This window comes from Hemicordylus capensis, chromosome 2 (assembly GCF_027244095.1).
Source record: "Hemicordylus capensis ecotype Gifberg chromosome 2, rHemCap1.1.pri, whole genome shotgun sequence".
Lineage (NCBI taxonomy): Eukaryota > Metazoa > Chordata > Lepidosauria > Squamata > Cordylidae > Hemicordylus > Hemicordylus capensis.
In genome coordinates this window covers 231,453,447-231,524,220 of record NC_069658.1, presented here as the reverse complement: position 1 = coordinate 231,524,220, position 70,774 = coordinate 231,453,447, and the positions used below count along the sequence as shown (strand labels likewise).

Genomic DNA, 70,774 nt, shown 5'->3' with positions numbered 1-70,774 from the left:
TTATCTCCCTCACTCTAAGGGGCCACCGGGGAGAGGGGCAAACAGGGGCCCTCTCTCCCCTAGCTACGCCCCTGCCCAGCACCTGTCATTTTTGGTCGGGATGGGGTGTGTTTGTGGGGAAAGCAGTGCAGAAACTAAAATACTAGCCATTTGGGATGAGGAGTGGGACAGACCCGACATGCAGCACCCTTTGATGATCTTGCATTGTGTGTCTCCTTCAGGGCTCCATACCTGGCAGTGCCTGTTTGGCTGTGCACTGAGCAAAGACAGGAAGCAGAAAGGAAGGTTTATGCAGTGCGGTTATGATGGGCAGGACTTCATCAGCCTGGACAAGGAGACCTTCACCTGGACAGCAGCCGATGATGCAGCCCAAGTCACCAAGAGGAAGTGGGAGGCTGATCCAGACATTGCTAAGATATTGAAAGGCTACCTGGAGGGGAAATGCAATGAGAGGCTGCAAAAATACCTGGACCATGGGATGGTGGCTGTGCGGAGGAGAGGTAAGGAGGGGAAGGGGAGCAGTTTGTGGAGAAAGGAGGAGCAGTTCTTCCGCTGACACCCCCAATACCATTTATGTGGGTGGCAGAAGTTGGGACTATCGCTTAAGTGTGGGAAAAGTACACTTTTGCATGCTCCCAAAAGAGTTACCAGTTCAGTAGACCATGGTAATGTTGTGGATGTAGTATATCTAACAAATCTTTGACTGAGGGAGCAGAGGGGATGCTTATCGGATCTACAGATAATACAAGGTGAGGAGGCGGAGCCAAGATGGCGACTGGTTAACAGCTCAACTCACACAAGCTCTTGCCCCAACCTGGGCTCCTCCCCGCCACTTCCTGGGCATGGCTTCCAGGGGCTTGCCACCCCCAGAGGGAGGAAAAGATCTTGCAAGAGCCCTGCCAGCAAGAGTCCTGCCAGCGACAATGGAGTGTGCATTGGAAAGAAGAAACAAATGAAGACCAGTGCCTTCCTCTCCCCCTCAGAGGTGGCAGCAGGAGATGTGAGCACTGTGATTTACAACTCTGGGCACGGAATCTCCTTCCCCTTCAGCCAAGGAGGCCTCTTCATGCAAGCCAGCATCTCGGAAGGCAGCAATAAATCAAACTCCTCTGATACTGTCTCATCAGGGGGCCGAGTGGGTAAGTACCTCGAAACAGAGAGACAGGGGTCCCATAGCTCCTGGCTGCACACTTACCCCTCAATTGACCTCATCACTCAGCAACTCAGAGATACCTGTTTAATTTCAGCACAAGCCTTAATCATTATCCTTGGTAGGTTGAACATCATTTAGGAAAAAACGGGCTGTTAAAGACAGGTTTTTGATGAATTCATAGTAAAGAACCAACAGGGGGTTTAAAATACAGTTGTTGTCAGCAACTCCCGACCTGCCCCTCCCCTTGCATCTGACTCACTCCCCAAACGCCTTCAGGACTTTCGGGAATCAACAGTTACCCAAATTTCCATAGAGTTCTACAAACATTTCAAATTGTCCTTCGATTTCCCAGATATGATTATTGCAACTGGGCTAGCCGCCAGGCAATTATTAACTCATTGTCTTGTCTCTCAAACTCACAGACAGAAACTATTGGATTAGTTTCATACTACTTTCTCAATTCCAGACTGAATGTGAAAAGACTCTTTCTAACCTTTAAAAATGCAGCAATGGAATCAAAGCTGGGCTTTTCAGAGGCATATGGTAGGCCAATGTGGGAAACAGGATGCTGGACTAGATAGGCCTTGGGCCGGATCCAGCTGGGATGTTCTTATGTTCTGAACCAGTTCAGCCATGGAACCTTCATAATATTCACCACAAAGCCCTGAAGGAGCTCACTGGGTGAATCAACAAATGCTAATATTGCCTTTGAAAGCTGTTCAGTGTCAGGACAACCAGGGTTGGGAAATGGCCGTCTTTGGAGGCTTTGGGATGCCACAGGACTTCAATACGCTCCACAGGGTCACCACAATGGCCCCGTGGAGTCTCTTCCTCCTCCTTCATGTACAACATGTACAAACCCATTTCATGTACAAACCCATTTTTTTACCCAAGCCTTCTCAGGTTTTTAATTAAAAAGTACTGTTAATTTTATGGTTTTTAAATTACTGTATTGTTTTAACTTTTATATGTGTTATATGTTTAACTGTTTTAATTTTTATATGTGTTTTAATTGTTGTTAGCCACCCAGAGACGTAAGTTTGGGTGGGGTATAAATTTAATAAAATAACAACAACAACAACATCCAGCCTCCCTGCCAGCCAACTGAGAGTCTTGGGATTAACACCAATGGTGCTTTTTTTGCAGAGCCCCCAGCAATGAAAGTGACACACCAGGTGGGCCCTGATGGCCTTGAGATCCTCACCTGCCGGGCCCACGGCTTCTACCCCAAGGAGATTGATGCCACCTGGAGGAAGGACGGGGAGTTCTGGGAGCAGGAGACCTTCCGTGGGGCTGTTACTCCTAACTCAGATGGGACCTACCACATGTGGCTCAGCATTGAGATTGACCCCAAGGAGAGGGAGCACTACCGGTGCCATGTGGACCATGAAAGCCTTTTGGGACCACTGGACTTAGCTTGGGAGAAGCCTGGTAAGAAACTGCAGAGGATAGGAGAAGGGCTCCTTTGGGGGAGGGTGTGGCAGGTCCTGGAATATTTTCCCAGGGAGGGACCCTTGAGCAGCATCACAGGACAGAACATAACATAAGAACATAAGAAGATCCTTGCTGGATCAGGCCCAAGACCAATCTAGTACAGCATCCTGTTACTCATAGTGGCCCACCAAATGCCTCTATGAAGCCAAAACCAGGAGCTGAAGGCAGGCCCCCCTTCTGCTGTTGCTCCCCTGCAACTGGTATTTAGAGGCATGCATCCTGCACCTGAACCTGGAGGTAGTCTATAGCAACCCAGACTGGTAAGCATTGATAGATGTGTCCTCCATGCATTTGTCTAAGCCCCTTTTAAAGCAATCCAGGTTGTTGGCCATTACCACATCCCATGGCAGAGAATTCCTTAGATTAATTATGTGTTCTGTGAAAAATTCTTCCTTTTGTTGGTCCTAAATTTCCTGTCAATTGGGTTACAATAACCCATGTGGAGTCCAGAACATACTTCGGGTGTAAAGAAGGCTTGTGACTAGCAAGCGCCAGAACCTCTACCAATTTTGGGGGTTGTCTGATAAAAGCCATAGCAAAATCTGAGGGGGCAACAGGGAGCTAACTGAGAATGACGACAGACTTCTTATTCTTGAAGCATTAAAAGTTCCTTTTAAAGGCAGGGAGAGTTGCTCTGGCCGTGCTGCAAATGCAGCGCAGGCCTATTTTGCTTGCAAATGGGGCTGCGTGGCCCCCGTTTGGGAGTGAAATCACACCCTTATGTCTGACATCAGATGTGGGGGGCCTGTCTGAGGCAGCAAAGCACGGCTCCTGATTAGCGACAGCCTGGGTTCTTTGAACCTGTTCGCCCAATGGTGGCTCTGCCCTGGTCCTCCTGCCCGAAAAAAGAGAAACAGCTCGCTGGCCGTGATTGTGAGTCAAACAACTGGAGAGGGGGGAGAGAAATGTTTGGGGGGCAATGTCATACCCTGGCCACAGGTCTGTGAGCCTTGTGGGGCCCCTTGACCCTCTGTGCCTGGGGGCAGTTGCACCCCCTTGTCCAATGGACCGTACACCCCTAGTGGAGACAGCATTTGGCTCAACCCACAGCAGCCCTTGTTCAAGGATCTCTGCTGAGTCCTTGGAGACCAGCTATCAATTTAAATGTGTCTGTTCCATTCCAGGCTCAGTGCCCATGGGGATCATTGTGAGTGCCATACTCTGGGCTGTGGCTGCTGGTCTGCTGGTGGCTGGGATTGTCTTTTACGTCAGTAAGTAAACTGAATGCATTGGCTGGGCTGGGTGTGTGTGTGTGTAATATTCTGGGGAGGATCCCCACTGATTGAGGCCACTCACACAACCTCGGTAGGTGGCATGGGAGGCCTGGGGGGCGGGGGAAGGCAGGAGGTTGCTTGCCTTCCTCCTCAGATGAGTGGCAGCCACCTCAGGCTCTGCTGTGCCATGTGCCCGCATGAGAGGAGCCATGGTGGAGTCCAGAGCTGGGATGGGGAGGAGGAAGTCTTGCCACATCCCAGTGTGCCCTGTGCTGGCTGTAGAGTGGTTGCATTTCTGCTTGGCGAGGCCTCTCCTTCCCTCTGGCTCGCTGCCCAAAATGGTGGCGGGCCAGGGAGAAGCCCAGCTACCTGACAGCAATTGCAAAGTCAATAGTCTGCCAAGGTTTGTTCAACCTCAGAAAAATGATGAGTTAAAAGTTCGGGCGCCACAGGTCTGGAGCAGCTGGTTCCCGGCGCTTCTGAAGACACAAGAACCCAGGCAGCTCCTGTCGTGAGAATGCCTTCAGGGAGTTCTGGCATCGGTAGCTGATACCCCCGAATTTGGTGGTACCCACAATTCCACCCTCCCTAAATGATATTCTTAATATAAACTTCTTATTCAAAGTATAAAGATCAGCATAATATTTTCTAGGGCTGTGAATGGCTGATCTCGATCAAGACCACTATTGCATTGTGCTAATGATGCAGGAGTTAAATCGGTATCGGTTTGATACATCAGAGGTGGGGGCTAATCTTTAGCGTAGATCCAGCTTCTGTGGCAGCCAATTTCACTGGTGGTGTTTGAAATCCCCACCTTTACTGGCCTGCTCTAACCCTATAATGCTGCAGGACATCATGATATGGCATCCTTTTCTGGTTCATTACTTGTGTGCGTGCGGTGGGTGGGGGGAGCGGAAATGGCAGCACTCTGCACTGCAGCCCTACAGGAGGTAGAGGCTGGTGACATTTGGTTTCTGTCTGTTACATATCTGAGTTTATGGCCTGAGTTATCCTGAAAATTCAGAACGGCCCAGAAATGGATACCAGCTTACAAGGTACCCTGTGTGGGGCCCACGCTCTCTGGAAGGAGTGGTACTAGGAAAGATCTGGGCTTTTCTGGTTCCCATGGAATTCCATCTGTGGTCGGAAGGTTACTATGATGCTTCATAAAACCTGAAGGCCTCTGTAACTCTGCAACGTATGGGGGGATTTGGTAATGCACAGATCTACCCCCTTGCTGTGTTGGAAGTAAAGGATTCTGCGCTGTCTCATGTCTAAATGACAGAGGGGGACAGATTACAGAGTAAGAGGGCTAGAGGGGTCAAGACATTGGTCATCCCATCTCTACTGCTCTGACACTATCCCTTTGATATGTAGATTGCTAATCTCAGGGACTTCCTTCCTTCCTACCACTTCCTCTTCCCTTTCTTCTCCCTTGCAACACCCATGCTCCTCTCTCCCTGCACCATGTGTGCAGAGATACAGAAACCATCCCTCTGCATCCAGCTAGCTAGCTAGGTTAGAGATCCTATCTCTCCACTTTACTATATAGAATGGAGTTCTCCAATAAAGACTCCTTATATTGATTTGAAACTATAAACTGGCTCCAAGTTTATTTTACTCTCAGCACACACACATGCCTATGCAGACTCCACTGTGTTTTGCCTCTGTGCACTCTGCTGTAATAGAAGAGTATCTCTTACCAGAGAGAATTCCCAACATGCTGCAGGATCCCATCCCATAGGTATCCTCTCATGAGGTATGAAAGAAGACATTGTTTGCATTTCTGAAATAACAGAACCATATGGCACTTTACAAAGTGTGGTTTTGGTTTCCCTGGTTCTTCCAACTAGTTACTGCATTGTCGGAGCCAAACTGTGGAAAGGCCTTGTCTGGTTTTAAAAACTGGAGGATGAATTGCTGTCATAATCATAATCATAATAGACAAAAAAGAAGAAAAGGAAATACATCTTAAAAACTCATTTTAAAATTAGTTAAAAATCAAATCAAATCTGAAAACCAAAATTTAAAAGGCCTGGGTGAACAAAAAGGTCTTTATCTGGCATCTAAAAGAACAAAGTGAGAAAGCCAGGTGTGCCTCACTGGGGAGACTATTTCATAAACAGGGTGCAACCACTGAAAAGGCCCTCTCCCTGGTAGCCACCTGCCTCACTTCGTTTGGCAAGGGCATACAGAGGAGGGTCTCCAAAGAAGATCTTAAGGTTCAGGTAGGACACATGGAGCAAGGCATCATATTTATAGCCAGACACGAGAGTATCTTAGTTATACATGCTCATTGACAAATATAGATATGTGGGTTGGGGAACCCCCAGGGACATCTTTTCAGGAGGCTTCACAGGGAAAGAGAATTTGTCAGAAACCAACCCTCCCCTCATATTAATGGAAATCATTGGTTTACTGGTGGTGGAGGGTTAGACTGCTTGTTGGCCATTCTTCTCTTTCCTTGATGTCTAGCTTGGAGTAGGGACTGTTCTCTACAATTGTGCTGGGGTTCAGATGTGCTTGTTGCAGGCTGATTCTATTTGAATTCGAATAGAATAGGTCAGTTTCAATTCAAATTGAACCTGAAAATTTGATTCATGCACATCCTTAGCCTATTCAGGCTGGCCTATCTCATGGGTGGGGGTGCTGCAGGAAGTGATCCCCTCCTTGATAATTTTGGTGCTCCCTTACCCTGTTGGCTTCTCCTCCTTGTGCATTGCCAAATCAGCTGGAAGCAAAGGATTCTGGGGCTTGTGGTTCTCAAGAGAGATGATTACATCGATTGGCAAAAATCTCTCTCTCCATCCTAGAAAATGGCCAGGCCAGCCGCTCACTGAGTTAGTTTGCTTCTACCTTTGCTTCTGTCTGGCTCCAGCAAATTTCTCATCAGCCTACAGAATCCAGAGATGTGCACAACAACCACCACCACATATAGTAAAGGGAACTAAGTTTGCATAACTGTAATGCTCAATTCAGCCTCTCCCCATCCCATGGTAATGGACATAGTCCAATCCTGGATCCCTGGGCTCTGGCAAAGTATACCCAGCATCTGTCCAGAGTGTTGTACAGTGAAGGAAATAAGTATTTGATCCCCTGCTGATTTTGTCCGTTTGCCCTCTGACACAGAAATGACCAGGCTATAATTGGAATGGTAGGTTTATTGTAGCTGTGAGAGACAGAATAACAACAAACAAACCCTCAAAAGTCCAGTGCCCAAAAGTCAGCGATGGATTTGCATTGTAGTGAGGGAAATAAGTATTCGATCCCTTCACAAAAGATGTCTTAGTACTTGGTGGCAAAACCCTTGTTGGCAATCACAGAGGTCAGACGTTTCTTGTAGTTGGCCACCAGGTTTGCACACAACCCAGGAGGGATGTTGTCCCACTCCTCTTTGCAGATCCTCTCCAAGTCAGAAAGGTTTCGAGGCTGATGTTTGGCAACCTGAACCTTCAGCTCCCTCCACAGATTTTCTATGGGATTAAGGTCTGGAGACTGGCTGGGCCACTCCAGGACCTTCATGTGCTTCTTCTTGAGCCACTCCTTTGTTGCCTTGGCTGTGTGTTTTGGGTCATTGTCATGCTGGAATACCCATCCACGACCCATTCTCAATGCCCTGGCTGAGGGAAGGAGGTGCTCACCCAAGATCTGACGGTACATGGTCCCGTCCATCGTCCCTTCGATGCAGTGAAGGTGTCCTGTCCCCTTAGCAGAAAAACACCCCCAGAACATAATGTGTCCACCTCCATGTTTGACAGTGGGGATGGTGTTCTTGGGCTCATAGGCAGCATTCCTCCTCCTCCACACACGGTGAGTTGAGTGGATGCCAAAGAGCTTGATTTTGGTCTCATCTGACCACAACACTTTCGCCCAGTTCTCCTCTGGATCATTCAGATGTGCATTGGCAAACTGCAGACGGGCCTGTACATGTGCTGCCTCGAGCAGGGGGACCTTGCGGGCACTGCAAGATTTCAGTCCTTCATGGCGGAGTGTGTTACCAATTGTTTTCTTGGTGACTATGGTTCCAGCTGCCCTGAGATCATTGACAAGTTCCCCCCGTGTAGTTCTGGGCTGCTTTGTCACCGTTCTCATGATCATTGCAACTCCACGAGATGAGATCTTGCATGGAGCCCCAGACCGAGGGAGATTGACAGTTGTTTTGTGTTTCTTCCATTTGCGAGTTATTGTGCCAACTGTAGTCACCTTCTCACCAAGCTGCTTGGCGATAGTCTTGTAGCCCAGTCCAGCCTTGTGCAGGTCTACAACCTTGTCCCTGACATCCTTCGACAGCTCTTTGGTCTTGGGCATGGTGGTGAGTTTGGAAGCTGAGTGATTGCTTGCTTCTATGGACAGGTGTCTTTTATACAGGTACTGTAACAAGCTGGGATTAGGAGCACTCCCTTACAGAGGGTGTTCCTCATCTCAGCTCGTTACCTGCATATAGTGAAAAGACACCTGGGAGCCTGAAATCTTGCTGGTTGATAGGGGATCGAATACTTATTTCCCTCACTACAATGCAAATCCATCGCTGACTTTTGGGCACTGGGCTTTGGAGGGTTTGTTTGTTGTTATTCCGTCTCTCACAGCTACAATAAACCTACCATTCCAATTATAGCCTGGTCATTTCTGTGTCAGAGGGCAAACGGACAAAATCAGCAGGGGATCAAATACTTATTTCCCTCACTGTATCTGCCACTGTGGGACAGGACAAGTAGAAGATCTTCCATGTATGATTTAAAATTATTATTCATTTTTAATACCTAAAGTGTATGCACAGCTCAAACCTAATTTGGAAGGATGGTAGATGAGTGGAATAATAGAAAGGAAAAGGGATGTGGGGTTCTGGGAATCTCTTTCTCACAGAGCATATAGAAATACAAATTTGCTTATTTTCTTGTATTTGCAGTAAGTTGCTGGAAGTCTTGCATTACTGTCATGGGTAAGTGGAGTATGCAAGGGGTGAGCTACCATCTCAGAAATGGGGAAACATGCAACAGACTCTGTGGAGAAGGTGCTTTCACAAGTAGCAAGTGCTCAGAAAGCTTGAGGGATCTGCTTCCCTGTGGGTTGCTAGGAAGAGAATGAAGAAGCATCTCACTCAAGAGTTGGGCATGGACCGTCTCTGGGGTGCAGGGGGTCCCTTTCAGTGGTGACTCTTTGGTTCTGTCTTTGCAGAGAAAAGGCAGCACGATGTTTCCAGAGCAACCCGAGAACCAGCAGCATTGCCAGGAGAAAGGAGCCCTTTCCTCCCCTCACAAGTGCACACTGACCATCTACCCAGCATCTGTGGAGAGCCTCATCACTCTCTGCATAGGAGAGGCATATATAGCATGGTTGCAGAGGACACCCCAACAACTGGATTTCAACAAGAGGAGGTGGGACAGAGAAGCTCCATCTTGCCATTCTCCTCGCATCGCCTCCGATCATATTCTCTTCTGCCTCCTCCTCCTCCTGGAATTGCAGGGGGACAACTGAGGTGCCAGGCCAACGTACATAAGAAGAGTTTTTCAGTGTAACATAGTCAAATATAAGCTGCCAGGGAAGACTGGCGATGTGGGTGGGGGGGCAGTTAATATATGATTGGTGCAGGTATTTTGGCCTCACGGTGGGGCCGATCTCCCTCTCAAACGGGCCCAAGCAGCCTCGTTTGGGAGGGAGATTGGCCTGCGCTGCACTGGCAGCGTGGTTGGAATGGCTCTCCCTGTTGGAAGTGAAGGACTATGCACTGTCTCTTGTCTCAGTGACATAGGAGGACAGACTAGTGAGTCAGAGGGCTAGAGGGTCAAGACACTGGTCATCTCTTCTCTGCTACTCTGACACTATCCCTTTGATATGTAGATTGCTAATCTCAGGGACTTCCTTCCTTCCTGCCACTTCCTCTTCCCTTCTTCTCTTCCCTTGCTTCTACCTTGCAACATGCAAGCTCCTCTCCCCTGCACCATGTGTGCAGAGATGCAGAATCCATCTGTATCCAGCTAGATAGATAGATTAGAGATCCTATCTCCTTCCTTTCCTATCTAGAATGGAGTTCTCTAATAAATACTACTTATATTGATTTGAAACTATGAACTGGCTCCAAGTTACTTTACTCTCCGCTTACACGCATGCCTAACTAAATTCCGCTGTGTTGTGCCTCTGTGCACTCTGATATAATGAAATAGAGTTTCTCTTACCAGAGAGACTTCCCAATACTCTCTGCCTTTAAAGGCAGGGAGAGTTGCTCCGGTCTGTGCTGCCCAACGCAGCGTGGACTGATCTCCCTCCCAAACAAGGCTGTGCAGCCCCCAAACGAGGCTGCGCAGCCCCATTTGGAAGGTAGACCATGCCCCACACCTGATGTCAGATGTGGGGGCAGCCCCCTGCATCTGACATCAGATGCCAGGGCGTGGGGCCAGCCTTGCTCTGTACCTGAGAGTTAGTAGTTGTAGAACAGCATAGCCTAAATGTATATAAATAAATATAAATGTATATAAACCAGGATTCAGAGTCTACACAGTCTGCTCATATTCAGATTTCATGCAGTTTGCTCATGCAATCCTGTTTCTCTCATACTCACACCCGTGTTGGGGAGATGGCCAATCTCTCAAACTACAGTGCACTAGACTTAAAGTAGGTTCAATAAAATGGCACCTGTGTCCCCAGATTTCGATGTCAGCTGAAGAGGTGCATAGCAAAGTGTGTATCGATCTTTATAGGTCTCCTCCAGTGTCTGGGGATTAGGCAAAACCAGAAAAATGGATCCTGCTGGCAGAATCTGGCTGCTGAGATCATCTGGGGAGGTCCGGCTGTGGTTGCTACCAGCTCGGTTGATGGTGACTCGGAACCGGGCCTTTTCTAGCGTTTCTTATCTTAGAGAGCGCCTTCTTCTGCATGATCCCCACCGCACATTAAGGTCATCTGAGGAGGTCCATCTCCAGTTGCCACCGGCTCGTCTGGTGGCGACTCAGAGGCAGGCCTTCTCTGTAGCTGCTCCTGGGCTGTGCAATGCACTCCCGGCAGAAATTCGTAATTTGAGATCATTGCTGTCTTTCAGGAGAGCCCTTAAAACCTATCTGTTTGGCCTGGCCTTCCAGGGTTTTTAAACTACTGTAAACGGTTTTTAATTGTTTTAAATGGTTGCTCTGGTTTTCCAGGGTTTTTAGCTGTTTGAATGTTTAATTGGTTTTATTCTGTTTTTATCGTTTTGATTTTAATTGTTGACAGGTTTTAATTGTTTTTTTTTTTCTGTTGTAAACCACCCTGAGCCATTTTGAAAGGGTGGTGTATAAATCGAATAAAAAATAAAAATAAAATAAAATAAATAGAGTTCCCCGGGACTCTACAATGCGCTCCCTAATGAAACAAGCAGACTAACCCTCCACCACCAGTAAACCAATGTTTTCCATTACATATGAGGGGAGGGTTGGTTTCTGACCATTTCCCTTTCCCCATGCAGCCTCCTGAAAAAATGTCCCTGGGGGTTCCCCAACCCACATCTCTGTATTTGTCAATGAATGTATATAATTAAGATACTCTCATGTCTGACTATAAATATGGTGCCGTGCTCCATATGTCCTACATGAACCTTAAGATCTTCTTTGGAGACCCTCCTCTGGATGCCCTTGCCAAATGAAGTGAGGCAGGTGGCTACCAGGGAGAGGGCCTTTTCAGTGGTTACTCTGAATGTTTTTAAGAAGGACCTGATAACATACCTGTTTAGCCAGGCTTTTGGTCTATAGTTTTAACGCTACAGGTTTTAGAGTTTTTATTTGTATTTTAAATTGTTTTAATCGTGAATGTTTTAATGGTTGTTTTTAGATTGTGAACCACTCTTGGGGACATGTGTATAGAGTCGTATACAGATATGCTAAATCAATAAATAAAATTATGCCAATGAAAACTGTTTACATTAATAGGGAAGATACACCACAGAGAGCAGTTCTGGGCTTTGCCACCTCAGCTCTGGGACAAACATGACCTCCGAGAGATTCTCTGCAGTGTGCTCTCTCCCTCCCTCCCTCCCTCCCTCCCTCCCATTATCTTACATATTCCCTGCAGCATTTCTTCCCAACAACCCTAGCTGTTAAAGCCCCCCTCGCTCTTGGTCTGTGGCCTGGATGCCACAGCTGTTCCTGCTGTGGTTACATTATACCTCTTCTCAGCAAAAACTTCTTAGCATAGCCGCTTCAAGAACTGAAGCAGCCGGAGGCTTCACCCTAGGTCACCACAGCACGCACACTTCTAGTTTCAGAAGCCAGCGCAGCCACCCACTGAACTCCATGCCTAGGGATGATCCATGTGTGCTACGGGGTGGGGATCTGGGGGTGGCCGTCTCCCTCCCTCCGCAGTGCCCTGAAGGAGGAAACGTTTCCTCCAGGTGAAGATGTGGCTGCCTGGCTGGCCCCTCTGCCTGCTCTTGGGGGCAGCTGACCTGCGGATCTGGTGAGTGACTCCAAGGGCTGAAGACCCCCCTCTGCTGGGGAGGAGAGGAGGATCCAGCCAACTGCCAGGGGAGGGATGTTTAGAGCATTTCCTTCCTAGTTGGGGGTGGGTGGGGGGAGAGACCCCTCTCAATAGCTGCTGCTTAGTGGGCCACAGCTGGCTGCTTCACCCAGGTGCCAGGAGGGAGCCCCTCTGCTTAAGGATGTTGGCCTTGGGCCAAGAAGTGAAGATGGGTCCTTTCTCTCCCCCCACCCCCGCCACCTTTGCTGCAGAAAAACTGTAAAGATGTGATGGGAAACAGTGTTCCCTCTAACAGGGATTCCCAGATGTTGTTGACTACAACTCCCATAATCCCCAAGCAAAGGTGATTGCAGCTGGGGATGCTGGGAGTTGTGGTCAACAACATCTGGGTATCCCTGTTAGAGGGAACACAGGTGGGAACAGAGGTACATCTAGGTAATTTTGGAGCCTGGCCCTAAAGGCCTTTGGAGGCCCCCTCTCCCCTGCAAATTAAGTATCATCATCCTTAGCTGGATGACCACACCACCTGGGACAGACTAAAGAGGTTTTGTGGGGGCCCCAGGGGCTGTGCAGGCCCTGGACTTCGGCCCCAAAGTCCAGGGGTAAGAGTGCCTCTGGGTGGGAAACAAAACATTCTGTTAGGGCCAGCAGGATCACAAAGTCTGACAGGTGGCTCCTCTGGCCCCAGGATGTTCCTTGGCCAATGGCCAGCTGGCCCCAAGCCAGGCCCCTGTGCCTAGTCTGAGAGGCAAGGGGGCGGTCCCAGTGCCAAGAACAGCACCTGCCACAGCCCTGACAGGGTTTCATTTCCCCTATTAGTGGTTGGTGGAATCACTGAAAGGGAGCTCCTTTCTCTGGGTGGCTCACTGCCCTGGCTGGGTGTAGGAGGAAGCAAGGGGACACCCTGGCCGAGGGGGAGCCTTGGAAGACAAACTTTTTTTTGAAGACAATTTTTTTTAATCAAACCAACAAACTACCAAAGCATACAGTATGTTACCATAGCACAATTATGTACAAAGGATCTGTTTTTACATTGTATATATGTATATATACATAGATTAACAGACATAAGGTCGGAGAACAACTGAATTGTGAGGAATGTGTCAACAATAATGTAGCCAAGGGGAAAAGGGTTTAAAACAAATCAGGTGATCGGGTGCGTCACATCTAGGGACCATTCCCACAACTTGTTCTATTGCCTTTTGGAAGAGGTATATTTGTCTGTCTGCACATAACCATACATTCTCTTCCAGAAAAAACTCACTGTCTTATCCACGTGTATCTCTTGGTCATGTCTTACTTCCCCATTCCTATGCAGGAACATAGCGTAAATGGCATCTAGGTTCACTAGCCGGATTACACAGGGGTGAACATTCCAGTTCCTTGACATGAGAGCACCCGTCCCATTCCGTTTCCTTGAGGGCTTTTTCCTGGGACCCCGAATAGTGGTTCTATCACTCGAACCAGAGGTTAATTCTTCCCAAGTCTGTTTTTCCAAAACAGGCCACTCTAATATCTCGCTTACTCTATGCCACGCTGCCTTGGCCACCACACACTCCTTTAAGAAGTGTGAGAGGGTTTCCTTGAATGTTGTGCCCAGCTCACTGGCATTTTTCTGGCAGGTGATTCTGGGACACTCCTGTTGGTCCTCCGGGAGTCATGCTTTAGTCGCATTAAGCATTAACATTTGGTGGTATAAGCGCCGCCTCATTTCCCACATATGAAAGGGGACCTCCCCCCCCCCTTAAACAGAGCTGTAGGCCTATCAGGCTGCAACAGGTACTGTGATGTGTGGCATTTGTGGCATTTACGTTCTAAAGCGGGTTTGAAAAAGGCTTCTTCCAGAATCCCCATATAAATTGTTTTCCTTAGCTGCTTGACCGAGGAGGATCTTTTAAAGAGATCCAGCACAACCTTCCATTTCTTTAATGTAAATAACTGATCTCTCAGGAAATCTGGATGGTTCCCTTTCAATGCTTGTGTGACGTTTCCCTCAAATTTCCCTTTCTCCCACCACGCCTTACCCCATATTGATTCCCGCCAGCACAGGGCGAAGAGCAAAACACAAGTCCTCTGCAAGAGGTTGGACGTGTTACAAACATTCACAAAAATCCAGTTTCCAAAACTGTAAGACATAAATCCAGTCACAAAATAGGGCTGCAGGGCCGGCAGAGGCACTAGACCTTCCCGCTCGACCTCCTTAAAGTCTGCCACACCGGCCAACGGGAAGGACGCCATATGCCATACTAGATGGAAGACTTGGCTTTCAATTCTATGAAGGAGATCGAGCAGAGGAGGGTAGACCACTGCCAGGTTGTGCACTGGGGTTATCAGGTAAGTTTGGACGTAAACTGCTTTCTGGTACATGGTAAGGTTCCATTTTTTCCACATGGAGATTTTTAGCATCACTTTTCCTTCCCATTCTGTCCAATCCCCCCCCCCCCGATTTTTCCTTAATCCCAAATTCAGTCCCCAAGATGTTCACTGTATCTGCCCACTCTAGTTCAGGCTCCGGGGGCCCTTTGCTTTTACATTCAGAGATGGGCAAGCATGAAAGCCTTTGCTGTTCGGGGTCCATTTTAATAAACACACTTTTATCGGCATTCAGTTCTGAATATGACCTTGCCATATTCACAGAAAAGGCCTAATATATCAGAGATTTCACATTCTTCTGATACCAGCAAGGTAACATCATCAGCATGAGCCACAAATTTTACTCTAAACTCAGAGATCGGTTCTGATGGAACAGGTGATTCAGCCATCCCATCACTTTCCCTCTTCCTCTTCCCCAGGAAAACTTCACGGGGCAGAGAGGGAGACCAAGAGCCCTCTCAGTCGGGGTTCTCTCTGAATTTTGATCAGAATCGGGTCTAGAGCAAAGACATAGAATAATGGACTCAGTGGGCACCCTTGGCAAACCCCCGAGTGCAGAGCAATCGGGTCACCCTGCTAACCGTTAATCTGCGGCGTCACCGTCACGTTTGTATAAAGTAGCTATATACAGGTGACGAAAAGGGGCAGTATACCCTTAGCTTTCAATAATGTCAATAGGTGATTATGATTCATTTTATCAACGGCCTTAATTTGGTCCCATAGGAGGAGATGACCTTTCCAGCTCTTGTTCTGGATAGAGCAAAAAAAAAACTCCCTCAGCAGACACAAAGAGTCTGTTATCTTTCTTCCCGACACGGCGCTTGTCTGTAAGCTGTGGATCAATTTGAGAGCCACTTTTACCAGTCTGTTATTTAATGTTTTTTGCAAAGATCCTATAATCAATATTTGTGAGGGTTATCGGCCTCCAGTTCTGTGGTAGAATGGTGTCACCTTTCTTAGGGAAAAAGATTAAAAGGCCATCCCCAAAGGACTTACTCAAATGACCATTGTCTAGGATGAAATTAAAGAGTTTTACTAAGACCGGCAACAGCAGGTCTGCATAAACCTTATAGAAGATCCACGTAAGGCCATCAGGGCCCAGAGTGGATGCACTCTTCCCCCTTGAGATAACCTCTCTGACCTCTTCCATCATCACTGGCTGAGTCAGAGAGTCCTTTTCTTCTTCAGTGAGGGAATAGCCAAGACCATGTTTACTCAGACCACAGAAACTATTTAAATAAGATTGAATGCCATCTACAGAAATATCTTTCAGTGCATACAGGTTTGTATAAAACTGAGCCATGATCTTTACCATATCGCGAGGATTAACCTCTAATCAGGCGCGGAGCCAGCCAAACGGCGGCCTGGGTCCAGGCCCGCTCAGCGGCCCCCTTCATATATGCTCGTGCGTGTGACATCATGCACACGGGGGTGTGGCTCGGGTTCCAGAGGAGCCCAGAGTGAACTCCCTCCCTCCCCCCTGGGCTACCAAGAGCCTGAACAAATGAGAAGAACTCCCCCTCTCCCACACAACTCCCCACTTCCATGCCCGGGCAGCCAAGAGCCCGGGCGAATTCTTTGCCTGTTATTTCAGGCAGCGCCGGCTGCCCGATAGGATGTTTTCCAACATCCTATCAGGCAGCCGACGCTGCCTGAAATGATAAGCTGAGAGCTCGCTCAGGCTCTCAGCAGTCCGGACCACGCCCCTTTGCATGTGATTCACATGCAAAGGGTGTGTGGCCTGGGCTGCCGAGAACACAAGCGAGCTCTCAGGCTGTTATTTCAGGCAGTGTCAGCTGCCTGATAGGATGTTTTCCCCTTTCTCTCCCTCCAGAGAGGGAGAGAAAGGGAAAAATATCCTATCGGGCAGTCGGCGCTGCCTGAAATAACTGGCAGATTGTTCGCCTGGGCTCTTGGCAGCCCGGGCATGGGAGCGGGGAGTTCACTCTGGGCTCCTTTGGAGCCTGAGCCACGGGGCTTTGGCGGCCTTTTTCTTTGGTGGCCTGGGTTCTTTGAACCCGTTCGCACAATGGTGGCTACACCCCTGCCTCTAATGGACTATTTCCATCCAATCGCAAGCCCTGAAATGTTAGTGTAGATCTATGCGTCTTATCCTTTGCCCACTCCCCCTTTGCAACTATAGGACCTTTAAAATGATATAGTTTGCTTTCCAGAAGTTTGTGCCGCAGCTCGTTTTGAAAAGTCCTGATTTTCTCCTTGCAGCGGTGGTGTGATTCCATGTTGAAGGGTTCCTCCTTGTTCATCTTATCAGTAATCCACAGCAGTTGGATGACCGCTTTCTGAGGATCTTTAACCTCTTTCCTATATGCCTGACTAGTAATTGTTTTAGTGTGGTGACCCACCCTCTTTTTCAGTGTCAATCTTGGGGTCACTCTCTATCTCTTGCTCTGATGCATATAACAAACACTGGAGATGGAGTAAGTGCTGCAACCCTGTTGCACTGAAAGCAGTTAGACTGGGGTGGGTGGGTGGTGCTTTGACATCCAAGAAGTGGCAGGATGTGGAGAAAAGGAGGATGCAAGGTGCCTGGAAGGGTTGAATTGGGTTCTTCATCGTTCTTCTACCAGAAGGGCCCTGAAGTCACCTCTTCTGACCTATGGAAGGGCTGGCCCTGAAGAATACTCTGGCCTCTCTTTGCCCCTTCTGTCCCCTGGGGACTGCAAAGATCTACCTTCCCCACCCCCCAATTCCTTTTGCCATTCTATATTCTATCCCCATTCCATATTCTACCCCCACCAAGCCCCCACTTCCCAATTCTCCCTCCCTGCTCCAATGGCTTCTTCTACCCACTTGCTATCCCCACTCCCCATTCTCTCAGGTGTCTTGACAATTTCCCTCTTTTCCTCCCTCCCATTTTTTGCCTGGGATTATTTATAGATACCTTCCCTGAACTCACAAACAAACCCTCCCCCAACTTTCTAAACAGTTGTGGTGGTAGGGGCTATTGAGGTCTTTGAAGAACAGTGGTTTGGGGTTCCCTAGGCTGCACGTCCCCTTAACTCTGCCCTTCTCTCTTCCTTTCTAGGCTCCTCCTGGCACTCCCTATGCCATTTCTACCTGGGGGTCTCAGAGCCCATCCAGGGTCTTCCCTGGTTTACTCAGGTGGTATTCGTGGATGATCAACTCATCACTTGCTATGACAGCAACACAAGGAGGGACCAGCCTCAAGTCCCCTGGGTGGAGAAGGCGGAGGATTCCCGGTTCTGGGAGTGGGAGACCTATTATGCTCAGGATGCTGAGTTCTTCTTCAGAACAAGTTCACTATTTCCCAAAGTTGTAGGCAAAGATAAATGCAGAAATGCGTAGTAATGATCGTCCATTCTGTTATCCGAAGCTTGTAGAGATAGTAATTCTTACGTTTGTAAGTCCTTGACATAAAGAGATGTGTAGTAATAATAATCCATTCTGTTATCTGGAGCTTGTAATAATAATTCTTCTTTCACTAGTAAGTCCTTAAAAACGGTCCGGATATTCAGTGTTTTTTGCCGAGGCTTCCTCACGAAGGACTACAGAATAAACGTGTTATCATCAATACTATAATAAACAATCACAGTCCTTCATATTGATTTAGCTAGACTGTTATTTTTACTACTTTCATTATTCTGTGCTCTGGGCAATTTTGGACATTTTCTAGTTTCTTTGAAATATGTTTATTTAAAGAGTTTAAAGAATTATTTAAAGAATTTAAGATATATATATATATATATATATATATACACACAAGTATAATGATTTAATCTCTGAATTTGCATGTTTATATATAATTGCTGTTAGCACACGGTTTGTTGTTGGAATTGGTTTGTTCTTGACATGTGTGGCCCTTTTTGTTATGAGTTCTTCTTCAAGCAGGACCTGGTGATCCTGTAGAGTTGCTACAATCAGCATGGAGATGAGTAAGGGGAGAGGGACAAGGTGCTGCACCCCAACATTCCTCTCTTTTCCCAGGGAAAGGAGACGAGGAGAGGCAAGTGCTGGCAGGAAGGGAAAGGGGAAGTTCCTCCCCAGGAAAGCATTTGACTGCAGTCAAAATGAGGAAAGTGAAGTGGCAGGTATGCCTCCCTTTTCATGCCTCCAGAGGAACGGCCAAGAACGGGGTCTTGATGGGTGCTTGTTTCCACGTGTGGGATGGGGCTTGTGGGGAAGAATGAATAAGCTCGTAACCGGGGATGAGATGGTGCAGCAAGCCATCCAGTTCCAGTTGATGCATAGTCAATGCATGTTCTGGTGGGCGAGGAACCTCTCCCTCCCTTGGATAAAGGTGGAAGTGCTGCTAATTCGCTTTCTTGTGGACGGGAGGGGAGGGGAGGCAGGGCCGGTGCTAGGGTTTTTTGCGCCCTAGGCGAGATCACCTTCTGCCCCCCCCCCCCCGGCCAATCATATTTGAAACACAGATGTATTATAGGAAGAATGAAAAGCACAGAATTTGACATTGTTAATTTATTTTTTTAAAATTGTGAAAACAAGTCATAAAACAATTTCTGATTTATTTTCTCAAACAGAACACAGTTTTAGCACAGAAATCACTTTGAAAAATGTTAAATGTGATGCTGAAATTTAAGTCTCTTTAATGTTTCAATTTCAAGCAAATCAAAATCTTATTTTACGTGCCTTTTCCTTTGCAAATTTTGTTAACAGTTCCTTCAGGTCAAGTGCTGATGCTTCAGCATGTTCGATTGATATAGTTGCCAAACCAACTAGTCTCTTTTGGAGCATAGTTGAGCGTATGTGTGTTTTTAGAAGTTTGAGTTTTGAAAAACTGCGTTCACCACTTGCCACTGACACTGGAAGTGTGAGAAGGATCCTAAGAGAAACAAAAACATTAGGCACACTATTCTGGATTTTGTGTTGTAGTATGAAGAGAAGTACTTTTTGTGGTGGCATAGACTCTGGAAGCCTTTGAGCAACTTCGAGCAATAAAAAACAGAGTGGAGGGGAAAGGTAGAGGAGAGGAGAGAGATGTCTGACAAGGCCAGAATGAAGTGCCAAGTTAAAGAACAGCATTTACTTCCAGCTCACCAGACAGATTTTTTCTTGCTGATGTTCTTTCTTGGATAGGAGTACTGCAACTACCCGGACTTTAGTTCTCTGGCTAGTGGCACAGACCAAGCCATCCATCCCTCAAAGGAATGAGCAGTTGGAGAAGAATTATTTCTGGCAGGGAGGAGGGAATCAAGATCACTGAAGCTGCTCATTCTATGGCTGATGATTGGGGTCAGATTGATTTAGCCACCCCTTACCAATGTAGCACTGTCAAGTCCTCACCTGGTGATCTTGTCCATCTCTTTAAACACCTTGAAGCAGCAGGATAGTCTGTAGCTACTGCTTCTATAAACCATGTAAAGGCTAGAAAAGTATACTTCCTGCCTGAAGGTTTCTTTATAGCTTTCAAAGGGCTAGCATCATAACGTAAGGCATCACTAATTAGTTTAGTATTAAAAACAGAAATTCCTCTATAAGCACCAGTTTAAATGATATGGTTATTTATGAAGGTATGAATAGTTAAATTAAGTAGTTGTAAGCATTTTGGAAGCCAGCACAAACCAAAAACTCCAACATTAAACGAAGAGGGTCCACAGAGACAAAATGTGTGTCTAATATCTTCCTGTAACAGAAGTTTTCTCTATTTTATTTTTATAGTAAAATAAAATGAAGTGTGTGAAAATAAATACTATTTATTATAATAGACATTGTCAGTTTTCTAAAGATGACTTTTTGCAAGAATAAGTGTGTTTTTGAAATCGATTTAACATGGTAGTACAAGGAAAAAATGTCACTCTTTCCAGTAACCCCTCGCCAAGAAAACAAGATTATTTCATGCCTAATAGCTGTGCAGCACAAGCCTAGGTGTGTCTACTCAGAAGTTAGTCTCATTGTGTTCAAAACCCCAAGTAAAAACATTATAGAAGCAAACCAAGCAAAAGGAAAACTAATGTGTGCCATCTACATTGTCATTAGCTACATAACACACACAGCTATAGGTTACAGATACATGCATGTTCATTTTTAGACTGACACACTGGAAGCGGGAGGGGAGCAACACAACACACACACACACACCCCGAATCATCACTCACTCACTTTCACAGTCCTCCACCTCCATCCAGCAGGAGAAAGATAGCAAGTTATAAGCTATATCTCGTATTTGACACACGCCACCCCAGTCTCACAACTGGCTCTTGGATGCTGGAGTCCCATTTCTCGCTCTGCTCCCCCCACCCACGGCTGCAGTCACCAGGGGCTGGCAATGCGGTGGAAACGGGTGTTGCCCACCTGCGCACATGGGCTCTTCTCTCTCGCTCTCTCCCTCTGCCTCCTGGTGCCGCAGGAGGAAGCGGCGGTTGCTCCTTGCAGCTCTCTGGGCTTTCCCCCCTCCCCTCGCTTAGCCCGCTCCAAGCAGCCTGGGGGAGCCTCACACTGCGGGTGCCGCTCCTTCGCCGCTTGGGATTCCTCAGGAGGGAGGCAGGCAGGCAAGCAAGCAGCTCCTCCCCTCGCAGTCCACAAGCCGCTGCTCCCTCCCGGAGCGCGCGCGCTCTTTTGCGAGGCACGTTTCTCCCGCCGGCTCCGCTCGCGAGCGCCCAGAAACCAGCAAAGTCCCGGCGCATCTATAGCCGGTGCCCTCCTCTCCTCCTCCCCCATGCTTTTTATCACATGCCCAAGTCTCCAGGCGCCTCTGGCGCCGCTTGGTGCGCGCAGCCCTCTCGCCAGCCTGCCTACTGCCTACACTACACACAGCCAGTCCGCCCCCTCCGCCTGCCTGCACCACAACAGTGGTAGCGGTAGTTTTTACCCAAATCTGCTCGCGGCGGCGGGGGGCGGCGGGGGGGGGGGGCGGCAGGCTGGCCAGCGCAGCGCTCCCTCCATTTTGGCGCCCTAGGCAACTGCCTTAATGGACGCGCCAGCACTGAGGGGAGGGGAGGTGAGGTGAGGGGAGGTGACCAGCATTACCAAACCACTCTTCTTCAAAGACATCAATAGCCCCCACACCTGTTTAAGAAGTTGGGGGAGGGTCTGTTTGTGAGTTCAGGGAAGGTAATGGTGCAGCGGGGAAATGACTTGACTAGCAAGCCAGAGGTTGCTGGTTCAAATTTCCGCCGGTATGTTTCCCAGACTATGGGAAAACACCTATATCAGGCAGCAGCGATATAGGAAGATGTTGAAAGGCATCAACATCTCATACTGCGTGGGAGGAGGCAACGGTAAACCCCTCCTGTATTCTACCAAAGAAAACCACAGGGCTCTGTGGGTGCCAGGAGTTGAAATTGACTTAACAACACGCTTTACTTTACTTTGGGAATTTTAGTTGAAAAGGAAAAAGGAAAGGAACGATTGTGCCACTGAGTCGGTGTCGACTCCTGGCAGTATATAAATATTCATCGTATTTGTAGAAAGGTAGCCCTTTGAGGCAGACAGTGACATGTTCTCTGTAGCTCCAGAGGGGAGGGCTAGATATAACTGGCTTAAGTTACAGGAGGGCAGATTTTGTGTGAAAATTCGGAAAAATATATTTAACTATGTGACCAATCCATAGGTGGGCTGGAGTCTTCAAGGAGAGGCTGGACAACCCCGTTGGGTCTGCTCTAGTCCTGGCCTTCCTGCATCAAGGAGGGGGTTGGACTAGATGGCCTTGAAGGCTCCCTCCCGCACTGTGATTCTGTGATCCCAGGTTTGAGCTGCCATCCTTTTTTCTCCTTTGAGACCAACAGCAGGTTGCAGTGGAGCAATCTGCATCAGGGGATCATCCAAACATTGATTTTAAATATCCAACGTGCTGTCTTTCCAGTCCGTCTTTTAATTCACATTGAACACTCTTTAGCCTCCCTTAATATCTTTTCCAAAATGTAGCAGCAGGACCCAAATTTTAAAAAGGACTTCAGTGCATGTTTAAAAACTGATTTGAGAAACTAACACTAGGGGGCGTGCGTGGCATGGCGATTAAGGGTGAACTGTCCACTGGCTGGTGTTTTCGAATGCTGCCATACTTTCCAATGCCAGGCGGTGGCGGGTGGAGGGGTGGAGAGCGGCTCTTTCCTCTCCACCGGCCATTCCTTGGGAACTTCTGGCTTGTAAAGTGACGCGAACAACTGGGTTTGAAATGCGATGCCACCGAGGAGGAATGTGGAGCTCGATTTCAACACCTCTTAGGTCCGAGGATGGTTGCGCCTGAGAAACATGCATGACATGCTGGAGGAGGGGACTGGCAGTGAGCAGAGTGGCCGAGGACAAGATGTGTTGCGGGAGCCGCCTTCTTGTCCTGCTCCGACTGGACTCCCCAGAACCAGCAGGAGGAGGGGGACCTGTGTGTCTCCAGAGGTGCCCCTGGCCTAGGCAATATTGGAGCCTGGACCTAAAGGCCTTTGGAGCCCACCCACTGCAAGATAAGCATCAATTTTTTTTTAACCTACGGTTCTTGAGGGCACAAACCACACCGCACCCAGGACAGACTAAAGATGAGGGGGGGTGCAGGGGTGTGGAGGCCCTTCGCCCCGAAGTCCAGGGGTAAGAGCGCCTCTCTGTGTCTCCTTGCATTTAAACAAGAAAGAAAGAAATCCACCTCTTTGGCTGCTGGTTGCCCCTCTGTTTGCAGTGCTTGCTAGTCTCACTGTGTTTTGGGGGGGGGGGCAAAGCTGCTTTGAAACACCAGAAAATGTTTCTTTGTTTTGTAAACTCATTTACTGATGAACAAATCCATGATCTGAGATTATTTTGAGCTCCTTCTCAGTTTTGCTTTTGGGGTGGGTTATTTGGGAGACGGGGGTTGCTGCCATTATTCGTGGCAATTCTCAAACAAACATTTATTTTTATAATTATTTAAAACCACTATTTAAATTACAATGGGAGCTCTGTGAATGGGACACTGGGTACAGGGGTGCAGCTAGGGAATTTTGGACCCTGGACCTAATGGCCTTATGCCACCACCCCCCATGCAAAATAAGCATCCTTTCACTATATATGTACACACATGCATGTATGCACACACATATCATCTGGCTAATTTGTTCTTTTCAAGACCCACCTGGATATGCACATTTTAGACATTATAAAAGCACCTGCAGAAGAAACAACGTTTAGCAATCAAAGTCTAAGAGGAGGAATAGCATAGAATTTATTTGGGCATTTGCTTCCTGCTTTTCCACCTGCTACATAGTCTTTAGAGCAGCTTACAATATTAAACAAGCAGATAACAATAGAAATCAATGATGTTATGTAGCCATACTAGCTGGGGATAGGCAAGAACTTGTAATGCCCTTCTGTCTGTAGGGGTGTGCACGGAACCGGCTGGCCCGGTGCAGTTTGGGTGCAACCTGTACCCGAACCTGACTGGGCCAGTTCGGTCCGGCACCCCCGAAACTCCCCTCCCCCAGTTTGGTTTGGTCTGGGGAGTTTCGCTATTTTTTAAAAAATTAAGATTTTTAAAAAAACTTTATCCCTTTTGGGGGCCTTCCTAAAGGCTGGGGTGGGGGGTTTGCAAAGGTTCCCCCTCCCCCCACAAGCCTCTTAATTCACCGCCGTGGCCCATCCCGGGCTGATTTTCTGGCCAGTTCAGACCTGCAAACATCGTCATGGCGGCCATTTTAGAGGCTGCCACTCATGCTCAAATGGCCTCTGCAAGGTCCGGCATGGCCTAGGGCCTCACAGGGACCATTTCAGCATGTGAGGTGGCCCTTTTAAAATAATAATAATAATAATAATAATAATAATAATAATAATGGCCACCAAAGTTGCCCCGGCACTCTGGAACGCGCTTCCTAATAAAATGTCTCCCCTCTCTGAATGTTTTTAAGAAGGCCCTGGTAATATACCTGCTTAGCAAGGCTTTTGGTTGATAGTTTTAACGCTTCAGGTTTTAGAGTTTTTATTTGTATTTTAAATTGTTTTAATCGTGAATGTTTTAATGGTTGTTTTTAGATTGTGAACCACGCTCGGAGACATGTGTATAGAGTCGTATAGAAATGTGCTAAGTCAATAAATAAAATTATGCCAATGAAATCTGTTTACATTAATAGGGAAGATACACCACAAAGAGTAGTTCTGGGGTCTTGTGGGCCAGGCCTTGCCACCTCAGCTCTGGGACAAACATGACCTCTGAGAGATTCTCTGCAGTGTGCTCCCTCCCTCCCTCTCTCCCTCCCTCCCATTATCTTACAGATTCCCTGCAGCATTTCTTCCCAACAGCCCCAGCTGTCAAAGCCCCCCTCGCTCTTGGTCTGTGGCCTGGATGCCACAGCTGTTCCTGCTGTGGTTACGTTATACCTCTTCTCAGCAAAAACGTCTTAGCATAGCCGCTTCAAGAACTGTGCTGTTGTATATGCTCAGACATTAAGATACTGTGGGCGGCACACCCTAATTGTATCAGAAAAGAGGGATGGAGGGAGGCTCAGCTATTGTTTGTCTGCAGTTGGTGTAAATTGGCCCAGAAGGAGCAGCTTGGCTTCTCATCATCATCATCATCATCATTATTATTATTACATTTATATCCTGCTCCTTCTCCAAGGAGCCCAGAGTACTACATACTTAAGTTTCTCCTCAAAACAACCCTGTGAAGTAGGTTAGGCTGAGAGAGAAGTGACTGGCCCAGGATCACCTAGCAAGTACTATGGCTGAATGGGGATTTGAACTCGGGTCTCCCCAGTCCTAGTCCAGCCCTCTAGCCACTACACCACACTGGCTCTCTGCATATGGAACAGGGACCCACAGGGAGGAGACAGAGAAAACAAGCTTTGAAAACAAGTCCTCTGAGGGAAGGGTAGGGTATGTTTAACCTGGAGAATAGAAGTCTGAGGTGGGACATGATGGCAGCATAAAGAGGCACCTTTTGAAAGTGGTGATTCTCTTTATTGAGCAGGGGGAGAGCAACTGACCCTATCCATCCCCAGAGCAGCACCTCTCCAGTGGCTGTTGCTGGTATCTATCTTATTTTCCTTTTTGAGATTTTGAGCCCTTTGGGGGCAGGGAGCCATATTATTTATTTATATGTAAACCACTTTGGGAACTTTAGTGCTTGACTAACAAGCAGAAGGTTGCCAGTTCAAAACCCATTGCTGGTCTGTTTCCCAGACTATGGGAAAACACCTATATCGGGCAGCAGCGATATAGGAAGATGCTGAAAGGCATCATCTCATACTGCATGAGAGGAGGCAATGGTAAACCCCTCCTGGATTCTACCAAAATTCTGATCTCCTAAACAACCCACCCCAAAAGCAAAAGTGAGAGGGAGCTCAAAAATAATCTCAGATCATGGATTTGTTCATTAGTAAATGAGTTTACAAAACAAACATCTTTTGGTATTAACTTTCAATGCAGTTCTGCCCCCTACCCCCACAATACACCAGTACAGTGAGGACAGCATGCACTGCAATGAGAGGAGCAGCCACAGAGAGGTGCTCTTACCCCTGGACTTTGGGGCAAAGGGCCTCCACACCCCTGTCCCCCCAAATCATCTTTAGTCTGTCCTGGGTGCGGTGTGGTTTGTGCCCTCAAGAACCGTATCTTTTTTAAAAAATGATGCTTAACTTGCAGCGGGTGGGCTCCAAAGGCCTTTAGGTCCAGGCTCCAATATTACCTAGGTACATCTCTGGAGACACACAGGCAGGGGCATAACTATAATAGGGCAAGGGGAGACAGTTGTCTGGGGGCCCATTGCTTTGGGGACCCCCCAGAAGCAAGACACATGACTGACTCCCCCAGCCGCGCACCCACCCGGGCTTCCTTCAGTTGTATTCATCCTCCAGAACTGATGTGGGTGTTCAGACCTGGAGCTACCAGAACAGCATGTCTTTCTCTGGTGCCATTTAATGACTTGCATTGTCCACAATTGCTCACCGCCCTCTGGCACTACTTCACACATGTTTATCAGGAGAATCCATCCTTGGACCTAACAGGTGTTGAAATCGAGCCTCGGTGGCATCGCATTTCAGCCTAGGTGGCATTTCAAGTCTAACCCAGTCCCTTTAAAAGTCAGAAGTTCCCAAGGAATGGCGGGTGGAGAGGAAAGAGCAGCTCTCCAGTTACCCCGCCTGGCATTGGAAAGTAAGGTGTTATTCAAAAACACCGGCCAGCTCGCCCTTATTTGCCACACCACACGCCCCCTTAGGTTTAGAGAGAGGCGGGCAGAAACGTCCCCACTTCAAAAAGGAAAGACAGGTTTCTGACCAAGTGGTATTGGGGTGATCTGTGCGTGCTCCGGGGTGAGGCGCTGGGGGTGGCTGCCTGCTTCCTTCCTGTCGGATGTCCCCTGACGGATGTGCTGCTCGGAGGGAGCTTCTCCTCCACGTGAAGGTGCGGCTGCCTGGCTGGCCCCTCTGCCTGCTCTTGGGGGCAGCTGCCGCCTTTCCATTGACCTGCGGCTCTGGTGAGTGACTCCAAGGGCTGAAGACCCCCCTCTATGCTGGAGAGGAGGGGAGGATCTGCCCCAGGTAACTGCCAGGGGAGGGATGTTTAGCACATTTCCTCCCTAGTGGGATGGGGGACAGACCCCTCTCAATGACTGCTGCTGAGTGGGATGCAGGTGGCAGCCCCACCCAGGTGCCCAGACAGAGCCCCTCTGCTTAGGGATGTTGGCATTGGGACAAGAAATGAAGATGGGTCCTTCGTGCCCCCCCCCAAGTTTGCTTTAGAAAAACTGTAAAGATGTGGTGGGAAACAGTGTTCCCTCTAACAGGTATTCCCAGATGTTGTTGACTACAACTCCCATAATCCCCAAGCAAAGGTGATTGCAGCTGGGGATGCTGGGAGTTGTGGTCAACAACATCTGGGGTGGGGATCCCTGTTAGAGGAAACACAGGTGGGAACAGAGGTACACTGAGGTGATTTTTTAGCCTGGCCCTAACGGCCTTTGGAGGTCCCTCTGCCCCTGCAAATTAAGCATCATCATCCTCGCCTGAGTGAGGACACCACCCGGGACAGACTAAAGAGGAATGGGGGGGGCAGGGGCTGTGGAGGGGTAAGAGTGCCTCTGGGTGGGAAACAAAACATTCTGTCAGGGCCGGGGGACAAAGTCTGACAGGTGTGGCCTCTCCTGGCCCCAGGATGTTCCTTGGCCAGCTGTCCCCAAGCCAGGCCCCTGTGTCTAGTCTGAGTGGCAAGGGGGCGGTCCCAGTGCCAAGAACAGCACCTGTCAGAGTTTCATTTCCCCTGCTGGTGGTTGGTCGAATTGCTGAAAGGGAGCTCCTTTCTCTGCTCTGGCTGGGTGTGGGAAGGGGCAAGGGGACACCCTGGCCGAGGGGGAGCCTTGGGCGCACTCTCTTTTTCTTGCTCCGATGCATATAACAAACACTGGAAATGCTGGGGTAAGTGCTGCAACCCTGTTGCATTGAAAACAGATAGACTGGGGTGGGTGGGGGTGCTTTGACATCTAAGAAGTGGCAGAGTGGGGAGAGAAGGAGGATGCAAGGTGCCTGGAAGGGTGGGACGGGGTCCTTCCTCGCTCTCCTGCTACCAGAAGGGCCCTGAAGTCCCCTCTTCTGATCTAAGGAAGGGCTGGCCCTGAAGAATGCTCTGGCCTCTCTTTGCCCCTTCTGTCCCCTGTGGGCTGCAAAGCTGTCCTCCCCCCTCCCAATTCCTTTTGCCATTCCATACTCTATATCAGTGATTCTCAAACTTGGGTCCTCAGGTGTTATTGGACTTCAACTCCCATAATCCCCAACCTAAGGCCACTGAGGCTGGGGATTATGGGAGTTGAAGTCCAATAACACCTGAGGACCCAAGTTTGAGAATCCCTGCTCTATATCCAGATTTAGCTTGATGGCCACCAAAGACTGCTCTTCCCCTCTTCCCAATTCTCCCTCCCCGTTCCAATGGCTCCCCCCTCCACTTGCTATCCCCCCTTCTTTCTGATGTCCTGAGAATTTCCCTCCCATCTTTGGCCTGAGATTATTTGTAGATAAAGATAAAGGTAAAGGTAAAGCGTGCCATTGAGTTGGTGTCGACTCAACTCCTGGCAACTACAGAGCCTTGTGGTTGTCTTTGGTAGAATACAGGAGGGGTTTACCACTGCCATATCCTGCACAATATGAGATGATGCCTTTCAGCATCTTCCTGTATCGCTGCTGCCCACTATAGGTATTTCCCATAGTCTGGGAAACATACCAGCGGGAATTTGAACCAGCAACCTCTGGCTTGCTAGTCAAGTCATTTTCCCGCTGCACAGTTACCTTCTCTGAACTCACAAACAGACCCTCCCTCAACTTTCTAAACAGGCGTGGGGGTATTGAGTTCTCTGAAGAACAGTGGTTTGGGGTTCCCCAGGCTGCACATCCCCATAACTCTTCCCTTCTTTCTTCCTTTCCAGGCTCCTCCTGGCACTCCCTGCGCCATTTCTACCTGGGGGTTTCAGAGCCCATCGAGGGTCTTCCCTGGTTCACTCAGGTGGGATATGTGGATGACCAACTCATCACTCGCTATGACAGCAGCACAAGGAGGGACCAGCCTCAGGTCCCCTGGGTGGAGGAGGAGGAGGATCCTCGGTTCTGGGAGTGGGAGACCCACCATGCTCGGGATGCTGAGTTCTTCTTCAAGCTGGCCCTGATGATCCTGCAGAGTCGCTACAACCAGCATGGAGGTGAGTGGAGGGGAGAGGGACAAGGCGTTGCACTGCAACATGCCTCTCTTTCCCCAGGGAAAGGAGACGAGGAGAGGCAAGTGCTGGTAAGGTGGAAAAGGGGACGTTCCTCCCCAGGAAAGCATTTGATAGCAGCCAAAATGGGGAACGTAAGGGGGCAGGTATGCCTCCCTTTTCATGCCCCCAGAGGAAAGGCCAAGATTGGAGTCTTAATAGGTGCTTGTTTCTGTAGGAGCAGAAACAAGATGAGGCAGCAAGCCATCCGGTTCCACACATAGTCAGTGCAAGTTCTGGTGGGCGGGGAACCCCTCCCTGTCTAGGATAAAGGTGGAAGTGCTTCTAATTCCCTTCCTTGAAGAAGGAAGGTGAGGGGAGGAGACCAGCATTAGGGCAAGACACAGAGCGAGGAAGTGGGTGGGGGGGGGAAGAGTATCTACTCACTCTACCCCAGCAATGAGTGTTACTTAATCCACACACCCCGCCTCCCACTCCACATACACCCCTGCACACAATGACAGAAAATTTTGAAGACGACAAATATGTTATTTATATACGGCTTTTCAACAAAAGTTCCCAGTGCGGTTTACATAGAAATAAAATGAATGAATGAATGAATAAATAAATAAATAAAATTAAAATGGCTCCCCGTCCCCAAAGGGCTCACAGTCTAAAAAAGAAACATAGGATAGACACCAGCAACAGCCACTGGAAGGATGCTGTGCTGGGGACGGATAGGTCCAGTTACTCTCTCCCTGCTAAATAACGAGAATCACAACTTTAAATTCTTTGCTCAGTTAGCAGGGGACACATTTCTTATTTTGGGGCGCAACCTACTCCAGGGGTAGGCAACCTTGGCACTCCAGCTGTTGTTGAACTACAACTCCCATCATCCTCTGCCCCCATAAACCTGCCTCACTGAAGGCACCCCTGGAGATTATGGCTGGTGGTAGGGGTATGAATTCGAACCCGTTTGGCTCAAAGGTTTAAACTTGGACCAAGCAAGGCATTGCATTGGCAATGCCAGTCTGAGTTTGAACCAATCAAGCCTGGTTTGGTTCGAACTGGTTTGAACAGGCTCAAAGGCTTGAGCCTCCATTTTAGGTGCTAGTGGCCAATTTGTATCGTTTGTCTCCCTTGATTTCATTTGCCGAGCTCCTGCTTCACTGATTGTCCAGATGTCTCTGACTCTCTGGTAAGCTTTCCAGTGGTGCAAGTTCTGGAGAACGGGCACACTATTGACCACTGGAGAGGGGAAAGGTGGGGGCTCCAAAAGGAGTTCTATTTAAAAGCAAACTCTGACCTTGCTCTGGGGTGGCCCAGAGCAAGTGGTGGTGTAGTGCACAGAGGGTGCCAACCACCCCCATGGGTTGCTAACCCATGGGGCACAGGGTTCCGTTGTTTCTGAGGTTTTCTGAGTGTAGATTATCTGGTAGCAAATGAGAGTGGATTCATGGTTTGTCATTGAAAATCTCATGTGCTACCAGAGAATCTACACTCAGAACACCTCAGAAAAAAACACACCCTGCACCACCAGCTTCGAAGTGTGTGCAATGCAAGCGATGTGCACAAATTGAACCTGCCTTTCAAGGGCTAGAAGCCTTTTGACATAACCAAACTCCACCTCTTCAGTCCCAGGTTTTGGGATGCCGCTGACTTAGCAGCCATAATGGCAACTGCTGGTGATGTGAATTCCGGTTCGTCCTTGGGTCCGCTTTTTAGCCAACCAAACAGACTCAATGGGAATCAAATAGAGGCGTTTATTGCCCTGCAGGTAGCAACAGGTAATCAGTGGGCTTATGCTCTCAAGCTGAATACAAATTGGTTATAGGTGCATCTTACATTTATACAAACAATCTGAATGATGCTGATACCCTAGACATAGTATACGTGGCAACAAAATGGTGGACTAAGTATCTAGTACGCATGCGAATGATTCATTGTTCATCTGGTGATCACTCCTTATTTGGTTACATCCTGTTTTCTTAACTGTCAGCAAAAGAACAGAACCCTGTGAGAACCAAGTTTCATAGATACATTTTAGTGGAGAGAGATAGTGACGTTGGCCGTGATGTCCCTGAGCTTGGCTGGGGTTACTTTAAGTTAGAATATAGTTTTCTAAGCAAAATGGAGTTGCTTTGGTTTTCTAAAACACATCACTGGGAGACATCGTAGTTGAGGGCAGTCTTGGCTAAGAACTCTGTGAGTTCTGATCCTGGGAATGTAGAATGCTGCCATATATTGAGTTAGACCAATAGTGCATCTATTTCAGTATTGTCTACACTGACTGGAAGTGACTCAGATTCAGGCAGGAGAAGCCCTACTTGGAGATGCTGCCGGGGATTGAACCTGGGACCTTCTGCATGCAAAGCAGATGCTCTACCACTGAGCTATGGCCCTTTTGGAACTGGGAAAAGCCAGGCAGACCTGCCTGTCATGTCTTTTGTATCTCCCTTTTCACCTTTTAGAAAGCAAGTCATTGAGGTGGAGGAAGGCAGGACAGGGCACCTCCCATTAGGAATACAAAAGAGCATGGCTTCCCTTTTTCGGAAGGAAGGACAGGAGACAATTGCTTGACTATTTCACTTTTATCCTAGCCAGTAAAGAGACCTGGCAGGAGAAGAAAATGGCAGGTGGAATCCTTTATCCTTAAAGGTAGTGTAAAGTTGTTCCATCAAGTCGGTGTCGATTCCTGGTGCCCACAGAGCCCTGTGATTTTCTTTGGTAGAATACAGGAAGGGTTTACCATTGCCATTTCCCGTGCAGTATGAGATGATGCTTTTCAGCAACTTCCTATATTGCTGCTGCCTTTATTCATTCATTCATTCATTCATTCATTCTATTTTTATACCACCCTTCTAAAATGGCTCAGGGGGGGTTACAATTAAAACAAAACCATTAAAATCAGTTAACAATTAAAACAGAAATTATAAAACAGCGTAAAACAGCAACAATTAACAATTAAAACATCATAAAACAGCAATTAAAAATCAGAACAATTTAAAAACCCTGAAAACCAAGTTACAAGATTAAAACCAATTACAACTATTGGAAAACCCTGGAAGGCCAGGTTTTAAGGGCTCTCCTGAAGGCCAATAAAGAATTCAAATTGCAGATTTCTGCAGGGAGTGCATTCCACAGCCCAGGAGCAGTTACAGAGGAGGCCTGCCTCCGAGTTGCCACCAGACGTACTGGTGGTAGCTGGAGACAGATCTCTTCAGATGGCCTTAAGGTGCGATGGGGATCACGCAGAAGAAGGTGCTCTCTGAGGCAACCTGGACCTAAGCCGTTCAGGGCTTTAAAGGTAATAACCAGCACTTTGTATTTTACCTGGAAACGTATTGGCAGCCAGTGTAGCTGTTGCAAAACAGGCATAATATGGTCTCTCCGAGTTACCCCAGAGACTATTCTGGCTGCCGCCTTTTGAACTAACTGAAGTTTCTGAACTACATACAAAGGCAACCCCACATAGAGCGTATTGCAGTAGTCAAGCCTGGAGGTTAGCAGCTGGTGCACCACTGTTTTGAGGTCCTCCTCAAGGAATGGACGCAGCTGTCAAATCAGCTGAAGCTGATGGAAAGCACTCCTGGCCATAGCCTCCACCTGAGATACCAGGGTGAGGCCTGGGTCCTGGAGTACCCCCAAGCTGATCACCTGCTCCTTCTGGGGAAGTGTAACCCCACCCAGCACAGGGAGATCTAACTCAACCCTCAGATTCTGAGCCCCCACCATGAACACCTCTGTCTTGCTTGGATTCAGCTTCAATTTGTTCTCCCTCATCCAGCCCATTACTGCCTGTAGGCAGGCATTTAGAGAATGAGTGCCATTTCCTGAAGATGAAAAGGAGAAGTAGATTTGGGTGTCATCAGCATACTGATAACACCCAGCACCAAACTTCCTGATGACCTCACCCAGCGGTTTCATGTAGATACCATAGATATAGGTGCCTTTATCCTTAAACACCCGCAATACATAATCTTTCCCCTCAGAATATTTGTTGGTTGGAACAGTGGAGAAGAGGTGAAGAAAGTACAATACTAGCCATTTGGGATGAGGAGTGGGACAGACCCAACACGCAGTATGGTCTGATTATCTTGCGTTGTGTGTCTCTTTCAGGGCTTCACACCTGGCAGTGCCTGCTTGGCTGTGAGATGTGCAATGTGCGCAATACATAATCTTTCCCTCCAGAATATTTGTTGGTCGGAACAGTGGAGAAGAGGTGAAGAAAGTACAATACTAGCCATTTGGGATGAGGAGTGGGACAGACCCAACACACAGTATGGTCTGATTATCTTGCGTTGTGTGTCTCTTTCAGGGCTTCACACCTAGCAGTGCCTGCTTGGCTGTGAGATGTGCAATGTGTGCAATACATAATCTTTTCCCCCAGAATATTTGTTGGTCGGAACAGTGGAGAAGAGGTGAAGAAAGTACAATACTAGCCATTTGGGGTGAGGAGTGGGACAGACCCAATACGCAGTATGGTCTGATTATCTTGCGTTGTGTGTCTCTTTCAGGGCTTCACACCTGGCAGTGCCTGCTTGGCTGTGAGATGTGCAAAGATGGTAAGCAGAAAGGAAGGTCTATGCTGTGTGGCTATGATGGGAAGGACTTCATCAGCCTGGATGAGGGGGCCTTCACCTGGAAGGCAGCCAATGAAGTGGCCCAGCTGACCAAGAGGAAGTGGGAGGCTGACCTAGCCATTGTTGAAATATGGAAAGCATATCTGGAGGAGGAATGCTTTGGAAGCCTTCAAAAATACCTTGACCATGGGAAGGTGGCTCTGCTGAGGAGAGGTGAGGAGGGAAATGGGAGCGGTTTGTGGAAAAGGGGGCAGTAGTTCTTCTGCTTCCATCCCCAGTACCATTTATACATGTGGCAGAAGCTTGGGATTGTACCACTTCAGAGTGTGGTGTATCACATCACAGTTTGAATGGGGAAAATACACTTTTGCATGCCCCCAACAGAGTTACTAGTTCAGTAGATCATGGCAATGCTGTGGATATAGTGTATCCAACAAAACCTTTCATGATATCCTAGATGGGCTAGATCAGGGATTCTCAACGTTGGCTCCCCAGATGTTATTGGACTTCAACTCCCATAATCCCCAACCAAAGTTCACTGGGGCTGGGGATTATGGGAGTTGAAGTTCAATAACACCTGGGGACCCAAAGTTGAGAATCCCTGGGCTAGATGATGCTACTCACAGCTGGATTCACTGCTAATTGACTGTTCATACCCAGAGAGTGCCCATAAATGGCCCCACGTCTTCTTGGAGGAAGGCCTTGAGTACAGTGCCACAGGGCTCTGACGTGCGCCATCTGCTGTTCAACACTTTCATAAATTCTTTGACTGAGAGAGCAGTCAAAGCTTTTCGGATCTACAGATGACACAAAGCTGGAGGCAAGAGCTAACACTTTAGAAAACAGAGTCAAGATTCAATATGATCTGGACATGCTCAAATATTGGGCCAAAACTAAAAACACGAGCAGAGAAAGATGTGAAATTCTGCATTTGGGCAAGAGCCCTCAGTGAGCAAAATCAACAGTAAATGCCCTTAGTTGATTTTACCCTTTTATCATAGGGACTTCAAAAGCTAATAATACAGGAAATACAGATTGGTTTTCAATACAATCTGATTGTTAAATACAAATTGGAAATTACAGAGGAAATACAGATTGTTTTTCAAAATGACTAAGGATTATATTTTGTCATATTAAAAAAAAATTTAGAAGATTAAAACAAAAAGATAAGATAGCCAACATGAGCCCCCACCTTTTAGGAGTTGATCTTTAAACTGTTATATATCAGCCATTTTAATTTTTTTTGCACAGATCTGCACCAGATTTAGAGGTGTGGTATCTCTTGTCATCTAGTTTCTCTCTGGATAAGGTCAGACAGGTGGTTTATATTTTATGATTGGTAGAATGTTGAAACCATTCCTCATGTTAACTATACTGGCACTTCTGTTCCAGTATAATATTAGGCTTCCTCAATGAAGAAATGCAAATCTGCAGTGTAGATTTGGGTCAAGTGAGGAGGCCATTTTCAGAGCAGCCAGGATTCAAAGGAGGTTCTGCCTCTTCCACATCGATTTGCTTAATTCAATAAATGGAATAGTGTGTCATAAGTAGCACAATGTAGATTAAGGAAGGAACTGAAGGATGCAAATTCTTGAGTGGGAAAGAACTGCATTTCTAAGCCCCGCCCCCCGGAAGGCAGTGGTGCAGCTAGGTTATTCCAGAGCCTGGATCTAATGTCTTCTGTACACACACACACACACACACACACACACACACACACACACACACACCCCATATAGAGGTTGTTTTGAAGATGATGATGACAGAACCAACTATGTTATTTGCATTCCTCCTAAATTATCTAGGGCAACTTCCCCATGAAGGGAAGAAGGAGAGGTGAAAGAAAAGGGTGTCAAGAAAAGGCTGTCAAGAGAGGTGAAAGAAAAGGGTGTCATAACAACACCCTTACAAAGCATTTTCCAAAGATGGAAAGGACTGCAGAGAGATAACCTGGGGTTTGAGGCCTTGGGGCCCTCCTCTTTCAATGCCCCCTGTGGTCAGTGGGATTAATATATTGGGGAGCCCTCAGTCCTGTGAGGTCCCAGGGGCAATTTGTTCCCTTTGCTCCCCCTTCTCAGCATCCCCTGGGGATGGGAGCATGAGCTCTCAAAAGAAAAAGGCAGTTCACAAGATCAGACTCAAGGGAGGAGAAGGGGCCGAGACAGGCTTGGGAGTTTGCCTGGTTCTGTTTTCTGCTATGAGGGCCTGCTTAGCTGCAGCTGGAGAGGAGGACTCCAGCTGCTGACTGAGGTAAGAGGAAATGCCCTCCTCCCCAGCTGCCGCTTAGTTATTTATTGTTAAATTTTTATATCGCCTCTCATTAAAACAATCTAAATGTTTACAAAACATTTAAAACAATAGAAGACTATAAAATATTAAATTGGAATATAAAAACACAAACATAATTAAAAGTTTAAAAAAACATACACAAAAGGACCATAAAAAACAGAGCAGCAGCAACAAAGAACGCTCATATAAAACCCTGGTTTAAAAAGCCAATATTTCGCTTGCTTTCTAAGAACTGTGATGGAGACTGAGGAGCAGATGCCAACCAGGAGAGCATTCCAAAGTCTGGGGGCAATAATGGAGAAGGCCCTGTCCCAAGTGCACGACAGCCGACCCTCCCTCATTGTCGGCCCACAGAGCAGGGATCCCTCAGATGACCTCGTCAAGTGGGCAGCAACCCTTGAAACCCTCAGTGACCCCTTGAGGGACCAACTTCCCTGAGCAGACCATCAATTTGTTTTTCACTCACACACAAGCAGAAAATGGGATTGCACGTAGCTCCTGAACTTCTGATTGTGTGAATGAATCTTGAGTCATGGAAAAAGCAGGGAGTCAATCTACAATGGAAGCTTCCTTAGAAAAGAGGGGACACTTATGCAATCATTGGGTGGGCCAAAACAGCAGTGACAATAGGCATGAAGGGCTCTTGACAGTGGCCCAGTGAAGAAGAAGAAGATTGTACTCCCATCTCTGCAGGCAATGTAGGTGTCGCCTCTCTTCATGCCACTGCAGGACCTCACCAGTCTATGTGATTTGCTAATTGACATCTGACTCTCTGTGTCTGATAAAATTCCTCATAAGAACAGCCCTGCTGGGTCAGGCCCAAGGCCCATCTAGTCCAGCATCCTGTTTCACACAGTGGCCCACCAGATGCCACTGGAAGCCACAGGCAGGAGTTGAGGGCATGCCCTCTCTCCTGCTGTTACTCTCCTGCAACTGGTACTCCTTCCTGCCTTTGAGGTTGGAGGTGACCCACAGCCCTCCAACTAGTAGCCATTTATAGACCTCTTCTCCATGAAGTTATCCAAACCCTTCTTAAAGCCATCCAGGTTTTTGGCTGTCACCACATCTCGTTGCAGAGAATTCCACAAGTTGATTATGTGTTGTGTGAAAAAGTACCTCCATTTGCTGGTCCTAAATTTCCTGGCAATCAATTTCATGGGATGATCCCTGGTTCTAGTGTTTTGTGAGAGGGAGAAGAATTTCTATTTATCCACTTTATCCACGCCTTGCATGATTTTATAGACCTCTATCATGTCTCCCTGCAGTCGTCTTTTTTCTAAACCAAATAGCCCCAGGTGTTGTAGCCTTGCCTCATAAGAAAGGTGCTCTAGGCCCCTGATCATCTTGGTTGCCCTCTTCTGCACCTTCTCCAGTTCAACAATGTCCTTTTTTAGATGTGGTGACCAGAATTGTACGCAGTACTCCAAGTGTGGTCGCACCATAGTTTCGTATAAGGGCATTATAATAGCTGTTTTATTTTCAGTTCCCTTCCTAATGATTCCTAGCATGGAATCAGCTTTTTTCACAGCTGCCGGACATTGAGTCGGCACTTTCAACGAGGTGTCCACCACAACCCCAAGATCCCTCTATATGAAACTGGGTCAGCTGACAATGAGAAGAGAGGGGGAGGATTGGGTTATTGAAAAGATGGTACCTGAGCAGCTTAAAAAATCTATCCAGTGTCTGTCATTTCCCTTCAATTAATGCAAGGATCATAACCAAGCAAAAGCGAGGGCTTCTCAGAGGTATCAGATGGACCATTGTGGGAAACAGAATGCTGGACTAGGTAAGCTTTGGGCCTGATCCAGCAGGGCTGTTCTTATGTTCTTAACCAGTTCAGTCATTGGAGTTTCACCACAAAGCCCTGACGGAGCTCACCGGGCGAGCCAATGAATACTAATCATTGCCGTTGAAAGTGTTCAATGTCAGGACAACAAGGGTTGGGAAATGGCCATCTTGGGAGGTTTCCATGTTTTGGGATGCAAAAGGATATAATTACACTCCAGAGGGTCACCACAATGACCCCGTGGAGCCCTGTCCTGCTGTTTTGCATATAACATCCATCCTCTCTGCCAGCTAACTGAGAGTCTTGGTGTTAACACCAATGGTGCTGATTTTGCAGAGCCCCCAGCAATGAAGGTGACACGCCAGGTGGGCCCTGATGGCCTTGAGATCCTCACCTGCCGGGCCCATGGCTTCTACCCCAAGGAGATCGATGCCACCTGGAGGAAAGACGGGGAGATCTGGGAGCAGGAGACCTTCCGTGGGGATATAACTCCCAACTCAGATGGGACCTACCACACCTGGCTCAGCATTGAGATTGACCCCAAGGAGAGGGAGCACTACCGGTGCCACGTGGAACATGATGGCCTTCTGGAACCACTGGACATGGCCTGGGAGAAGCCTGGTGAGAGAGTGTGGGGGGTAGAAGGAGGGTCCTTTGCGGGAGGGTGTGGCAGATTCTGGGAGGAGGACATTTTCCTAGGGAGGGACTTCTGAGCAGCACTACAGGTTAGAACATAAGAAGATCGGAAGAGCCTTGCTGGATCAGGCCCACGGCCAATCTAGTTCAGCAATTGATTTCCCACAGTGGCCCACCAAATGCCTCTAGGAAGCCCAAAACCAGGAGATGAAGGCATGCCGCCCACCTGCTGTTGCTGTATTCAACCTGATCTTTTGGCAGCAGCACTCAGAGACTGACACTTTTATGACTTTGGTTTGACTAACATTAGACGAAAAGCGTAGTGCTAGCTTTCACTTTCTACTTTCTCCTTTTTACTTTCTCATGGTGGGAAGGCAGAAGGGAAATGTAATTTTGGAATGGAATTTTGAACGGACCAGAAATGAATTGGAAAAATACATGAACGTGATGTGAAAGAGTTGGAAAGTGTGTAAAAAGTGTGCAGGGTGTGTGTGTGTGTGTGGTTGTTCTCCCTACCTTGGCTGAAGTGGAAAATTACAGGTAAAGGGTGATTTGGAGACATGCCAAGACAGAGAGACAGAGAGTATAAGGTCTGGTGGTGTTTATCTTCTTTTGAAGGAAATTTTAAGGGGCTTGAACTGAAGTGAATCCCTTATATTACAGAAGATTGGAAGGGATACTTGGCTCAGTGGAGGAAAAGGGAAAACCTGAGAGAGCAGAGTCAATAGTTTTTGTTGTTCTTGTTCATTTTTGCCATATGGGGGAACTCAAAAGACTACATTTGGAGTATAACAGATCTAAGTTGGATTCAAGTTAGAGGAATAATTTTTGGATGGGGTTTTTCATTTCCCCCCTCTCTCCTTTAAGAAAGTTTTTGCACTATTTGGATTGCAAAACACCAAGGATTACAAATTACTAAGGACGGAGTATTCACATACTTGGATTATACTTGGTCAAGTCATAAACAATTGAAGTAACTGACTGGGTCAATACATTACACAGCTTGGAAAAGCTGAAGAAGACTTTAAGAAGATCTGAGAAGGCTGATGGACTCTGCAGATTGTGAGAGAACTCTCTAGTCTCAATTGAATAGAAGTGTGAATTTACGTGTTTTTATTTTCTTTCTCTTTTTCTCTGTGAATGACTGAAAAACTGTATTAACTTTACAATTGTAATGATTGCTTTAGATAATAGTCACCTGATGTTCTAGAAAAATTTCTGCACAGTATTATCTTAGAGAGATGAAGAGGTTTTGAGGTTTAGGTACTTAGGTATAGGTGTTTCTAGTTTTTTGGAATTAACAATTTCCCCCGAATTGTAATTAGACAAGTGTAATTCTGATTGTAAAACTTCTCTATATGTGGATATCTTGAATATGCAATATAAAGTTCTTACTTAGCAGCATAAAATCATTTCCCCAGTTTTCAGTTATAATTGATTCATTAATTATTTTTATTTTATTGCTGATTACATTAGTTAATGCTAGTGAATGGGAAAATATTAGCGTTTTTTCATTGATTGGGATTGAGTAGGAGATACTAGGGTGAAAAGAAATAGCTTAGAAAGATGAAAATACAGAATAGTTCTTGCTCGACTGCATAAAATTATTTTTTTGGTTTTGGTTAATATTTGATTCTTGTTAATTATTTTTGATTTTATTACCGGCTGTATTGGCTAATATTGTTGGATGAAAAAATATAAATGTGCATTTTTTGTGAGAATGAGTAAGAAACCACAAACCCTAAAAGGGAAGGGGGAAGGGCAAGATGATAGTGGAGAAGAAGATACTGGTAAATTATTAGCGATGGAGTTACACAAATTGAACAAAAATATCCAGCAAATGGAAGAAAATTTGGCAAGCAAAATGGATTCACTCAAAATAGACATGAATAGTCAATTTTTGGAAGTGACTAAAAGAATGGACAACTATGACCAAGAGATTAATAAGATATCAAAACATCAGGAAGTGCTATTATCTGGTCAGAATAGACATTCCGTAGAGATTGAAAAGCTGAAGAAAAAAGTGAAAATTCTTGAATTCAAGAGCTGCCATGCCAATTTAAAGCTTTGTGGAGTGGGGGAAGATATCGGATGAGATAATTTGAGAGAAGAAGTTGGAAAGCTTTTGGCTGAATTTCTTGGATGGGGCGAAGGAGAGACCCTGGAAATTGCAGAGATCTATAGAATTAATTCGGCATATGCCCGGTATAGGAAAATACCCCGATATACCCCAGTTCACTAATATGCAAACCAAGGAAGAGATCCTGCAGGCCCAAAGACGGAATCCACGGAGGGTTGATAACAATTATATACAGATCCTAACAGATGTCCCACCGGAGATCTTAGGCAAGCGCTGAAAAATGAAATTTTTAATGAAGATTTTGCAAGAGAGAAGGATTAAATACAGATGGGCGGGACCATTCCGTTTAGACGTTTTCTTGGATGGAGGGAAGGCTTTTGTTTATATAGTGGAAGATGCAAGGGCTATGTTGGAGTCTGTAAAGGTGACAAAAGAAACGGCGGAGGGAGAGAAGGAAGAAGATGCCAAGATGGATGAAGCAGCTGCTTATTAATTAAATGGGAAGACGGAGCAGCTAAAAGTATTCTCAACAAATATAAGTGGACTAAACAGTCTGTTCGAAAGGAAAAAGACTTTTTTAAAATTAAAAAAAGAGGGCATGGATATTATTTGTCTTCAAGAGACTCACATAAAAAGTGATAATGTAAATCTGTTGGAATGCCACTGACTTGGTCAAATGTTTGCTGCATCAGGGAAAAGAAAAAAGAAAAATTTTGTTGTTATATATATAAAAAACCCGACATGCACTTTAGAGAAGCAGATCCAGGACAAGGATTGCAGATTCATTATTCTTAGATTTCAAACACCAAGTAACAAATTGACAATAGCCTCAATTTATGCTCCAAATGATAATAAGATAAAGCTTTATGAGAGATTTTTCCAATCTCTGTTGGAGATGCTAGTAGGAGATATTTTGAATTTTGGAGATATGAATGTGGTCCTTTGTATGAATCAAGACAAATTGGGAAAATATAAGAGGAATGCCAGCAAAGTGCCTAAAAATGTGGATATAAATACCCATTAGAAAAATGATATACTTTTTTCTCAGCACCTCATCAGACATATTCAAGAATAGATATGTGTTGGATCCTCCTGTTCAAGGATCTCTGCTGAGTCTTTGAGCTTTCAGTCTCAATTTAAATGTGTCTGTTCTGTTTCAGGCTCAGTGCCCATGGAGATCATTGTGGGTGCCGTACTCGGGGCCGTGGCTGCTGGTCTGCTGGTGGCTGGGATTGTCTTTTACATCAGTAAGTAAACTGAATGTATTGGCTGGGCTGGGTGTGTGTGTATTATTCTGTGGTGGATTCCCACTAATTGGGGTCATTCATACGACCTCAGCGTGATGCTTGGGAGGGCTAGGCAGAAGGCAGCCCTCATTCTATTCTATTCTATTCTATTCTATTCTATTCTATTCTATTCTATTCCTCCTCAGATGAGTGGTGACTGTCTTGGGCTCTGCCATGCCACAGGCCCTCATGAGTGGCACCGTGGCAGAGTCCAAAGCTGGGATAGGGAGGAGGAAGTCCTCCTCCTGCATCCCAGTGTGCCCCATGCTGGCAGCGGAGCAGCTGCTCTCAGTAGACCAACCGCTCTGCTCGGTGTGGCCGCTCCTTCCCCCCGATTTGCTGCCCCAAATGGTGGTGGGTTGGGGGAAAGCCCAGTTACCTGGTGGCGATCGCAAAGACAATAGCTTGCCGAGGTTTGTTCTACCTCCGTAACATGATAGGTTAAAAAGTTGGACTCCACAGGTATGGAACAGCTGGTTTCCAGTGCTCCAGACGACACAAGCAACCAGGCAGCTCCTGTCATGAGAATGTGTTCTGGCATTGGTAGTTGATTCCTGATAGCGGTGTGCCCGAACCGGTCCGGCGGCCATTCCAAAGAATGGCCGAACTGCCGGACCGGTCCGGCCCTGCCTGGTTCGGGTCCGGGTGGGGGGTATGCCTTTAAGGGCGGGAGTGCTTGCTTAGCCCTCCCGCCTCCTTGCCCCCGCCAGCGCCCGTATTTAACAGTATAGGGGCGCTGGAAACCAACCGCCCCCCCCGCTGCGGTGGCGGCGGCAGCGGCGAAAGAACTCCCCAAGCCAGCCAGCCCTCCCTCCCTCCCAGCTAGCTGCCCGCCCGCCCGCTCGCTCGCTCACCCGCTCACTGGATAAGAAACGAGAGGAGCTCCGGCACAGAGCTCCTCTTGTTTGGAAGGCCTCCTGCAGAATGGCGGCTTGCGCGCGCCGCACCCACCCACCCGCTCGCTCACCCGCTCACTGGATAAGAAACGAGAGGAGCTCCGGCACAGAGCTCCTCTTGTTCGGAAGGCCTCCTGCAGAATGGCGGCTTGCGCGCGCCGCAAAGCACGCCGTTCTCCGGAGGCCCGGTCTACCCACCGGGAAAGGGCCGGGTAGACCGGGCCTCCGATCGCTGAGTAGACTGGGCCTCCGATCGCCGGAGGCCCGGTCTACCCAGCGATCGGAGGCCCGGTCTACCCGGCCCTTTCCCGGCGGGTAGACCGGGCCTCCGATCGCTGGGTAGACCGGGCCTCCGGCGATCGGAGGCCCGGTCTACTCAGCGATCGGAGGCCCGGTCTACCCGGCCCTTTCCCGGCGGGTAGACCAGGCCTCCGATCGCTGGGTAGACCGGGCCTCCGGCGATCAGAGGCCCGGTCTACTCAGCGATCGGAGGCCCGGTCTACCCGGCTCTTTCCCGGCGGGTAGACTGGGCCTCCGGAGAACGGCGTGCTTTGCGACGGGGGGGGGCGGCTGGTTTCCAGCGCCCCTATACTGTTAAATACGGGCGCTGGCGGGGGCAAGGAGGTGGGAGGGCTAAGCAAGCCCTCCCCGCCCTAAAAACAAGGCCCCCCTTCGGTGCCGGTCCGGACTTCTCCGGACCGTGCACATCACTAATTCCTGAGAATTTGGTGGTACCCACAATTCCACCCTCCCTAAATGATCTTCTTAAATGTAAACATAAGGTTATTCAAAGTATAAAGACCTGCAAATATTTTCTAGGGCTGTGCCTGGCTGATCCCGATCAAGACCCTGCTTGCATTGTGCTAATGATGCCGGGGATAGCCTGAAGTGGTGTAGTGCGGCAGGGATGCAGTCCTGGTACTTGTTCCACTCCAGGGTCTCAGCAGGGATGCAAAGCCCTTGGCTTTCTAGATGGAAATTATGTGCTGCTCTTGCTACTCCAGCCATTTATTACCATTCTTCCTGTCTTGGGAACATAGGGAGCTGAGTCAGATCCTTGGTCCATCTAGCTCGATACTGACTGGCAGCAGCTCTCCAAGGTTTCAGGCAGGAGTATTTCCCAGCTCTTTCTGAAGATGCTGCCAGGGATTGATCCTGGGACCGTCAGCATGCGAGTCCTATGGATTAGTGTTAGGACATCCTAAAACAAATGACAGGGAATGCCCACTGAAATGCATTGGTTCCTTCCAAAAGCCATGTAATGCATTGAATTTCCCAGTGATCAAAGGCTATTTGAAAATTCCGTGCATTCCAATGGCCGTTCGGAAGGGACCAGTGCATTTTAGTGGGCATTCCATGCAATTCATTAGCACATTCCCAATAGTCTACTCAGGGATTCTCAATGTTGGGTCCCCAGATGTTATTGGACTTCCATAATCTCCATCTAAAGGCCACTGGGGCTGGGGAATATGGGAGTTGAAGTCCACTAACCTCTGGGGACCCAACGCTGAGAATGCCTGGTCTACATGATCCTTGACTTCTTGTAACAGAACTCCCCTCCCCAAATTATTATTACATCTCTCTGAGGGGTGTGGTTATGGGGTGTGATTATGGGGGCTGTCAAGGAGAGAGCCTGCACTTCTGAATTTGCTACTACATCACTGATAGCCTCGATTGCACTGAGCCGCTAAATCAGTATCGCCTCAATGCATCAGCATTTGGGGGCTGACGTTTAGCATAGATCCAGCTTCTGTGACAAAATCAGCCAATTTGAGTGGTGTTTAAAAAACCCACCTTTACTGGCCTGCTCTCACCCTATAATGCAGCAGGAGTGGAAGTAACACCGTGATACGACATCCTTTCCCTGGTGCATTACTTGAGGCGGGGGGCGGGGGGTGGAGTGGCAGCACTCTGCAGCTACACAGGAGGTAGAGGCTGGTGACAGCTCGTTTCTGTTTGTTACACATTTGCGTTTATGGCCTGAGTTATCCTGAAGATTTGGAAGGGTCCCGGAAATGGATACCAGCTTAAAAGATGCCCTGTGTGGGGTCTCTGCTCTCTGGAAGGAGTGGCACCAGGGAAGATCTGGGCTCTTCTGCTTCCCATGGAATTACATCTGTGGTCTGAAGGTTACTCGCTCAGGGGCATAGCGAGCCCGCCGGCGGTCCATGTGCGGCCACGGCGGGAGCCCCCGCTAGCTCCGCCCCCACGTCTGACGTCAGACGCGGGGCTAGCCACACCCCCGCATCTGATGCCAGACGTGGGGGGCGTGGTCTGGCTCCCAAACGGAGCCTTGAGGCTCCGTTCGGGAATTGCCCTTTAACTGCCGAAGGGGCCGCGCAGCCCCTTCGGCAGTTAAACGAAGGCTGGCGCTGCCTTTGCAGCGCAGCCCAGGAGCAGCTCTTCCCTGCAGGGAAGAGCCACTCCTGGGCTGCGTTGCGAACGTAGCAACAGTCAGCTCCTGAAGGGGCCGCGCAGCCCCTTCAGGAGCTAGTTAGGCAGGCGTTGCATTCGCAGTGCGCAGCCAGAAGCGACTCTTCCCTGCTTTTGCAGCGCCAGCCTTAGTTTAGCTGCGCAGCCCCTGCTCGGGAGCTAAACTACCACCCCCACGTCTGATGTCAGATGCGGGGGGCGTGTTGAGGCAGCTCTCGCGGCTCCTGATTGGTCAGCGGCCCGGGTTCTTTGAACCCGTTGGCCCAATGGTAGCTCCGCCCCTGGTGATGCTTCACAGCACCTGAAGGCCTTTGTAACATTTGGGGGGATCTGGTGATGCCCAGCATTGGTTTTCCGAGCCTGGGACAAGCTTGGAGCACAGACCCACCCCTGTGCGGGAGGATCCCATTCTATAGGCACCATCTCATGTGAAAGAAGACATTGTTCGCATTTCATGGCTTGACTAGTAAGCCAGAGGTTGCCGGTTCGAATCCCCGCTGGTATGTTTCCCAGACTATGGGAAACACCTACATTGGGCAGCTGCGATACAGGAAGATGCTGAAAGGCATCATCTCCTACTGCATGGGAGATGGCAATGGTTAACCCCTCCTGTATTCTACCAAAGACAACCACAGGGCTCTGGGGTCACCAAGAGTTGACACCAACTCGACGGCACACTTACTTTACTTTATGACACTTTACCAAGTGTGGTTTTGGTTTCCTGATTCCTCAAGTTACTGCCTTGTTGGAGCCAAACTGTGGAAAGATCTTGTCTGGTTTTAAAAACTAGAGGATTGAATGCTGTCCTTCTTAGCTTCTTTTAATTCCCTTTGCTGCTCCTTAAGTTTCAGAGGGCCTGATTTTGTAGTCATAGCCAGACATAAAAGTATCTTAATTATACATGTTCACTGACAAACACAGTACCTAATGCTCAGGGACCTCTTTTCAGGAGGCTGCGCAGGGAAAGGGAGATTGTCAGAAATCAACCCCTCCCCTCACATGCAATGGAAAACTTTGGTTTATTGGTGGTGGAGGGTTAGGCTGCTTGTTGGCCCCTCTCTTCTCTTTCGTTGGAGTCCAGCTTGGAGCAGGGACTGTTCTCTATGGTTGTGCTGAGGTTCAGAGGTGCTTGGAGGGGTGGCTTGGAAGCCCAGCACAGTTGCAGAGACAATGCCTTCTCAGTTCTCACCCTGTCTAGTTCCATAATGGAGACCAAGAAAGAGATGGCCTTGTGAGTGGGCTGCCCCCCATTTCAGGATTCCACACAGCTGTGTTCCTATATTGCAGGAAGTGCCAGTGGCCACCCAATCCTGCCCCTCTAGTGATGTTCCGCAAGAAGCGTGAAATTTGAATACGATTACAACAAATATTTATATACCACTTTTAAAAGATGCCTTATTCGAGAATAAAAAGTGGCTGCTGATACAGGCTGGCCAGTCTTGCTGGTGGGGGGTTCTTCAGGAAGTGGTCCCCCCTCCTTGATAATTTTGGTGCTCCCTCACCCCATTAGCTTCTCCTCCTTGTGCACTGTCAATGTAGCAGGAAGCAAAGGATTCTGGGGCTTGTGGTTCTCAAGAGAGGCAATCACATAGATTGGCAACAATCTCTCTTTCCATACTAGAAGATGGCCAGACCAGCCGCTCACTGAGTTAATTTGCTTCTACCTCTGCTTCTGACTGGCGCCAGCAAATTCCACGTCATCCTACAGAATCCAGAGACACCTCCACCCCCACATATAGTAAAGGAAAATAAGTTTGCATAACTGTGATGCTCAATTCAGCCTCCCCCCACCCCACGGTATTGGACTTATAGTCCAATCCTGGAATCCTGGGCTCTGGCAAAGTATACCCAGCACCTATCCAGAGTGCTGTATCTGCCACCATGGGACAGGACAAGTAGAAGATCTTCAGTACGACTTAAAATTATTATTCATTTTAAATACCTAAAGTGTATGTGCAGATCGAACCTAATTTGGAAGGATGGTAGATGAGTGGAAAAATAGAAAGAAAAAGGGATGTGGGGTTCTGGGAATCTCTTTCTCAGAAGGCAAACAGGGAGCTTTCCAGACTAGACCCTACAATGGGGTCAGGACCTATCTCAGAAGTGTGCTTCCACACTTCCTGCATCATGACACTGCAGTCCCTACACGGACAGCAGGGTGCTCTTCACATTTCCAATGCCTTGTTTCGAATTTAATTGCTGTGATATAGAGCAAGGGCGTCATATATCCGGTGTGAAAAAGTTGCTGTTTTTTCGGGTTGTTAAGTTGCTATGAGACTTCTCCCCCTGCTGTTTATGTTCTGAACGTAACTTGCCCGAATGGAGGCATTTTGCTGCTGATGAGCAGCTAGTCTGGAAAGTGCCCAGAAATATTAATTCACTCATTTTCTTGTATTTGCAGTAAGCCTTGCATTACTGTCGTGGGTAAGTAGAGTATGCAAGGGGTGAGCTGCCATCTCAGAGATGGGGAGACTTCCAACAGACTCTGTGGGGAAGGTGCTGTCACAAGTAGCAAGTGCTCAGAAAGCTTGTGGGATCTGCTTCCCTGTGGGTTGCTAGGAAGAGAATGAAGGAACATCTGCTGGGAAGAACTGAGGGGCCAGGAGTCCTGTCTCACTCGAGAGGTGGGCATGGACAGTCTCTGGGGTGCAGGCAGGGGCGTAACTAGGGAAAATTGTGCCTAGGGCAAGCACTGAAATTGCCTCCCCCCCCCCATCCAAACATCTGACACCCATCTTTCAGATCAGTGTTTCCCATAGTCTGGGAAACATACCACTGGGGATTCAAACCAGCAACCTCTGGCTTGCTAGGCAAGTCATTTCCCCGCTGCGACATTAGGTGGCTACCACAGGGCCTAAAAAGGAACATCCATTATGTTCCATGGAGGCATCAATTATAAAAATGAAGGCACCCATTGTATTCTGCTGTAAGGGACACGTTTTGGAAAAGCCACATCTAACAACCCTGAGGACAAACTTCACTCTGTATTTATTGCATAAGCAGCTTCCTTACTGGCTAAGCAAGATACTCTTATACAGAAGCAGCAAGCATGACCACAAGCACTAATCAATATTTTCATTCAGCTACAAACAGAGTTTGGGGAGGGGGGGGGGTGAGAAGAAATGCAACATGCATACAATCCCTGCAGAAACTTGTCATATCCCCAAATTATCATGCAATCTTTTGTCAAATTAAAAATTGCCAAATTAAAAACTCTCCTCACAGATATGTCCCTGTGCAAATAACGGAACAGAAACCCATCCAGCCACCTATCCCAGCGTGGCGCATCACTTGCCTCCATCCGTCTCCAGCCCCAGGACTAGGAGGGTCCATCCCCATCGGGATCCGGAACTCCAACACCTCTGCCATGGAAGAGCAGGAAGAGCCTGAGCAAGCTCTTTGGCGTCATTTCAGGCAGTGCTTGCTGCCTGAAAGCGTCTATTCTTCCTTTCTCTACCTCTAGGGAGAGAAAGGGGAATAGATGCTTCCAGGCAGCAAACGCTGCCTGAAATAAATGTCAAGTGCTCACTGTGTGTGGGGGGCTCTTAGTAGCCCGGGGTGGGCGAGGCACCTCTCCGGACAGCAGTTGGGGCAGGGCATGGCAGACATTGCGCCCCCCTGCAATGGCGCCCAGGGCACATGCCCTGCCTGCCTCACCCTTGTTACGCCCCTGGGTGCAGGGGGTCCCTTTCAGTGGTGACTCTTTGGTTCTGTCTTTGCAGAGAAAAGTCAGCAAGATGTTTCCAAAGCAGTCCGAGAACGACCAGCATTGGCAGGAGAAAGGAGCCTTTTCATCCCCTCACATGTACACACTGATGATCTACCCAGCATCTATGAGGAGCCTTATCACTCTCTGCATAGGAGAGGCATGTACAACAAGGTTGCAGAGGACACCCCACCTGCCTCCTATTGTCGTCGTCTAGATACTATGCCCCTCCCCACCTGCCACTCTAGATCTTGGCAAGAGGAAGCGGGACAGAGAATCTTCTTCTTGCCATTCTCCTCTCTTCGCCGCCGATCATACTCTCTTATGTCCTACGCTCCTCCTGGAATTGCAGGGCGAGGTAGAGGAGGACCGAGGTGCAAGACCAAGCTGCAGATGAAGAGTGTTTCACTGTAACATGGTCAAATAAAAGCTGCCAGGGGGGACTGGCCATGTGGGTTCAGAGGGCAGCAAATTGGTGCAGGTATTTTACATTTACAAACAGTATTTCTCCGTCTGGAAACACAGAGTGACTCAACTCCAGGAATGCCTGCCTCTGGTTCCGCAGAGGGGCTGTCTTCTCCTTGCAGAGCAAATGGGGACCTCCCCCAGTACTTCAGAATCTTGCTCCATTGGATTGGCTGGAAAGGGCTCTCCCTGTATTGCCCCTCCAGCTTGGGAAAAGTAGACTGTCTTCTGATCTTACTGGTGGTGGAAATATTGGCTGACATATTGTGCAAGGAAGGATATGTTGGCCCACCCAGTAATGTTGCATGCCTGCAAGTTGTGCAAATGTTATACAAGAGTAAGCCCATTGGAAATGAGCTTACTCTTGTGTAACATTTGCATATTTTTGCATAAATGTAACAATTTGTATACATAACATTACTGGGTTGACATACCCTGGCATCAGAGAAGGGATTTTTCTCAAAGATGACTTAGAAAAAAGATGACTGCAGGGAGACATGATAGAGGTCTATAAAATCATGCATGGTGTGAAGAAAGTGGATAAAGAGAAATATTTTTCCCTCTTACATAACACTAGAACTAGGGGTGACCCCATGAAATTGATTGCCAAGAAATTTAGGACCAACCAAGGGAAGTACTTTTTCACCCAATGCATAATCAACTTGTGGAATTCTCTGCCACAAGATGTGGTGACAGCCAACAATCTGGATGGCTTTAAGAAGAGTTTGGATAACTTCATGAAGGAGAGGTCTATCAACAGCTACTAGTTGGAGGGCTATAGGCCACATCCCGCCTCAGAGGCAGGATGCCTCTGAATAGCAGTTTCAGGGGAGTAACGGCAGGGGAGAGGGCATGCCCTCAGCTCCTGCCTGTGGCTTCCAGTGGCATCTTGTGGGCCACTGTGTGAAACGGGATGCTGGACTAGATGGGCTTTGGGCCTGATCCAGCAGGGCTTTTCTTAAATAGCAACTGAGCCAGCAGGCATGGAAGGGACTCAGTTACACAGCTCTCTTGGTGTTGCCCTGAAAAGGGATGAACTTAAGCCTAAGGAGGGAAATGATAGATTGATAGTCTCTCTCAGATTTCTTCAATCCTAAACCACGGATTCAGCCTGCATCGCTCCTTGTCATTTTCACTGCTGCTATGTGCGTGGGGGGAGGGGTGAGCCAAGCAATCTAAAACACAACAAATATAAAACTGTAACAACAATTTCACATAGTAAAAGCAGTTTAAAAAACCCCAGGATAAAAACAACTAAACAGTTTAAAATTAATTGTATTTACAACTTCAAAGAACTGTTAAAAGTCACCCCTTTGCCCCGTATCTGCCCCAAAGACATGCCAACTTCAAAAATCACCCTTTTGCCCAATCATTCTGAAATCTGGGTGGTAGTGCCCCAATAGCTGGGCAAAGGGGTGATTTTTAAATGATTTTTGAAGTTGGCATGTCTTTGGGGCAGAGATGGGGTTTCAGGGGCAGAAGAATGGCCCAGATGGTAGTGCCCCAATGGGTGCCTGCTACCATCCAGATTTCAAAGAAATTGGTGGAAGGGGTGATTTTTAAAGAATTTCTGAAGTTTGCGCATCTTTAAGCTTTTCCCCATAGGGAATAATGGGGATTTCAGCAGCCCCATAACTCCACTTGGGGGGCATCAGGGTGGCCCAGAGCAAGGTGTGGTGTAGTGCACATAGGGTGCCAACCCACCCCCCAAACCACAAGCCCATGGGGCACTGGGTTTTGCTTTTTTCAGTGTCTGAGGTGTTAGATTCTCTGGTAGGAAATGACTGAGAGTGGACTTCCCTAGTTATAACCAGCACTTTGCATTTTGCCTGGAAACTTATTGGCAGCCAGTGAAGCTCCTTTAATATAGGAGTGATATGGTCTCTTCAAGATGATCCAGAGACCAACCTGACTGCTTTACCAATTGCAGTTTCCGGACTACATACAAAGGCAGCCCCACATAGAGCATTGGGGCACTACCACCCGACCCACTGTGGCACTCCTAGGAGGCACCCAGAGGCAGAAATGGGCACTGTTTGTCCCCATTATCCCATAGGGTGGATGCAGCACACATCAGCAACAGCAGCAGAGCTTTGCAAAGAACAAGGTTTCCAAAGGTCACACACACACCACATCCACTGTGTCCCACCATCCCCCTCAACAGAAATTATTATTTTATTATTATTTTTAATTATTATTTTGATTTCTATATCGCCCTTCCAAAAATGGCTCAGGGCAGTTTACAAAGAGAAACAATAAATAAATAAGATGGCTCCCTGTCCCCAAAGGGCTCACATTCTAAAATGAACATAAGACACACACCAGCAACAGTCACTGGAGGTACTGTGCTGGGGGTGGATAGGGCCAGTTACTCTCCCCCTGCTAAATAAAGAGAATCACCCCATTAAAAGGTGCCTCTTTGCCAAGTTAGCAGGGGTTGCAATTGATCTACACACAACAGTGTGAAACAACAATGAAATGCACTGACCCACATGCCCCTTCCCAATGCAGGATAACAGCAGCAGCCAGAAACCAGCGAGTAAGTGTGATATCGCAGATGCAGCCGATTAGGGCCAACAACGTCAAATGCCCTCCCTCCCCCAAGCATTTCATCAACAAGCAACTGACACAGCTACATCTGGGGCACCCGGCCATAAATGGGTTAAGTAAGGATGCAAAACATTCTGCCAGTGGTACAGTGAGGTTGGGCCCTCCTCTCACCTACACAAGTAGAAGAGTGATAATATCAACAACGGCACACAATTTTTGGTGCATTTTTTTTGACATTTCTGCAACGGATCAGAGCCTGTGGCACCAGCACAACCGATTGTAGATGCAAGCAATCTAGTTTGAATAAAAATGATGACGATTCTAGAAGTCACAATATGACCCAATCTTCATTGCAAAGAAGTCCACAGAGAGAGAGAGAGAGAGAGAACCTGTCCTGTGCCCATCCATGAGGTCCCCCAAATACACAGGCACAACAAAAAACCAAACCAAGGCATTTGAATTGCATAATATTGAGTATTTAAGAGAATGTCTTCTTCACTATGAGCCCCATCGCCCATTGAGATCATCCGGAGAGGTCCACCAGCTTGTCTGGTGGCTACATGGGGACGGGCCTTCTCTGTTGCTGCCCCAAGACTTTGGAATGCGCTCCTTGCTGAAATAAGAGCCTCCCCATCAGTGACAACTTTTTAAAATACATAAAGACTTATTCCTTCAACCGTGGTTTTTAATCTAACTGTGTGGTTTTTAATTGTTTTAGGGTTTTTATCTTCTGTATTTTAACTTGTTTCATGTTGCTGTCAACTGCCAAGAATTAAAAGTTTCGGGTGGTATAGAAGTATGATAGATACTTTATTCTATCTATCTATCTATCTATCTATCTATCTATCTATCTATCTATCTATCTATCTAATACAATTCGTGCTTGTCTTCTGTTATCATTCTGCCTCAAGCAAGCACAACATTATCTATGTGTACAAATGGCAACAAATTAAAAATGAGGTCTATTGGGAAAGGTTCTGTCAGGGGAAGGAGAGGAAGAGGGCCAGTCTTCTTGCAGAGCAAACAGAGACATCCCCTACTACTTCAGAATCTTACTCCGTGGAATTGGCTGGAAAGGGCTCTCCTTGTAGCAAAATATATTGACCTTCAGCTTGGGAAAAGTAGACCATCTTCTGATCTTACTGGTGGTGAAAATATTGGCTGACATATTGCACAAGGAAGGATTTGTTAGCCCAGTAATGTTGCATGCTTGCACATTGCGCAAATGTTATACAAGAGTAAACCCTTTGGAAATGAGCTTGTGTAACATTTGCCTATTTTTGCATTTGTACAATTTGTGTATACATAACATTCAGGCGCGGAGCAGGACCACCGGCGGCCTGTGTGTGGCGGCTGCTGTGGCCCCGCTGACTCCGCCCCCGCGTCTGACATCATACGCGGGGGCTAGCCACACCCCCGCACCTGACATCAGATGTGGGGGTGTGGTCTAGCTGAACGGAGCCTTGAGGCTCCGTTCGGACTGGGAGGGGAGAGAGTTGCCCTTTAATGGCCAAAGGGGCCGCATGGCCCCTTTGGCAGTTAAACGAAGGCTGGTGCTGCTTTTGCAGCGCAGCCCAGGAGCGGCTCTTCCCTGTGTGGCCCCTTCAGGAGCTACAGTGCGCAACCAGAAGCAGATCTTCCCTGCTTTTGTTTAGCTCCTGAAGGGGCCACGCGGCCCCTGCTCGGGAGCTAAACTAGCCTCCCTGCGTCTGACGTCAGATGCAGGGTGTGTGTGTCGGGGCTGCGTCTTGCGGCCCCTGATTGGTCGGCAGTCCGGGTTCTTTGAACCCGTTGGCGCAATGGTGGCTCCACCCCTGATAACATTACTGGGGTGACATACCCTGGCATCAGAGAAGAGATTTTATTTCAAAGATGAGATTTTATAAGTTTGAAAGCATTTTAGAAGTATTTATTGAGCTTTCTTTCTTTCTTTCTTTCTTTCTTTCTTTCTTTCTTTCTTTCTTTCTTTCTTTCTTTCACTTCCTCCAAGGAGATCAGAGCAGTGTACATGGTTATTTTTTATTACTATTATGAATTTATATATACTGCTTTTCAATAAAAAAGTTTCCCATATACAAAGAAATATGATAGTTCCCTGTCCCAGAATAGGGATGTACACAAAACCAGCTTGGCCCGTTTGGTTCAAATTCAAACCAGATTCAAACCAGGGTGGGTAGGTTTGGTTTTTGTTTTGCTTGAACCCCCTGGTTGCTTGAAACACTCCCCCCCTTTCAGTTTGAATTTGAACCCCATTCAAACCGGTTCGAAAAGATTCTACACGGTATAATGGGGACTCAAACCGGCCCATTATTATGTAGAGCACCTAGGAGCACAAAACTGGGGTGAGTGGTTGGCACCCAGGGCTGCCAACCACCCACCAAACCCCACAGCTCTTTTATTGTTATCTGTAAAGTAATTAAAATACAAAACACTAGCCTACACCCATCCTACCCAGGGTGTTGAAAAAAGGTTCTATAAACATTTAAGTGTGTATTAAGACAACCTATTTTTATAATCTTACGAAGTATTCTTAATTGTATCTAAAAGCTGAGAAAGCCTCGGATGGAAGCAGTCTGTAGTAATTGAATAAAACTGTTTTTTAGCTCTTTTCTTTTTACAAGCCTCTCCGAGTTGGTTTTTAACTTAGGAAAGGTGGGGGGCAAAGGGGGATTATTCTGGTGCAAACATGTCCTCGGGGGCTCAGCATCTATCAGCTTTCTCACCACATGTAGGCTTGCACATGGAAGATTTTTGTACTTATCTAACAGCAAAATAAAGAGAATTTTTCCTGGGATTCTACCCTAAGCCCAGGGAACTTCAAGCTCTGTCAGTCAGAGGGGTGGTGGCGGTAGGCTTTTGAACCTACCGATAATACATAAGAGTTTTAGGAGAAGCCTAGCCAGGCAGCTCCACAGGGATGATCCAGCATTTCTTTCCCTCATGTGAGCTTGCTCTGAGGCAAAGGCTTTAATCTGCTACAACTCTGATTTTGAAAGAACTGCACTGGCTACCAATATATTCCTGAATGACATACAAAGTGCTGGTTATTACCTATAAAGCTCTCCATGGAATGGGTCCAGGGTATTTAAGAGAATGCCTTCTTTATCATGAACACTGTTGGCTATTAAGGTCACCTGGAGAGGTCCAGTTATGGTTGCCACCATTTCATTTGGTGGTGACTCAGGACCGGGCCTTCTCTGTGGTTGCCCCGGGGCTTTGGAATATGCTCCCTGTTGAAATAAGAGCATCTCCTTCTTTGTTTCGTTTTAGAAAGACCCTCAAGGTGTACCTGTTTTCTCAGGCTTTTAACTGAAAAATGTAAACTATTTAATGTGTTTTTAACTTGAGATGGTGTTTTTATTTGTTTTGTGAATTTTAATTTTTACATTTGTTGTGTTTTAACTTGTACCCCCCTAGACATGCATTTATAAATATGCGTTTATCAGGTGGTATAGAAAGATGATAAATAAATAATTAAAACAAATGAGTGTGTGTTGCAATATTTACAGGGCAGTATCCATTGGTCATGCAGCCTGGCACTGGCAGCAGTGTAGGCCAGAGACAGAGTCAGAAGTTGCTGCTCTCTAGCCAAGCTGGGGAAGGTTGGCCTTGGGTGACCTGACCTTCAGCAGGGGGGGAGGGAGGAGATCAGGCAGCCGCTAGACCTTGTGCCCCCTACTGTGCTGTCCCATGCTACCTTCAGCAGGAGGGTGGTGCTCTTCCTCCACTGGGAATTTAGGGAGAACTTTAGAGAGTAGTTGTGGAGGGCAGAGCTAGAGGCAGCTGTGCATTTTGCCTACAATATTTGGAGCAGTCAGGGTGCAGTGTACACCAGTCACAGCAGAGTAGCAGTAGGAGAGAGGACATGCCCTCACCGCTTGTCTGTGGGCTCCCCAGAGGCATCTGGTGAGCCACTGTGTGAAATAGGATGCTGGACTAGATAGTCCTTGGGCCTGATCCAGCAGGGCTGTTCTTATGTTCTGTCTCCCTGCAGGGAAATGGTCATGATGGGGCAGCTCGCACTGACAGGTTTGGTGGGATAGGCAAGATGGCATTTAGGTGGGTCCTGTTAATGGAACTAGCCCAGGGGTGGTTGGTCAGCACCCCAGTGTTCAGGCTTTGTGGGGGAATTAGCTTTTAAGGGGATCAGTTCTACCAGTTTTAATTTGTGAAAACATTTGGACTCAAGGAATGACTGGATTGAGACAAGGTTATAGTTTCAAAATATAAAGAAGATATTTATTGTAGGATGGGGTACATAAAAGAAGAAAGTAATGTGGTTAAGGCAATATTACTATTAAAAATATATTTTACTACAATGAGGCATTTTAGCTTAATGTCTAATTGTGCTAGTTTCCCAGGCGGGCAAGAGAAAGCGGCTTAACAGATGGGGGTAGCTTGGATTTAAGAAAGGGGAGCAGAGATAGATGGGGGCCCAAGAGTGGGTCAAGCATCCACTTTCACCTTCACCTATTTCTTGTCTCCCAACAGCCTGTTGAGATTGAGAACCAGGTGACCTCAATGTATGCCAGGAAAGACTCAAGTGTTGTTAAATACCCAAAACCTCATGCAAAGGGATAAGGACATGCCACAATCAGGGAGAAACACTGCACTTTTGAATTCAGAGTCCTGAACAATTAAGTGTCATCTTGCTAAGAGGGGGATTTGTAATTTACACATACTTTCCAGAGTGCCCTTTGTCAGACAGAGAAATCACATCTTTTACCTATAAGGGCTAAAAGCCTATGTTTGTGAATAGTCGAGTCAGTAGAACAGAGGGACTCTTGAACAGGGGTGTAGTGGAGCGGGGGATGCTCAAGGACGGAGCGCTGGTACTTCTCGGTTTCTTTGGCCATTGGGGTGGGCCTGGCTATGGGGTCTGTCATGGAGAGTGCCTGCACTTCTGAATTTGCAACTATATCACTGCTCTTGAGGTTGCTGACACAGAATGTTACCTTCTGTGTGAGTTAGATGTGTTCGCGAGTCCATGCCGCATGGCTCCTAGGAGCATGCAGAGTTCACCATGGTGCACGCTTTTGTTTTGTGAACTGCCACTAAGATCTACTGAGCCTCCTCTCTAACACCACTAGACAGGGGAGAAAAGTACTTATATTTACTTAAATAAACTAGATTTTGGCTGTTTTAAGCTTGATCTGGGCTGGAAACTTGCTCCATACTGCTTCCCCACTTGCCTGCTCTGGCTTACACGTTCTTTAAGAGGTTTTGAGGCATTTTGCTCTGTTACAAGTTCACTCTCATCTCTTGAAACGTAGGGGTTTTGGTTGCGATTTGTGCGTACTGCTGTTGCTCTGCAAAGCGAGAGTTCAGATATTCATTCATTCATCCATTCATTCGATTTCTATACCGCCCTTCCAAAAATGGCTCAGGGCGGTTTACACAGAGAAATAACAAATAAATAAGATGGATCCCTGTCCCCAAAAGTCTAAAAAGAAACATCAGATAGACACCAGCAACAGTCACTGGAGGGGTGCTGTGCTGGGGGTGGATAGGGCCAGTTACTCTCTCCCTGCTTAATAAAGAAAATCACCACGTTAAAAGGTGCCTCTTTGCCAAGTTAGCAGGGGTATGTAGATATGACATTCTGCAAGGATCCATACTGTCACCAATGCTTTTTAACATCTATGTAAAACTGCTGGTAGAGACGTCCCTAAGGTGGGGACTCCTTAACATTTCATATGATTACAGAGGTATAGTGACTGTTGAGAGACTATGTAAATATGTGAGTGAGTGAGGTTTTGGGACATGTCCAACCAGCTTGGACACATAGTGCCTTTGTAATTAAAAAAAAAAAGTTAAAAGCACAACACATGCCCCTTGCTTCACAGTTCTCACTCAGGCCTTCTGAGCGTTTTCGAGACTATGAGATTTGCAATGCTTAGAACGTTGCAAAGTGTAACGGAATGAGGCAGTGGTTTGAAACGTGAGTGCAGCAATTCTCACGCAGTATTATATGCAATGTGACAAGATTTTGCCTGTCCATATTGCCTGTCACTGCAGTGGTTTTTCCAGGCAGGGAACTTCCATATTCCACCTCTGGAACACATTCACTGGCCCCTGCTCCTCCTCAATTTCAGGCCAAGGGGATTATGGAGAGGTGGGTGGAATCGCTGATGCGATGGAACTTCTTAAAAAAAATCCTCAGTGCATTTGTGCAAATCTGCCAGCAGGGGGAAGCGCCATTCCAAAACAATGCCTTTTGCCATTGCAGGCTAGCACAGGGCAATCAAAGATAATTTTTTAAAAATCCAATAGTGGAGAAGGAGGGAGGAGGCGGAGGGGAGGCAAGTGCTCCTCCTCGAGTGAGGGCAAGCAATCTGAAGAAGCGGGGCGGTGGAGGGAGTGGAGCACAGAGGAGAAACTGCACTGTTATTAAGGGTTAGGCCGATGGAAAAGATTAAAGTAGGGGAGAGCTGCCATTTGGAAATTCTGCTTATTTAAAAGTTCTAAAAAAGGGATACAGTCCCTTTCCTACAAATCCCATTCCTCTACTAAATAACAGCAGATGCTTTGGGTATTATCAGCCAAAAGCATTGGCGAGTTATTTATTTATTTATTTATTTATTTATTCATTCGATTTTTATACCGCCCTTCCAAAGTGGCTCAGGATGAATGGGCTTGCATCTTTACGCAAAGACCCGTGTATACAAATTAAAAACTATATATTTAAGAAAGGGCTTGGAGAGGGTTAGGAGTGCAGTTAAATTAAAAAAAATCGGGGGTGGGGTGGGGTGGAAGGGAGACTATTCCTCTTCGTCGCCATAAGCAGTGCCCGCTGCCCCCCTGCCTCCAATGGAGGAAGAGCAGGATATACATGTAATGCAATAATAATAATATCAGGAGAAACCCCCATGTACGCGGCAGCACCCCTGCACAGAAAACAATGAAACAGCATTAAAAAACCCAAATAATATAAAGCGGTCTTGTGGCTGGTGTTCTTTGCATTGGGGTGTGGCTATGGGGCAGGGCCACTGGAGTAGGTATTGCCATGTGGGTGGGGCTGCTGAGGTAGGTGTAGCTATGTGGGCTGGCGTGGAGAGTACCTGCTCTTCTGAATTCGCGACTACACCACTGGGCATCTGGTGGGCCACTGTGTAGAAGAGGATGCTGGATTAGATGGGCCTTTGGCCTGATCCAGCAAGGGTGTTTTTATGTTAAGATGGGTGGCGGGGGCGTGTGGGGAAGAGGGGGAGGGGTATGGTGGGGGTGCACGCACACCGCTGGACCCTGCTGTGGCAGCAGCACTGGGGGAAGAAAGCAGGGGGAGGGGCAGGGCTGCTGTGATCCAGAACAGGCCCGCTCAATTTTGGCCACCCAGCTGTTTTTGGACTACAACTCCCATAGTCCCCAGTCACAGTGGCCAAGAGCCAGGGATCATGGGAGTTGTAGGCCAATATCTGCGGGAAGGTGGAAGTTGAGCAGGTGTGCTCTAGAATGTTCTCGCTCTGACCAAGCAATGCCGTCGCCAAGGCCGGGATCAATCAGCTGCCAGCAAGGCTGCACCCATGCCAACGTGCTATAGGCTCATCGCTTCCTGTTGATTGGGCTCATTGGCTCCAGCCGCCTGTCACTCATGATGCCTAGTAACCTCCTCTTGTTCTCGTGCTTTTTCTTCCCCTCCTCCCATGCTGCTTGAAGAACCACCATTATCGAAAAGGACATTGCATTTACAAGATGGGATCGAGGCTCACGAGAGTTGGGCTGAGGGGAAGAATGAGTCAGTGCTTGGCCCAGGGGGCTTTATGCAATGTTTTCTTTCCATCCCCAACCCCACCTTAATGTGAGGGCAAGTTGAGTTTGTCAGACGGAGTGGGTGGGAATTAAAAGAGATAACCCCCTCATATATATTTCTTTAAAACTTACTGCAGACTTTTTTCCCTTTGAATTATTGAATTATTTTAGTGTTGATATACAAAGAACATGAACACACATCAAAATAAGCAAGAATCATAATCTTTCCACAAGAGCCTCTCCTCTTGTTTCATTACAATGAATTCCAGCAAATAAATTTTTTACAGGGTTTATGTCATTCTTCCTCAAAAGCAGTAGCCCTGATGTCTGTTGCAGCTAACACAACAGTCTTGTTACCATCGATAAGAAATTTATTGTAGCACAAGCTTTCGAGGACCACAGTCCACTTCCACAGATGGTGTTAATCTTTAAGGTGCCATAACTTTTTCATTATTCACCCTTTCATTAAAACAGTTGCACAATTGTCACCACAGAGGCATATTTTTTTAAAAAAGAAAAGATAAGAGAGCTATGCAAAAGAACTGAGCACAAAGACAGTATAGCATGAATTGTCCCCTTTGCTAAGCAGGGTCTGCCCTGATTTCCATTTGAAGGGGAGACCACATGTTTGAGCATCAGAAGAGAGAGGTATGCTCAAAATCAGAAAACACGGTTTGGTTCAAGTAGAACTGGACTCGAACTGAACCGGGTCTGGTTTGGTTTTGTGCACACTAGAGCCAGGCTCGGTCCAGCTTGAGTCTGAACCATTCGGGGATGGACAATTTAAAAAAAAATAGTGGACTTATCACCATTGCGGGGTCTCAGGGGTTGTGAAAGGTGTGGAAAAAAACCTTTAAAAAGAAGCCTATACTAGAAGTATAGTGGATTATATTGGCACCACCAATCATTAACATTCTGAGAGAAAGAGATGGTGATAATAATGCAGCACTAAACAACTGGGTGGACACCCATAGTACAAGTGGCCACAGTGGCACAATGGGAGTTGTAGTCCAATATCAGCAGGAGGGCCAAATTTATTTTATTTTATTTTACTTTATTTTATTTTTACATTTTATATCCCACTCTTCCTCCAAGGAGCCCAGAGTGGTGTACTACATACTTAAGTTTCTCCTCACAACAACCCTGTGAAGTAGGTTAGGCAGGCTGAGAGAGAAATGACTGGGCCAGAGTCACCCAGCAAGTATCATGGCTGAATGGGGATTTGAACTCGGGTCTCCCCAGTTTTAGTCCAGCACTCTAACCACTACATCTACACTGACTGGCAGCAGCGCTCCAAGGTCTCAGGTGAGAGCCTTTCAGGTGGGGCAGAGGGGGGGGGTGCTTCAGTTCCAGACCTTGTAATTTTCTGCCATGGAACAAGGACTTTTAAAAAAAGTTTTTAGAAAAAAATTATTAAAAATCAACAATTTGTCCAATCCATTTCAAATTCAATTTTCAGAGTCCTCCCACCCTGCCCTACATCTGTGCTTGATATAAACACCCTGTGACAAGCCGCTTGAAATGGCCTGACACCACCTGTGTGTGTGCAGCTGGGGGAGCTGCTGGCCAGCCTGACCCGCCCCAGCCAGCTCTGCTGGGTCTAGGGGTTATTAGGCCTAGGGGAGAGCAGGACCCCACCTACCTGTGCCACCACCAGGTTGCCTATGTTGCCCGCAATTTCCCCTACCATGTAGACCAGCATAGTGCTCGCCTTCCCCTCTGTCTGCTGCCCTGGGCAGCTGGTGTTTCTGGCTGGCTGTCCCGCCCCCCAGGGCTCAGATGGCCTCCGGGCATGTGCAGAATTCGCACATGTGTGGAGGCCAAGCCCTGGGGTCGGAGCAGCAGCAGGAAATGCTGATTGGCTGGGGGCAGCAGACGGGGAAGCTAGCCTCAGCAAGCCTGGAAGGCATGGGGTGTGTGGCACATGGGGTGGGCTGTGTGACCCGGCAGCATCCCGGCTCCGCAAGAAGTACTGGGTCGCTGACCTGCCCCACCTCAGCTCCACCACATTCTACTACATCCTTTCAGATGTCCCTGGGAAGCCCACAAGCAAGAGGTGAGGGCTCCCCTGAAACTGGTATTCAGGGGCATCTTGCCTCTGAGGCTGGAGGTGGCTTTTAGCCACCAGACTAGTAGCCATTGACAGACCTGACCTCCCATGAATCTGCCTAAGCCCCTTTGAAAGCCATTCAGGTTGGTGGCCACACCCAGGGGCATAGCTAGGGGAGAGGGGGCCCGTGTTCATCCCTCTCTCTGGCAGCCCCCCAGAGTGAGGAATGAAGAAAATAGGGAGGAATAGATCTAGAGGGCCCTCAGGAGCTGGGGGCCTGTGTTCTTTGAACCCTTTCGCTCAATTATAGCTACGCCCCTGGCCACACCACATCCCGTGGCAGAGAATTCCATAGATGGATTACAGTGCTGCTTCATCTTTTTGTATTTTACTCCCCGGCAGAGTGGCTGGCAGGGCTGTTCCCACAGACCTCCAGCTGCCTCACGATGCTCAAACCCCCTCCCCTCAGTGTCCAGGGTTCATGGCAAAGAAGGTGCTCTCCCTATGTTATTTTAACATAATTGTTGCGGTCTGGAATTTGCCCAAGATAAGCCTTAAGGTCTGACAAGGTCACTTGGTTGCCAGCTGATTTCCCAGAAAAGGCAGGGCTTCCTTCCTCCAGAAACACTCGTCATGGAAATGCCCTCAGTGGGCTGGGACTGTAGGCCAATTCCAGTTGCCCTTGCTGCTGCTGGGCAGAGCTACTCTGAAGGGAAACAAAACAAAACAAAAGGCGGTTGCTTAAGAGACGTGCTATCCTTCTTTCCCTTTCAGTTCTCAAAGCTGTTCAACAAGCAGACTGCATTGCTGGTGACAAGGTAAGAGGGGAACTCCTGTAAGGCTGTGGAAACGAGAAGCCAGGTGGAGGGATCTTCACCTACATGTCCCACTTCTGGGCTTCTTCAGCCACTATGGGAAATAGGATGTGTTTGAATTAAAGTTGGGACTTAGACAAAGCGAGGCAGCTCCTGTGTGCTGCTGTCACAACTGAAGAGGGGTGGGGGAAATCAGTTTCTTCTCTGTGCTCTCTGGAGACGAGAGACTCTGGGGGTGATTGGCCTTCTGGAGCTTCCTGGAGGGTGTCTCAGCTGCTCTTGGAAGCAAACTAGTCCTTTGCAGCTTTGTGGCGAGGATGCTGAAGCAAATTCTTGAAGGGCGGTCTAATGTCTTCAACACTTGGCTGAGCTGCAGGGTTTTCTTTTAAAAAGAAAACCTGTCAATAATGGGAATATTCCGCATATTTTTGGTGGGCAGTTTCATAATTAATAAGATGGAGCTGCTTAGATTGGGAGTGCCACCCAAACTGCCCTGATACACACTGTGAAAAACTGTGACCAGGAATGGCTGCAGGGGCATGTAGGACTCCGCCACTGACTGTTGCAGAAGTACAGGAATATCAACGTTTGCGAGTGTCTTGGTGAGCAGCAGCTTAAATAAATATGCAACTGTTAGGCAGTGCTTGGGAGGAGACAGCTGTTGTGGTGCACGCAGAGGCGTGTCTAGGGAAAATGGCGCCTAGGGCAAGCACTGAAATTGTGCCCCCCCAACAAACACCTGACACCCACCTTTCAGATAACTTTACCATAATATCAGCTCAAAAATACAAGCTCGTTAATTAACAAATCTTTTAATTTACAAATTATGGCTCTACCTGAAAATTATAACTGCACCTTCCTTGCTTTCACTGATCCTCCATAAAATTTTTCTTCAGTGGAGTTTTCTGGGAATCCCTGCTTTTTTAAAATTACAACTGGAGATCAAGGAGAGGGTGGTTTTTTAAATTGCAGATTGGATTTCTCTTGACCAAATGGGGGAATCTACGGTTTCCTGCACCAAAGCTGGCCTAAATCGACCTAAAATAGAAATGTGTGCCTAGAAGTCACATCAGTCCAAATTTATTTCTCTTTGGTCATTTCCAAATAACTATCTGGGTGTAAAAAGTGCTATTGTGGGGACAAACCAGGGGCTTGGTGTTAGGTTTGAGCTGGATAGTCAATTCTCCTTTCCTTGTGACACAGGTTAATAACTTTGTGCCTGAGAGTGGAGGTGCTCCAAAGGTAATGGACTTAGCACATTGAGTTTCTTCTCTTCTGTTGTTTGCTTCTAAGGCTCTAAATACACCAAGGCACAATAGAGAGCTCATTCTTTTTTCCAGGTTAGCTCACATAACTGCCTGCTTCTCTTCCTTCTCCTCCTCCAGAAGAACAACCATATTATACATTCTCTCTTCCCTCACTCTTCCGGCAGAGACAGCCTACCTTTCCCCCTAGCCCCTGGAGACAGAGAGAGAGAGAGAGGTGTTCTTCTGCCCTGCTTTCCCAGCCTGAGCGGGGTCAAGGTGTGTGCTTGAGTTCGTTTGTTAGTTGTTGTTTTTTAAAAAGTTTTCATTCTTTTGATTTTAGGTGGGGGGGGAGGAGGGTGGCTGAGGAAACTTGGGGTCTGTGCGGTGCTGCTGCTTGACTCTTGAGCAATGCGCTGGCAGCAGTTGGCTTCTTCAGGAGCTCAGGGGGTGTCTCAGTCTTGGCTAGGAGTGGAGGTGACAGAGGGTAGTTTCCCTCTCAGGCACCGGGCATGAAGGGAGCTTCCTCCTCGCAGCACCTGTCCCCTCCCTCGCCGGGCTTCAGCTCAGCAAAGGAGAATAGAACCTCTCTCTCCTCTTCCTGCGCCAGAGCGCGCCATGCGTGAGAGAGAGAGCCTGCCGTTTCCCCTGCTCAGTCCCCAACCCGACAAACAGCCGTTACATCTAATTAAGTAAATATTGACTTCCCGCTCACCAATCTGCACGATTCATTAACTATACAAATCAACCATTGCTATAGTAATTCAAAACATATATCCTACACATTGCAAACTCGATTTTACTCTACCCAACCTGCTATTATTATGTAACACCGATTTTCAAAAAGGAATCCAGGGGCAATCCAGGAAATTACAGGCCAGTTTGCTCAATGTCCATTCCAGGCAAATTGATGGAAAACATCCTCAAGGATAAAATGGTAAAGCACATAGAAGAACAGGCTCTGCTGGGAGAGAACCAGCATGGTTTCTGCAAAGATAAATCTTGCCTCACCAACCTTTTGGAGTTCTTTGAGAGTGTCAACAAGTGTGTGGATCAAGGTGATCCAGTAGACATAGTATACCTGGACTTCCAAAAAGCTTTTGACAAAGTTCCTCATCAAGGACTCCTGAGGAAACTTAGCAGTCATGGGATAAGGAGACAAGTACATGAGTGGATCACTAACTGGTTGAAGGACAGGAAACAGAGGGTAGGTATAAATGGAGAGTTTTCACAATGGAGGGAAGTCAGAAGTGGGGTCCCCCAGGGATCTGTACTGGGACCAGTGCTTTTTAATTTATTCATAAATGATCTAGAAGTAGGGGTAAGAAGCGACGTGGCCAGATTTGCAGAAGATACCAAACTCTTTTGGGTAGTGAAATCCAAAACTGATTTTGAGGAGCCCCAAATGGATCTCTCCAAACTGGGTGGTTGACAAAGTGGCAAATGTGGTTCAGTGTTGGCAAGTGTAAAGTGATGCACATAGGGATGAAAAAACCCAACTTCAAGTATGCGCTGATGGGATCTGAGCTGTTGGTGACTGACCAGGAGAGGGATCGTGGGGTCGTGGTGGACAGCTCATTGAAAGTGTCAACACAATGTGCGGCAGCCGTGAAAAAGGCCAATTCCATGCTAGGGATCATTAGGAAGGGGAATGAAAATAAAACTGCTAAAATTATAATGCCCTTATACAAAACTATGGTGCAACCACACAGGGGCGTAACTATGATCGGGCAAGGGGAGGCAGCTGTCTAGGGGCCCTGGCCTCTGGGGGGGCCCTCCAGAGACATGTCATGTGCCTCCCCCCACCCAGCGCCTGCCGCAGCTCCTTCGATTTGAATTATTTGATTTTTTTTAAAAAAAAATTCTCCATGTTCATGCGAGCGTGCTGTATTTCCTTGCCCTCTTCCCCTCTCTCCTCCCCATCCCCACCCTTTCCCCTTGTCAGCTCCTCCTCCTTCCCCATCCATTGGCTGGCAGAACCCCACATGATAAAGAAAGGAAAGGCAGGCACATGATTGGGTGATTCGGCTCTGCTTCCTGGACATGACGAGAGCAAGGAAGAGAGGAGGTCAATTGTATCCTCGCCAGCCACTTCTAAGAAATTCAGTTCTTCTGTTATGGAGATGGAGGAGCTACGGCAGCTTTAGAGTGCTGCTTGTGTTGGCATTGATTCATTTGGGGGTGTTATAGCCCACTCCCCCCCCAGCATGCCCGCTGCATGTCTGGCAGTGGGAATGGGCATATTAATTCATTATTGGGGGCATTATGGCTGCCCACCCACCCAGGCTTTGCTTCTGTTTTTTAGGAAGAAAGAAGTGGGAGGCACACACAAGAGAAGAGTGACAAATGTGTGCTTTTCACAGTTCCTTGGCTCTGTTTATCAACCCCCTTTTAACATCCAAGGCTGTTCTTTGACTCTTAATCACTTAGCATGCAAAGTTAGGTAAGAGAGTGGAGAAATCACTCCAACATTACAGACCTGTCCTTGGCACATGAGATCCTATGGGTCTTTTAAAAGTATTCATGATGAAGGAGAAGAAGCCTCTCTTCCTAGCTCTCCCAAATTGGAGAAAGGTTAGTAGTTGTGCAAGGTTCCATTCATGGCCATTTCATTTCCTGCATGATTATAATCTGCTTTCTGCCCGTTCTGTATCCCATCCCATCCCGCCTCACATTTATTTGAGATAACTTGACTCCTGAGATTCCTAATGCCCCTCCCTTCTGTCCTTTAAGAAACTTCTGAAAATTTATCTATTCTGCCAGGCTTTTAGGGATGTGTGTGTGTTTCCCCCCACCCCACCCCGCTGTTGTTGTTTTAATTATGTAAACCGCCTCAAGTCTAAGGGAGTCAGGTAGTCAATAAATTTGGTTCTGCTGTGCTGTAATTTACACCTTTTAACTAGTTGGGATAGTTAGCAGAGTCTACATTGGGCCAGGAGAATGAGAGGAAGGCAGTGACGGATTACAGATGGTGGTGGGGGCCCATTTTAAAAACTTGTCTCTGGGCCCAAACCAACCTTGTTACGCCCCTGCAACCACACTTGGAGTACTGTGTACAATTCTGGTCACCACATCTGAAGAAGGACATTGCAGAACTGGAAAAGGTGCAAAAGAGGGCAACCAAGATGATCAGGGCTCTAGAGCACCTTCCTTATGAGGCAAGGGTACAACACCTGGGGCTTTTTAGTTTAGAAAAAAGACGACTGTAGGGAGACATGATAGAGGTCTATAAAATCATGCATGGCGTGGAGAAAGTGGAGAGAGAGAGATTCTTTTCCCTCTCACACAATACTAGAACCAGGGGTCACTCCATGAAATTGATTGCCAGGAGGTCTAGGACCAACAAACGGAAGTACTTTTTCACACAATGCATGATCCACTTGTGGAACTCTCTGCCACAGGATGTGGTGATGGCCAACAACCTGGATGGCTTTAAGAGGGGTTTGGATGACTTCATGGAGGAGGGGTCTATCAATGGCTACTAGTCAGAGGGCTGTGGGCCACCTCCAGCCTCAAGGGCAGGGTGCTTCTGAGTACCAGTTGCAGGGGAGTAATGGCGGGAGAGAGGGTACGCCCTCAACTCCTGCCTGTGGCTTCCAGCGGCATCTGGTGGGCCACTGTGCAAAACAGGATGCTGGACTAGATGGGCTTCCTTGGGCCTGATCCAGCAGGGCTGTTCTTATGTTCTTATGTTCACTAGTCTGACTCAGCAGAAGGCAGCTTCCTGTGTTCTTCCCTCCACATCAACGGTCCTGGCTGCAGGAAATAGAATATAAATGGGGTGAGCAACACCTGGGGCTTTTTAGTTTAGAAAAAAGATGACTGTGGGGAGACATGATAGAGGTCTATAAAATCATGCAAGGTGTGGAGAAACTGGATAGAGAGAAATTCTTCTCCATCTCACATAACACTAGAACCAGGGGTCATCCCATGAAATTGATAGCCGGGAAATTTAGGACCAACATACAAAAGTACTTTTTCATAGAACAGATAATCAACTAGTGGAATTCTCTGCCACAAGTTGTGGTGACACCCAACAACCAGGAAGGCTTTAAGAGGGGTTTGGATAACTTCATGGAGGAGAGGTCTATCAATGGCTACTACCGTAGTCGGAGGGTTATAGGCCTCCTCCAGCCTTCAAGGCAGGATGCCTCTGAGTACCAGTTGCAGGGGAGTAATGGCAGGAGAGAGGTCATGCCCTCAACTCCTGCCTGTGGCTTCCGGCGGCATCTGGTGGGCCACTGTGTGAAACAGGATGCTGGACTAGAGGGGCCTTGGGCCTGATCCAGCAGGGCTATTCTTGTGTTCTTAACCAGATATATCTTGCTATATGTATTTGTTTATTTAGCATATTTGTATACTGCCTGTTACCAGAATCTCAAACCAGTTAAGAATAAAGTAAGAACAGCCAAAGATTTAAAACCAAAACACATATACAAAATTCATTTAAAACAAAGAGAAAGTAATGATCAACAAAAAGGCTGGCTGAACAGCCTTCAGTTAGTTGATTTCTGAAAGTCATCAGGGATGCAGCAGCTCTAATTACAACAGGAAACACATCTTATTTACTCAAGTAACAAAATAATGGATTGATCAGCAGCTGTGTTAAGCTGTTGCAACAAAAATCAAACTTGTGGCACCTTAAAAATTAGTACTTGTATTTTGGCATGAAGTTTTTAAAGTTACAGTCCACTTCAGATAATGATGAAATGAGTGGGAATTTGAGGGGAAACTGGCACTCGGAGTTGTGTCTATGTTGCCAACGTTTTAGGAGTGAGTCAATACACTTTTTATGTGCAAGTTGTGGAAAAATTAGGAGACAATCTTTTTTATTAAAAAAATCTGGTGCATCCCAGAGCCCAGAGTAGACACAATCTCTAGCAATTTAAGGCCTCCCCACAAGTGCAAGCCTAGTTATGTAAATGAAGGGAGAGGCCATGTGCAGACTTCCTTCTTTGGTAGGTGCCTCAGGGTCGCTGCTTGGGCAGTGAGGGACATTTCAAGAGTGGCCCTGCTTGCCTAGGGGGCCTGCTATATGAGAATTTTGGTGTCATGAACCCCGAGTCTGAAATGGAAGAATCCCTGGATAAAGGGGTCATGACCCCCAAGCCTGACTCTGACTGAGAGGACTTGCAGGGTGAGGCAAGCTTCAAGGGGCCCTCACTTCCACCAATGGAAATGCCGACCACTTGCTGACCCCCTCAAATCACCCTTGCCTGTGAATTCTGAGTCAGAGGATGAACCAGAAGCACCCCAAAACCTCTGTTGCGCTGCCTTGCACTTAGGATTCTTACCCTTTCTTCGCTTTTCATATACCTTTTAAGAACTGCGTGGCAAGTAAGAACTAATCGGTGGAACCTTTCCTGGCGTGAGTATGCAGTGATAGAGAAATCCAACTTGAACTACCTATTGGGTAGGTAGTTCACAGGAGGAGCCCATCTCAAGGCAAAACAGTATGAAAAGAACTCCAACTGCTTTCAAGATGTGTGGACTGGGGATGAGAAATCCAACCTAAAACCCCAAGGAGGGTTTGCCCCCCAGCAGGTATTTATTAATCCTAAATGATTTATTCTGAAGGAAGCGAGTCGACTGAACACAACCAAATACACACGGTTACGAAGAACTCACTTCCCAGGAAACAGCCTCTCCCTCTCAGCTGAGCTTCCAAGATAACAAGGCTTCACGTTATAGATGGCCCTCCCTTTTCGAACGCCTGAAGAATCAGCCTCCCATCTTGTAGCCATAGAAACGAAAGCATTCAGGTTGGAACAACGCTGCCCTGCCCGGAGAAGAAAAAATCCCCCTCTCCACTCCACCCCTCTTTGGTGAGCCCTCCTTCTCCTTTTTATTGTATTCCCTCAGGATACAGCCTGAGAGAGACCAAAGTCAGTGAAATCAGGCAGCTCAACACACACATAGGGAGGGGAGGGGAGGGGAGGGAGGAGAACAAACTGCAAGGGGAGAGTTTTAAAAGAAACTTTCCCCTTCCGTCCCTTTGTACGGCGTGTGTGCTGTCTGGTGGTGCCTGCTCTGCTCCACTTGTCAGAAGGGGAAGGCTCCTTGTGAGCGCCTGATTCTCGGTGTCTCTCTCTCACTCTCTGTGACTGCCTTGCCTTGCCCACTCAAGGGTTTTTGGTTTTTTGTTTTACATTAAATGGTGGTTTTACAAATAGGCACAGAGAGCGCGAGAGAGCACTGTGCCGGCAGATCCACGCACCGGCCTACGCCCCAAGGTTAGGAAAAGGGAAAGGCTCTCCAGTCTCTCTGCCGCCCACTTGCTTTTTTGTTCTTTGATTACCACAAGAAGCTTATCCTGGCCCGAACTACCTTTAAAGAAACCACATTAAGGGACTTTTGAGTCTGCATAGAGTAAGCCCCGTTGAACACAGGGACTTTACTTCTAAGTAAGCATGCATAAGACACAGCTATAAAAGAGGACCTCCCCTCACACTGACTTCAAAAGAAAACCCGCTTCAGAGTAGATGCTGCCTCTTTCCTTTCCCCGTAATTCACTGGTTTTCTAATCCGTTCTAATTCATTCATCCAGAGCAGTTTACTTATTTTTTGTTAGGACTGGGAATCAAGAGAATGCCGGGCAGGCAGTGGTGGTGGCTCATGGGCAAAAACAGAAATGGTCGGAACGAACGATGAAAACAGCAGCACAGCACAGGAAGAGCACACGCGCCCAGCAGTTGCTGCTAGTCTTTCACTCTCTCCGCTGCCTCAACCCACGTGGTCAGGTCGTGGGCATGCGTGCTGGCCCTCTGCCCCCGCCCGGATTCTGAGATCTCAGCGAGTGCACTGCTGCCGCGCCTGCACAAATGGGGGGGGGCACCGGTGCCTGGAACCGGAGAGGAGATGCCAGCCACTACGGGCGGCAGCGGTGAGCAGCGGCCTCTCCCAGCGATGCCCGAGGGGGGAAGTTAAAAAAAAAGTAAACAATTTTTTGTGTGGGTGG

The 70,774-nt window shown here is 47.6% G+C and overlaps 2 protein-coding genes and 1 long non-coding RNA gene across 8 annotated transcripts in view; all 3 read left to right on the top strand.

Annotated features, from left to right (window-relative positions):
- The window catches only part of LOC128343832 (major histocompatibility complex class I-related gene protein-like), a 27,854-nt gene extending 16,126 nt beyond the window's left edge, over positions 1-11,728 (top strand). The window contains exons 4-9 of the mRNA XM_053293269.1: positions 222-543; positions 709-1,139; positions 2,300-2,584; positions 3,772-3,858; positions 8,768-8,800; positions 9,037-11,728. Of these exons, the coding sequence (XP_053149244.1) occupies positions 222-543; positions 709-1,139; positions 2,300-2,584; positions 3,772-3,858; positions 8,768-8,800; positions 9,037-9,377 (1,499 nt within the window). The 3' untranslated portion in view covers positions 9,378-11,728. The remainder of the gene's footprint in view (positions 1-221; positions 544-708; positions 1,140-2,299; positions 2,585-3,771; positions 3,859-8,767; positions 8,801-9,036) is intronic.
- Positions 11,729-12,148: 420 nt separating this feature from the next.
- LOC128342339 (uncharacterized) lies at positions 12,149-18,251 on the top strand. Its single transcript, XR_008314913.1, has 3 exons — positions 12,149-12,282; positions 14,353-14,637; positions 17,723-18,251. It is a non-coding gene; the product is annotated as an uncharacterized LOC128342339 (long non-coding RNA).
- Positions 18,252-26,221: 7,970 nt separating this feature from the next.
- Positions 26,222-55,442, top strand: LOC128342310 (major histocompatibility complex class I-related gene protein-like). Of its 6 annotated transcripts, XM_053289492.1 has the most exons (7): positions 26,222-27,046; positions 28,985-29,254; positions 33,766-34,044; positions 38,243-38,527; positions 41,783-41,869; positions 48,960-49,103; positions 51,920-55,442. In XM_053289492.1, the coding sequence occupies exons 1-7, from the start codon at positions 26,923-26,925 to the stop codon at positions 51,922-51,924; spliced, it is 1,194 nt and encodes a 397-aa protein (XP_053145467.1). In that variant the 5' UTR covers positions 26,222-26,922; the 3' UTR covers positions 51,925-55,442. The 6 variants fall into 6 exon arrangements, with proteins under 6 accessions (XP_053145467.1, XP_053145465.1, XP_053145470.1 ...); XM_053289490.1 differs by having other exon boundaries at positions 48,960-55,442; XM_053289495.1 differs by lacking the exons at positions 48,960-49,103; positions 51,920-55,442 and adding an exon at positions 47,639-47,861.
- The last annotated feature ends 15,332 nt before the right edge of the window (positions 55,443-70,774 follow it).

Excerpts from the sequence above, each read along its gene's own strand:
- LOC128342310 (XM_053289490.1), top strand. The coding sequence starts at position 26,923 with ATGTCCCCTGACGGATGTGCTGCTCGGAGGGAGCTTCTCCTCCACGTG. Across the intron at positions 29,255-33,765 it reads TCGCTACAACCAGCATGGAG|GGCTTCACACCTGGCAGTGC; the intron begins GTGAGTGGAGGG and ends TGTCTCTTTCAG. Across the intron at positions 38,528-41,782 it reads CATGGCCTGGGAGAAGCCTG|GCTCAGTGCCCATGGAGATC; the intron begins GTGAGAGAGTGT and ends GTTCTGTTTCAG.